This window comes from Arachis hypogaea, chromosome 1 (genome assembly GCF_003086295.3).
Source record: "Arachis hypogaea cultivar Tifrunner chromosome 1, arahy.Tifrunner.gnm2.J5K5, whole genome shotgun sequence".
Classification (NCBI taxonomy): domain Eukaryota; kingdom Viridiplantae; phylum Streptophyta; class Magnoliopsida; order Fabales; family Fabaceae; genus Arachis; species Arachis hypogaea.
This window is the reverse complement of record NC_092036.1, coordinates 19,590,272-19,662,360: the sequence shown is the minus strand read 5'-3', so window position 1 is coordinate 19,662,360 and position 72,089 is coordinate 19,590,272. Positions and strand designations below refer to the sequence as shown.

The following is a 72,089-nucleotide window of genomic DNA, read 5'->3' as shown; positions in this document are numbered from 1 at the left end:
CCAGATATTTAGACTTGATAGGAACTTGCCAAGTTTCCATGTGATCTCACCGGATCCTACTACTTGGGGGGCCATAGAATACCCACCCACAGTTCCATTTCGTCCAGACAGGTAAGGAAACTTTTCTCCGATAAACCCCCAAATTTAATTTTATTTTCACTTTGCTTTACTAGCCAAATGCCTGACATTTTCTTCTGGGAAATATCTCCTTTAACTATAAGGGATGATGATACTCCAATTTGGTGCTTGTATTGGCTACAACATGATGGCAACTTCAACCCTGCCTTACTTCCGAAGAAGGTATAAATGCCATTATTTTGCAAACTTTGGTCATCTTCTTATAGTTTAACATGATGACCCATCAGCCACCACCATATTATCTAACACTAACACTCCCTTTCATGTGATTAGCTTAACGAAGGCAAAGTTAGAATGAGGATTGCAACAAACATTGTGAATTCAGAAACCAATCAGAACAAGCTGGAAGTCAAAGTCAACAGTGAAATGGCGTGGCGCGAAGTTCTTCGCAGTGTTGCCTAGCCGTTGCCACTTAAGTCTCTATCTTTTTGCCATGGCATACATCTTCCCGTGCTCGGAAGCCATGACAAATTATGTTACCTTTCCTTCCTTTTGTTTTGTTAAGCATGTATGTGTTATCTCGGCTCTTTGTGTCCGAGACAGTGGAAGTGGCTCGGATGCCACGTGTGTTATAATATGAATGCCTTGTTAACGTAATTAGGAACAAATTTAAATGCTGCTGTTGTGTTTTGTGGAAAAGCGTGGTCCCGCTTGTAAGCAGGAGCATACAATCCACAATCACCTTTTGTATGGATTGTGACAATGTGAATGAATGCAAGCATTGGTCTTTGAATTTAGTAGAACGATGTGATTTTTGAATTATACCTGTGCATATCTAACTTAACTAACGATGCCCACGTAACATACACACATGATCTAAGGCTGTTTAATTTACCAACATATTTTGCCACTTTTCATTGTAAATGGTTGACCCAATTTAGAGGAGCACGAATTCCTTACTCGTATAGTAATTAATGCAAAATATACCCATATATTAAATCCGATAAAAATTAGAATGACAAACCCAAATTTTACAAAACCAAAGAAATACATGTGTTACATTAATACCATCGTCAAGGTTGATTAATAAATATACATTTTTAGTTATTTAAATTTTTATGAAGTTAACAATTTATATATAATCTTAAACGTGAAATGCGTCACTATTTTAAAATAATTAATTGTTTTTATATGAACCACTGACCATACATTAAAAGATAAGAATACTAATTAATCTGTTATTAACCATAAATATGTTTAGTAGTATTTTTTTATCACTGTAAAATTTATTTTGATGTAAAGATATTTATGAAAATAAAATTTATTTTTTAACAAATTTACATAAACATCTTTTTAGATATGTGAATAATAAAATATTTAATGTTGTCAACTTTATTAAAAATTTTGTTAATTAGTTTAAATAAATTAATAACAGAATTGTTTAACATAGGTATAAAGAAAGATAGACTCTCCCAAGTTTAACCAAAAAAATCTAAGTCACATATAATATACAGTCAAAGAAAAACTAATAAAAATATAGTCAATTTAGTTGTAAAATGTATAACGCTAAAACTTAGGATTGAATAAGCATACTTCTTCAATTTTTTTATTTAGTATTGATTTGGATTTGTTTTTGGTTTGTGATCTATATTTATTGCTTATTTGTTTATTTGTTTTCTTTTTACTCTCAAAATCTTTGTAAGATAAGAAGGCAAATTAAGATGTGAAGAAAATATACATTTCTTACAAAAATAAACATGATTTTTTTTTTTCACTCATCAATTTACCATTTTTGCTTTAGAATATATTTGCTACTAAAGTCATAATTTTTTATATGATTGTAGGCATCATTTTTCTTTCATAATTTCTTACAGTCAAAGAAAATATACAGAGATAGTAATCAATAATGAATTGCTTTATATTATGGCAGTTTCAAAGACATCATAGCCAATCACAATTTGCAGAAGCATTGTATGGTGATCTGACATGGTATAAGATTTTAATCATTACATGGATTAATGCTGATTTTAGAGAGTTATTTGATACAGTACAGACAAACTCTCTTTCAACAAGAATTCTGAAGGTTTGTCTTTGGAAGGTTTTTGTCGTCGCACACTCTCTCTCACTTTCACTGCATTGAATTGCTATTCCTGTTGCTTTTTCTGCGTTGAGATGCATTTGGTCGAGAAACCTCGAGCTTGAGCTGAATGATGATTTTAATTGCATGTTTCTTTGTGTATCGTTTTCTTCAATTTTTTTAGGAAAGAATATTCATGATTGACGAATCGAGCTGTGTTTTTTTTCTTCTCTGCCATTAAATATTTTTTTCATTGAAATGCAGCGTCTTGAGTAAAATATTAACAAAGTTTATACTGTATGAGAAGGCCAAGAAACTAGCGTAAAATATTAACAAAGTTTATACTGTATGAGAAGGCCAAGAAACTAGCGTTAATAGATTTTCTCACATTGTCGATGATTTTGTTTGATTTTCTTTTCTTTTATTTGGTGATATAAGCTTCAGGTTTCCATCAAGATCCCCTTTTCTGGAAGAGCGTAGTGGCAGAATGGTGTGCTACACTTGAAGAGGAGAAGATTAGGAGATCTCGATGTCGGCAATGGTGGAATGACGCGACAAATGAGGGGAGCACACAAACAAGCTTTTGTGGTTTGAAGTCACTCCCTGAAAGCATCATCAGAATGAGTTTCCGTCAGTTCCTCCTGTAAACTCAGCTTACTCTATCCAGTCAGATGCATTTGAAAATGAATCATATCAAAGCTCCCCAAAGTACCCTAGCAGATAGAGGTATTATTCTATCATTTCATTTTTGGATTTTGATTAAATTTTATTTTACTTTTTTGTATCGTCTTTGGTACTCTTGATATTTCTATTTATTTGGGTTTGATTCCTGTAGTCAGCAGCCCTTATTCTATAACATATAAAGAAAGAATAAGCATTTGTATGTTATATTCATTTCATTTTAACTAATTGATTCCAAGACTAACATAACAGTGTTTCGGATTTGCTCCCACCATCACATTGTTAGAAATTCTTCATTTGGTATGTGAATGCTCTCATCACTAACACTTTACATATGCCAATATAAATTTTCTCAAAAGATGTTTTGAGTTTTTAATTTATTAGCTCGAATTGGTTTGAATAAAAAGGATTTGTTTTTGGAAATTCTATAAGAGATAATTTTGGAGTAATGAAGATCATGAAGTAATGCAAAAAATAATTCTGTAAGAGATAATTTTTTCAAGGTTCTGTGTTTGTGTTTTACAACTAATTAAAATTAGTGTAGCTGCTCAGTTTTTTATCTTTTCAATTTGTTCTTCATTTGGTCAAAATTTGTTCTCCTGCAGATCATGGATACCCTTTCGGTTTCACCTAATAAACTCTGAGATCTTAATTCTTAAATATTATGATCAGTACGTACAAGCTTCAAGATCTTCTTATTTATGGTCTTTAAAGAACATGATAATATCAGTGTAATACAACTGCCCAACTCAGGTTAGATACACATGTTTGCATATCCTTTATCTGGGTTGAAATGCCAATATGATTGCCTAACTTGCGTAAATGATTCTTTTGTGTTCATTATTTAATGTGGAATAGTTTTTATGTCAATTTCAGAGAGAGAAAGAGATGTAGATGACTAAAATAAGAGCAAAGAGTATCATTTAATTTGCCGAATTCTATTACTTTTTTTCTTATTTTGACTAAAAATTGTTTTCTTAAAATTTTAATGACTTTCTTTCTCATTCCTTAGATCGAGTGTAGTTCTTTTTGAAAAGCTTTATACTTTGCTATACATGCTGTGCTTTAGTGTTTTTAAGTTATCTTTCAGTCTTCAGATGGCCCTTTTTATCTTTTTCTGTTTTTATTAATTTTAATGGCCGAATGTATAGTAGGTGCACTAATTGTTTCAACTCCTCAAGATATTTCATTAATGTTGATGGTCGAATATGTGGTGTTGCTACATATTTATTAAAAGTTAAATAGTTACTTTGGATCAGAATATACATGATCTCTTTCAATTTTTTGTTAACATGAGAATAATCATTTATTGTTTATTTAGAAAAGGGTAACATCGGGAATCATCTCAATTATTCTAGAGGAAAGTCTTTACATTTTTTGTTAATGAAAATTAATGCATTATTTATGTTGCTTTTGTGCTTTCCAAATTCCAATGATATCCCTCATTAAATTATATTATTTACGTTATTTTTGTGCTTTCCACATTCCAAGGTTATTCCTCATTATTTATGTTGTTATCACAGAGGAACATTGTGCATTGAATTAGACTCACAATAGCTTAATAGTCACTAGAATCACTACTTTTCTTGGCGAATGATATTTGAGAAAAGAAAAATCTCATTGATTTAGTGTGTATATATATGTCAACTCTTAACAATAAGTACTCAAAGTGTTAAGGAGATAGTATTTTTCGTATGCACTTATGTAGTATGCTTTTGTTTGTGTGAAGAAGAATCATTAAGAGTTCATAATAATTGTATTGATTCAAAATAAAATTATCCCTTTTAAACTAAAGATTTTTATTTGGCTTTTTTACTTTTGCAGAACTGTACTGCAGAGGCAAAGTGGGCGACCCTCCCAAACAAGCAAGCTCCATTCCTATTCTCCAGTGAGTATTGAACCCGGGAGAGATGGTTAAGGGATACAAACCCTCATCCATCTGTGCCAACTTGCGTTGGTACTTTTGCAAAACTATTGCATGTGTTTCATGAACATCTTGGAGCTGGAGTAGAAGATGTCCCAGATTACATTTAATAATAGCGGGAGGAGCTGGAGTAGAAGAGAAAGCATGGGTAGTTACCAGTCATCATGGTTGCTATTAAGCCACATTAAATATTAATAATCTTGAATAGACTTAATCTTTGTTTGAGCAAACACTTCAGGCTATGCTTGGAAATAAGAATAAATTTTGATGTACATCCAGTAGTATATACACAAGATTGTATCATTGTATTGCTAAGTTGAATGTCTCACTAAATTAAAGCTAAATTTTAAATGCCATTACATTATTTAACACTACATTATTTAACACTCTGAGTTTTATATACTTAACAAAAGGTTATGTTGTTATAAATAAGATTATACTTAAATTGTCTATCTTTGTTTGATGGCTTATTTTAAAAAAAAAATTATACGGTTTCAAATTTTGTTAGTTATTTTTTTATTAATTTTTTTCATTTATTCTAGCTAACATTGGATATAAAAGTTATTACAAAATTGTGTGTATTATCTTTGTTTTATGTTCAATATATTACAACGAAAATTATTGGCTACTTATAGAATAGATGCATAAATTTAAGTTTCTAAAAGCAAAGAAGGATATAGTAGAATAAAAGGATAGTTATATATTTATTTTTATGGAAATATATATTAATAAATACAGAAAAGACAAAAATATTCGTGAAAAAAACATTTTCTCAAAAGCCAAAATTCTGGAGAAAGTCTAAAAAAATATTCTTTTAAAGTCAAATTGTTTATCTGTTGTAGTAGATGACATCAGAGAATAATATATAAAAAAAAATAATCAAAAGATGAGTCTTCTATACAGAAAAATTGTAAATGGATATATATTTTTTTTATTAAGAGTTATGATTTCTTTTTATCATTTTTATTTTGTATCTTTTTTCTTGATAGTGTATTTGTTTGAGGTCATAAAAGTATTTTTAATCTACTTATGGCTAAAATCTTATTCCAAAAACAATAATAATTGATAATTTGACATAAAAGCAACTAAAACTTTTTCTTTCCTTTTTAATTTAATAAGACTATTTTTTGTTTTATATATTTTTTCTGTTATAATTCTATTTAATTATTTTAATTTCCTGCAAATTAGCAATTGCTCAAGATTTCATGATACAAATATAAAAAAGGTATTTTATGCTTTCTATTTTAGAAAAAAAATTTCCAATAACAACATAATCTATTAATTTTGAATTAGCCACCTTTATTATTATGGCTTCTTTAAATGTATTACTCTTTTCTTATGCACGCTAGCTAATTATGTAAACTATACATAAATTATTAATTAGTTTAAAATTAAAGGAGCACTATTTAGTATATTAAACTCTTCTCAAATCCTATTAACATGATTTTTTTCATTTTATGCTGCCTTGGTTGGATTGCTTCCAAATATTTCAAATTTCTGTTAAATTATAATCTTTCTATGCATTTATATTCCAACTTGATGCAAAAATAGAAAAATATTACTTAACAAAGCAGTGGATATTCATAGTTACTCATATTTTCCTCCAATTTTCCATTAGAGCATAGATCTAAATGACGGTGTCAATTCTATCATCTTCTTATCTTTTATATTTCTTTTGTTTATTGTGTTTCCTTTATTGTTTACACTAATTTTGGAACCTTACATTTTTAATTAGAAGGAAGTACATAGTAGATAGTACAACACAACTAAAACATTCAACGGCTCTTTTTTTATCTATGTTTTCTTTAATTTCACATCTTATTTATATTATGTCTTATTACTCTATGTTAAAATCGGTCAAAAGACCGTTATATATATTACATACAATATTAGTATTCAATCCAATATTTTAAACAAAGCAGTTACACCATCCAAACATTACTATTACCCGCGCGTATGCGCGGGACTTCTGCTAGTATAATATACAGTCAAAGAAAAACTAATAAAAATATAGTCAATTTAGTTGTAAAATGTATAACGCTAAAACTTAGGATTGAATAAGCATACTTCTTCAATTTTTTTATTTAGTATTGAGTACTTACTCCATGAATATAAACAGTTATGTTAAAAACCTTCCTAATTTATTACTCTTATTTTTTAATGGTTGATATATATGAATACAATTAATTATTTTAAGATTGTAATTTATTTCATATTTCATATTATATAAAAATAAATTAGTAACTTAATACAAAATTAAATAATCAAAAAGCTTGCATTTGATAGAAATAGAATTTTATATTTTAAAATATTAAAAAATATATTTTACACATAAAACAACTAAATATGGTAGTCCCACTAGAAGTACCCCTCCTAAGATGACTACTAACACTTTGGTAAAGTTTTTTGTACATGCCACATATGGAAATTAATATATTTTAGTTACTTATTTATGTTAAAAAGCCTATTTCTTGCCATGTTACCTAATTAGATGATAGAAGAGACAATATCTCTTTCGAGGTGGAAAAAAGATGAAGGCATTTTATAGTAAAAATTCCTGGTTTACTTATCCTTTTAGAGTATTCCCTTTCTAACAATCTTACTCATATACAATTGCTCCAACATTTTTTAGTATTCCTTTTTTCTCTTTTCTTTTAGATCGATAGAGTTAACAAATTATTTAATTTTCTTATAACCAGAAGGAACCGTAAGTTCCTCATGTATATACATTTTACTTGTGTATAGCATGGCATTGTTATATGTAACATCCCTATCTGACATATATCCGAAATACGTTGATTTTTATTTTCTCATATTTTGTCCCTTAATTGCACAATTTTTTTCCTTATCATTCATATAATTAACTCAAATATAAAAAAGACATGAACATGTATATATCATGTCACACACGCACATGTCACAGTAATGTCTAACATAATTAAAATTGCACGAATCACATCTTCTCTTAACCCTTATTTTCTCCATTTTCATTCTTTTACAATTTTGTTTTTTTTCCTGTTCCTGTCCATTAAGCAGTTATAAATATTAATGAATGAGTTGGTGTCTTCATCATGGGAGCTAAGAAAACCACAGTAAAGTTAACAACGTTAAAATTCTTCAAACAGGCAACACATTAACAGGATCACATAAAAATAATATCGCCATTCAACCATAGTCATTATCCTACTGCCACCCCCTCACGTTCCAGAAAATTAAACAAAAGATTCCAAAAGATTGGAAAAAGCCACCACACATGACCAGACACCCTCGAAGTACCCTCTATCAGAGTCTATGTGTGTGACATACATACTGGTATTCCTCAAGCACATTTTAGCAAATTTCCAAAAATATGAGATAACAACAATCCATAACATGTTACATAGCTTCGGCACATACTAACAGTCCATAATGTGATTCATAACTTTATTTGGGATCAAATTAACTACACACTTCTATCTATCATTTACTCTGGAAGAACCATACATCCCTCCTAACTATCACCACTGGCTTGCAAACTTTGTAATTGCTCAAAATCAGAAGTACCTGGGATATGTTTCGGAAAGGTTGCATGTCCTTTTTCCTGACCTTCTCTGCTCCGGCGGATCATCTGCCTGCAACATCAACAAAAACATGTATACATGGACTCACGACGTTGATCTTTCTACCAATGCACCTCATAATGTAAACTAGCCGACTACCCAGAGACACATCATACTATCGCTAACAATACCTATTGCCAAAATGGAAACAACACATTCCCAAAGTTGCAACTCAATGCTTACCCGCTAGTGCTAACCATAACATGATACAATTAATTGGTCTTACCTGAAAAAATAATACAATTAAATGGTCTTACCGGAACTGGTTGGGCGCTAGTGCCTGCCACTTCATGAAGTCCAAAGCCGGTTGTCCCTGATGCACCCACACCTGGGCACCTAGTCCTTCGATGGCCCAATCTTCCGCAGCTGCTGCATTTCCGTCGCTTCCTACCGATTGATGGAGACGCTTGATTGCCACGTCCGGTCCCTTTGGTTCTCACACAAACCGGATCCTTAACTCCTCCTCTTTGCGGTTCATTTGAAACGGGATTGTCCCCTCGAAGTCCATACTTCATTTTCAAAGATAACATGTCGTTCACCACCTTCTGTGAAATGGATTTGAAGTCTTCATTGCTCATGCAAGCAACCCTTCCGAGCCTCTTACACAATTGTGAGAATGCACCCAACCTAGTACGGTAAATTGTCGACGGTTCCCCAGACGGACACGGGAACTTGTCCAGATCCATGTCGATCTTTGCTGTCTTCGACCACCGTCGTAGCACGAGGGTATCAGGAATAACAACAATATCAAGCTGCACCAGAACAGCTAGTATATGTACACATGGGAGCCCAAAGGACTCCATTCTCAAACAGGAGCACGTGAAGGTGTTCGTTGTATTCTCGTGCTTAACCTGTCATGTCATTCCTGGTTTGCAGTACTTCTGGACAGTGAAAGTTTGGCCACCTTCTATCTCAACACAAGCGTTTATCCTCACCCGCACACACCGATTTAGCGACTCACGATATCTCCAAAACATCTCCCGCGTGAATCGTGTCGCACCAGACTTCTCTAACTCTATGAAATGAGTTTGCAAGACCGGAGTCCCGTAGCACGAACGGAATTCCATCTCATCCTCATTGTCTCTAAGAAAATCCACACACCTCTGGAAGTTCGTCACAAATTCAATCACGCCATACCTGCTTTCCACAAACCGTCCCAGTTTGGCATGCAAAGACTCGCACCGAGAAGTTGTTCTAATCCCCGCAAAGAATCTTCCTCTAATATAAGCAGTTGCCCATGAATACTTCTTCCTATACAAGTCCTGTACCCATTCAACCTCCCTCACGCCACACTCCTCAACCATTGCCTCCCACATCACCTCAAATTCGTCTATCTCGATGTCTGCCAACATGCAATGCTTAAAAAGTTGCGTGAATCGTGGGTCACAAATATTTGACGTCGCATTCCGAAGAAGATGCCACGCACACAACCGGTGATGAGCAGTAGGAAAAATCTTTTGAATAGCTATGCGCATTGCTGGATCCCCGTCGGTGATTACCGACTTCGGCGCTACACCCCCCATGCACTCCAAAAATTGTTCAAGCACCCATACGTAAGATTCCTGTGACTCGCATGACACTAAAGCCGTGGCAAATACGCACGTCTGGTTGTGATGGTTAACCCCGGAAAACAGCAGAAAGCCAGAAACTTTTGGATCTTTATTTCAACACTGTGAAGGCAGTGCTAGTAATGGGGAAGCCAAATCAGAACTAAACAGAACCAGGTCATGTATACTAGAACGGTTGGTTAAGTTATCAATGGTGGATACTCATACTCTCATCCTTTCTCAAGAGTCATGCTCAAATTTAAAATATTTCATCGACGGAGAGCACCAACCTGTCCAACAGAGCAGAGAGGCAGAAGACAGAGACAACCAACTAGTCTGGCCGAGTAGAGGACGCACACGACGGAGACGACGCTACTACAGTGACGACGATCCCGCGCAAGGAGCCACGGAGCAAGGAGAAGCCACGATGAAGACGAGGGATCCACGGTGCAGGTGAATTCCTTGAAGCCACACGGTATTCATCGACAGGAACAACACGACACAGCCGGCGGTGTGGTGGTGATGTGAGGTTAGCTTCCGACTATGTTGCCGTCGTCACGTGAGGTTAGGGTTACCTTTTGGGGGATTAGGATTAGGGGAATGGAAATGGCTGCATTGGGTGTTTTGGTATCTTTTTTTTCCCCTAAAATTCCAATTAAACAAAAAAAACTCCTTCAAACCGGGCTGGTTATAAAAAAATAGTCGGTTTTCAGATTTTCAACAACACCGTACGGTTCATTTGGACTTTTTCCTACCATCTCAAACCCCTGATTCAAAAGTTCAATTTGCGTTTCATTATTCTTCCATCTAGGAGAATTCTTATTTGCTATAGTACTCTCACAAAAAAATAAAAACATTTTGAGTTCATAAGAGAATGGCCCTTTCTCTGTGATTTCATCATAGATATGGCCCAAACAATATGTGAATGGCCCTTTGAAGAAACAGCCCATCACCGACCAAAAAAAAAAAAAGAAACAGCCCATCATCTGCGGCTATAAACATTTTTAGTTATCTAATAGTAACATATGGGTTGCACGGCGCCAAGTTGTAGAAGTCGCTATTGTTAATGGATTTTCTTGACTTTTCTCTAATGGATTTGAGGTTTCTTTAGTCATTCACATTGACACTACAAGACAAAAGTTATACCTGCAACTTAATAGTACATGGCATAGCAAATTACCAATAAAACTGACTGGCATATGTGAAAACTTTCCAAAACCATCAACTTGAATGGGACTGCGGAATGTTTTGGAAAATTTTCACATATACCAGCCACTTTATTGGTACAGCAGTATAACATGTACGGATCGGTAGTCAGTAAAATTTTTGTCCTCTTACATGATATGTATTGACGAAAAGATCCATAAAAGGACAAAAAAAAGACAGCTAAGATTAATAAATCTATGGCTAAATAATTATTTGTATTGGTAAGTCAGTCACATTAGAATAAATTCTGAATGGCTGGGAGCTGATAGATTCTGTGAATCAGGTGTATATATACATGTGGGATTCATTGGTTTGTAAATGAAAAAATAATTAAATAATAAAATAGGCCGAGTAATTTTTTGCAAACACTTATGCGTGTCCAAAAAGAATAGATAATTTTTTAATTAATATTCTAACTTCTAATACGTTATAATGACCCAAAAAGAAATACATAGGTTATATAATTAATTATTTATCTATTCTGCAAGAAATAATAAATGAAAAATAATATAGTAAATTCATTTTTTAAATTTTTTGGCCCAAAGTTTAATTTTCAACAAATTTTAATTATTAAATCAATTACTAAACTTATTACACAAATTAATTTTTATGTTAAATTCTGTAAAAAATAGACAAATCAATCTCTATTATTATTTAGAGAAATATTAGAAAGTTATCAAAATTTATTATTTTTTACCATCACTTAATTATCAACTCAATTCTTTTAGTTTAATTTTTTTAATTTAGTAATCCAACATAATTTTAGACATTAATAATTAAGTAATGATAAAAAAATAATAAATTCTGATAGTCTTTTAGTATTTTTTATTTTTTCTATTATTTAATAAAAAATATGAATATCTATATAGACAAATAATTTAATATAAAAACTAGTTTTTCTAACAAAATAGAACTTTAAAGAATGATTTGATAATTAAAATTTAGAATAAAGTATACTTTTTGTCCCTAAAGTTTGCTAAAAGTTTTAAAAATATCCCTAAATTTTTATTTGTTTCAATTTTGTCCCTCAAATTTTCGATTTACATCAATTTTACCCTTATTATTAATTTTTTTATAATTAATATTTTTCTTTCCAAATATACTCCTCCCTTGTACCTATCATCATTATCATCATCACAACCCTCTATCTCTCTTTCTTTTTCTCTTTTCATCTTCGTCGTCATCTCCACCACCATCATCATTATTGAGCAACCACGGTCAACCTCCTCCTTCATCGTCGCCGGCTAAATCCCTCATTCTCCTTCTTTCTCCTTTCTTCTCTGACTCTCCATCTCCGTTACGTTGAGCCCCAATCTTCAATGACCACCACCTTTTTTCTTCTTCTTCGAGCAAACCCAGCACCGTCGAAGCCATCGCTCTTCTTCCTTCTCTGTCAGCCTCATTAATTATTAGTACTAGTTGGATCAATACTTTTTTTTGTTTTCAAATTTCACACAAAGCAAAGCAAAATCCTTTTGCTGCCAAACAAACCTGAAATCCTGACCCCAACAACAAAGTTCCTTCCATTCAATATTACTCGTACTATATCTCATTGAAAAATTAATAACACACAAAAAATAAATGACAAAGAACCAAACATAATCTATTTCAACACACTTCTTCTCATTTCTCAAAATGCCAACATCCAAAATAAACAAATTTATCATCATGATCATGATCATACCCCAACCTTCTCCCTTCCTAAAAAAAATTAAAAATTAAAAATTAAAAAAAATAAAAAGAAGAAGAAGAAAAAGAAAAGGAGAATGAGAGAAAAGACCACATCTTTAAACACCTACATCATCAAAAGTATGGTTTTTTTTAAACTCCATTGTTGAGTAAAGATGGATGCTTTTTGAAATTTCAACAAACATATTGAGGGTGAAAAGTGGTAAGAACATTGCTAGAGGGATCCCTGCGAGAAGAGCTCCTCCAAGAACTGGTTCCATAGAACCTATCCCACATCTCATTCTTTGTTTACTAACAGAAAAGAAAGAAGAACGATGGCTTTGACGGTGCTGGGTTTGGGCGTAGAAGAAGAAAAAGGGTGGTGGTCATCGAAGATTGGGGTTCAACGAAGATGGTGGTGATAGAGATAGATGGAGAGTCAGAGAAAAAAGGAAAAAGAAGGAGAATGAAGGGTTTGGCCGGCAATGATGAAGGAGGAGGTTGATAGTGGTTGCTCAATAATGATGGTGGTGGTAGAGATGACGGTAAGGATGAAAAGAGAGAAATAAAGAGAGACAGAATTGTAATGATGACGATGATAGGTAAAAAAGGAGGAGTATATTTAGAAAGAAAAATATTAATTATCAAAAAATTAGTAATAAGAATAGAATTGATGTAAATCGAAAACTTAAGAGACAAAATTGAAACAAATCAAAACTTAGGAATATTCTTAGGTTTTTAGCAAATTTCAAAGACAAAAAATATACTTTACCTTAAAATTTATTAAAAAACTAAAATAATGTTTCATAAAAATATTCTTAAATATCGATCCAGTCATAAATTAATTAGCACTAACTTATTATGACTAAGACTAGTAATTTTAATTTGTTCAATCTAAGGCACAAATTAATTAGCACTAACTTATTATGACTAAGACTAGTAATTTTAATTTGTTCAATCTAAGGCATGATGACGAATAATTTTGCATCCCAAATAAAATCACTTTAATAAAATTTTATTGAATCAAAGGTTATGTTTCATGTAAGGTGAACTTGCTCTATCTACGGTCATGAATATGAACAATGTTTACTTGTTTTTGTCAAAGACAAATTTTTAATTTTTTGTTATTAGGATCTCTTCCACCGCTAAGTGAAATAGATAATACATTGGTAATGCATTAGTCATTATATTAATGATAGTAAAATTTTATGATAGTAATAACTGACATTATAATAACTAAACTAAAATTTGCATGATGCATAAAAAAATATAGTATAAATTTAAAAATGTCATATTATTTATAAATTAAGTAAATAATATATAAAGAAATACTAAATTTAAAAATATTGTACAAAGTATTAATTTTGCAATTTGTATATAATTTAATATAGTTATTCAAATAGAAGAAAATATGAAGTGAAATATTATATATTTAAAAAAAAGAAATAGGTATTTAATATTGTAATCATACAAAGTTACATATTCATTTTTTGTTTTTATTTTTATATTATTTGTAATTGATAGATTTATTAGTCTTCTAACGTGGTGTTTATTTTACTTTTTTTTTACTTCCTATTGAATTTGTTTGTTCTTCCTCTCATATATTTTTGTAGAAATGAGATTTTTCTAAAATATTAACTTATTTGAGTTTTGTAATAGTTTTTCATTTGAAGATATTTTCTGGATTCTTTTATATTTTTTTTCTTTTGTAGTGTCTTGATTAATATGCGATTTTTGTCTAAAAATATTAGTATTTGTGTTAGTTTTTTTATGAGCGGATAATTTATACGCTTTTTGGCATTGTTTTTACATAGTTTTTAGTATGATTTAGTTAATTTTTAGTATATTTTTTGTTAGTTTTTAAGCAAAATTCACATTTCTGGACTTTACTATGAGTTTGTGTATTTTTATGTGATTTTAGGTATTTTCTGGCTGAAATTGAGGGACCTGAGCAAAAATCTGATTCAGAGGCTGACAAAAGGACTGCTGATGCTGATGGATTCTGACCTCCCTGAACTCGAAATGAAATTTTTGGAGCTACAGGAGTCCAAATGCTGCATTCTTAACTGCGTTGGAAAGTAGACATCCAGGGCTTTCTAGCAATATATAATAGTCCATATTTTGCCCGAGTTTAGACGATGCAAACTGGCGTTTAACGCCAGCTTTCTGCCCTATTTGGGCATTAAACGCCAGAAATAAGTTGCAAAGCAGAGTTAAACGTCAGAAACAAGTTACAAACTGGCGTTTAACTCCAAGGAAGACCTCTACATGTGAAAGCTTTAATGCTCAGCCCAAGCACACACCAAGTGGGCCCGGAAGTAGATTTCTACATCATTTACTCATTTCTGTAACCCTAGTAACTAGTTTCGTATAAATAGAACTTTTTACTATTGTATTAAGGGTCTTTGATCAGATCTTTGATCAGTTTTTATGCTATCTTAGACTTTTATGGAGGCTGGCCATTCGGCCATGCCTGGACCATAATCACTTATGTATTTTCAACGGTGGAGTTTCTACACACCATAGATTAAGGTGTGGAGCTCTGCTGTTCCTCGAGTATTAATGCAAAGTACTATTATTTTTCTATTCAATTCATGCTTATTCTTATTCAAAATATTCATTCACACACAAGAACATGACGAATGTGATGATTACGTGACACTCATCACCATTCTCACTCATGAACGCGTGATTGACAACCACTTCCGTTCTACATGAAAACAAGCTTGAATATGTATCTCTTGGATTCCTGGTCCATGCGTTTGATTGCCTCTCCTGACAACAGAGCCTTCAATTCCTTGCGATCAGAGTCTTCGTGTTATAAGCTAGAATCAATTGGCAGCATTCTTAAGATCTGAAAAGTCTAAACCTTGTCTGTGGTATTCCGAGTAGGATCTGAGATAGGATGACTGTGACGAGCTTCAAACTCGCGACCTCGCGACTGTAGGGCGTGATGACAGATGCAAAAGGATAGTAAATCCTATTCCTACACGATCGAGAACCGACAGATGATTAGCCCTACATAACCCGTAGCTGGACCATTTTCACTGAGAGGATGGACGGTAGCCATTGACAACGGTGATCCCCCTACATACAGCTTACCATGGAAAGGAGTGTGAAGGATTGGATGAAGGCAGTAGGAAAGCAAAGATTCAGAAGGGATAAAGCATCTCCATATACTTATCTGAAATTTCCACCAATGAATTACATAAGTATCTCTATCTTTATTTTATGTTTATTTATCTTTAAAATTATTAAAACTTCATAACCATTTGAACCCGCCTGACTGAGATTTACAAGGTGACCATAGCTTGCTTCAAGCCGACAATCTCCGTGGGATCGACCTTACTCACGTAAGGTTTATTACTTGGACGACCCAGTGCACTTGCTGGTTAGTTGTGCGAAATTGTGAAAAAAAAAGTTGAGATTACAATTGTGCGTACCAAGTTGTTGGCGCCATTGTGTATCACAATTTTGTGCACCAAGTTTTTGCCGTCGTTGCCGGGGATTATTCGAGTTTGGACAACTGACGGTTTATCTTGTTGCTCAGCTTAGGTAATTTTCATCTTATTTCAACCTTTATTTTATTTTCAAAAAGTTTTCAAAAATCTTTCAAAATTTTTCTTCTTTTTCGTTTTTCTAAAAATAATTTTCGAAAAAAATCCAAAAAATTAATAAAATCATAAAAACCAAAAATATTTTGTGTTTCTTGTTTGAGTCTTGAGTTAAATTTTAAGTTTGGTGTCAAGTGCATATTTTTAATTTTCTAAAAATTTTTGAAAAATTCATGCATTGTATTCTTCATGATCTTCAAATTGTTCTTGACAAGTCTTTTTGTTTGATCTTTAATTTTTCTTGGTTTGTGTCTTTTGTTGTTTTTCATATGCATTTTTTTATCCATAGTGTTTAAGCATTGAAAATTTTTAAGTTTGGTGTCTTGCATGTTTTTCTTTTCTTGAAAATTTTTCAAAAATAAGTTTCTGATGTTCATCATGATCTTCAAAGTGTTCTTGGTGTTCATCTTGACATTCATAGTGTTTTTGCATGCATCATTGGTTTTGATCCAAAATTTTCATATTTTGGGTCATATTTGTGTTTTTCTCTCTCCTCATTAAAAATTCAAAAATAAAAAAATCTTTCCCTTATTTTTCTCTTAAATTTTGAAATTTTGGGTTGACTTAGTCAAAAAATTTTAAAATTAGTTGTTTCTTGTTAGTCAAGTCAAGATTTCATTTTTAAAAATCTTATCTTTTCAAATCTTTTTCAAAAATCAAATCTTTTTCATTTTTTTCTTAATATTTTTGAAAATTTTAAAAATTATTTTTCAAAATCTTTTTCTTAATTTTATTTCATAATTTTCAAAAACTTTACTAACAATTAATGTGATTGATTCAAAAATTTGAAGTTTGTTACTTTCTTGTTAAGAAAGGTTCAATCTTTAAATTCTAGAATCATATCTTTTAGTTTCTTGTTAGTCAGGTAATCAATTTTAATTTTAAAAATCAAATCTTTCTAAATTTCTTTTTCAAATCTTTTTCAAAATAAATTTTAATCATATCTTTATAATCATATCTTTTCAATCATATCTTTTCAAACTTCTTATTTTTTCAAAATTGATTTTCAAATCTTTTTCAACTAACTAATTGACTTTTATTTGTTTTAAAATTCTTATCTTTTTCAAAACCACCTAACTAATTTTCTCTCTCTAATTTTCGAAAATCACCTTCCTCTTTTTCAAAATTCTTTTAATTAACTAATTGTTTCAAATTTTAATTTTAATTTTATTTCTTCTCTTAATTTTCGAAAATCACTAACCATTTTTCAAAAACAATATTCGAATTCTCTCTCTCTCTCTCTCTCTCTCTCATTTCCTTCTATTTATTTATTTATCTACTAACACTTCTCTTCTACTCATAATTCGAACCATCTTCTCTTCTCTCTCTGTGTTCGAATTTTTTTCTTCTATTCTTTTCTTCTTCTACTCACATAAAGGAACCCATATACTGTGACATAGAAGATTCCTCTTCTTTTTTGTTCTCTTCTTTCTCATATGAGCAGGTGCATAGACAAGGACATTCTTGTTGAAGCAGATTCTGAACCTGAAAGGACTCTGAAGAAGAAGCTAAGAGAAGCTAAAGTACAACAATCCAGAGAAAACCTTACAGAGAATCTCGAAAAAGAAGGAGACATGGCCGAACCCAACAACAATGCAAGGAAGATGCTTGGTGACTTCACTGCACCAAATTCCAACCTCCATGGAAGAAGCATCTCAATCCCTGCCATTGGAGCAAACAATTTTGAGCTAAAGCCTCAATTAGTTTCTCTGATGCAAAAGAATTACAAGTTTTATGGAGTTCCATCAGAAGATCCTTTTCAGTTCTTAACTGAATTCTTGCAGATCTGTGATACTGTTAAGACCAATGGGGTTGATCCCGAGGTCTATAAGCTTATGCTTTTCCCTTTTGCTGTAAGAGACAGAGCTAGAATATGGTTGGACTCTCAACCTAAAGATAGCCTGAACTCTTGGGATAAGCTGAGCAAGGCTTTCTTAGCCAAATTTTTTCCTCCTCAAAAGCTAAGCAAGCTTAGAGTGGATGTTCAAATCTTCAGACAGAAAGAAGGTGAATCCCTCTATGAAGCTTGGGAGAGATACAAGCAACTGACCAAAAAGTGTCCTTCTGACATGCTTTTAGAATGGACCATCCTGGATATATTCTATGATGGTCTGTCTGAATTGTCTAAGATGTCATTGGACCATTCTGCAGGTGGATCTATTCACCTGAAGAAAATTCCTGCAGAAGCTCAGGAACTCATTGAAATTGTTGCAAATAACCAGTTCAAGTACACCTCTGAGAGGAATCCTGTGAATAATAGGATGCCTCAGAAGAAGGGAGTTCTTGAAATTGATGCTCTGAATACCATATTGGCTCAGAACAAAATGTTGACTCAGCAAGTCAATATGATTTCTCGGAGTCTGAATGGTTTGCAAAATGCATCCAACAGTACTAAAGAAGCATCTTCTGAAGAAGAAGCTTATGATCCTGAGAACCCTGTAATGGCAGAGGTGAATTACATGGGTGAAGCCTATGGAAACACCTATAATCCCTCATGGAGAAATCATCCGAATTTCTCATGGAAGGATCAACAAAAGCTTCAACAAGGCTTTAATAATGGTGGAAGAAATAGCTTTAGCAATAGCAAGCCTTTTCCATCAACCTCTCAGCAACAGACAGAGAATTCTGAGCAGAGCCCTTCTAGCTTAGCAAACATAGTCTCTGATCTATCTAAGGCCACTCTAACTTTCATGAATGAAACAAGGTCCTCTATTAGAAATTTAGAGGCACAAGTGGGCCAGCTGAGTAAAAGAGTCACTGAAACTCCTCCTAGTACTCTCCCAAGTAATACAGAAGAGAATCCCAAAAGAGAATGCAAGGCCATGACTGTGAGTAACATGGCTGAACCTGGAGAGAGTGAAAAGGCAGTGATTCCTAGTGAGGAAAACCTCCTGGGACGTTCACTGACCAATAAGGAGTTCCCATTTGAGGAACCAAAGGAATTTGAGGCTCATACAGAGACCATAGAGATTACATTGAACCTACTTCTGCCATTCATGAGCTCTGATGAATATTTTTCCTCTGAGGAGGATGAAGATATCACTGAAGAGCAAGTTACTAAATACCTTGGAGCAATCATGAAGCTAAATGCCAAGTTATTTGGTAATGAGACTTGGGAGGATGAACTTCCATTGCTCATTAATGAACTGAATGACTTGTTAGGCAGACATTACCTCAAAAGAAACAGGATCCTGGTAAATTCTTAATTTCCTGTACCATAGGCACCATGACCTTTGAGAAGGCTCTGTGTGACCTGGAGTCAAGCATAAACTTAATGTCACTCTCTGTAATGGAAAAACTGGGAATCTTTGAGGAACAGGCTGCCAAATTCTCATTAGAGATGGTAGTCAAATCCATGAAAAAGGCTTATGGACAGGTAGAGGACGTGCTAGTAAAGGTCAAAGGCCTTTACATCCTTGCTGATTTCATAATCCTAGACACTGGGAAGGATGAGGATGAATCCATCATCCTTGGAAGACCCTTCCTAGCCACAGCAAAAGATGTGATTGATGTGGACATAGGAGAGTTTATCCTTCAACTGAATGAGGACTACCTTGTGTTTAAAACTCAAGGATCTCCCTCTGTAACTATGGAGAGGAAGCAAGAAAAGTTTCTCTCAATGCAGAGTCAAATAAAGCCCTCACAGTCAAACTCTAAATTTGGTGTTTGGAGACCACAACCAAACTCTAAGTTTGGTGTTGAACCCCCACATTCAAACTCTAAGTTTGGTGTTGGGAGGCCCTAACAATGCTCTGAACATCTGTGAGGCTCCATAAGAGCCCACTGTCAAGCTATTGACATTAAAGAAGTGCTTATTGGGAGGCAACCCAATTTTTATTTATCTATATTATTTTCTTTTTTTTAGGTTGATGATCATGTGGAGTCACAAAAACAACTGCAAAAATTAAAGAAAAATCAAAACAGCATTAAAAAAACAGCACACCCTGGAGGAGAAACTTACTGGCGTTTAAACGCCAGTAAATGTAGCAGCATGGGCGTTTAACACCCAGTCTGGCACCATTCTGGGCGTTAAACGCCAGAAACAAGCACCAGACTGGCGTTAAATGCCAGAAAGAAGCAACAAGCTGGCGTTAAACGCCAGAAACAGGTTGCATCCTGGCGTTTAACGCCAGGAAAGGAATTAAAGCTAGCGTTAAACCCCAGGATTGCACTGTAAGGGCGTTTACACGCCTAATAGGAGCAGGGATGATACATCCTTGACCCTTCAGGATCTGTGGACCCCACAGGATCCCTACCTACCCTCCCACAACACTCTTCCCCATCACCTATTCACCAATCACCTCTATATCTCTTTCCCAAAAACCCCACCCACCTCACCTTCAAAATTCAAACACTTTTCCCTCTCAAACCCAACCCTAATTACCGAAACCCAACCCTCCCCTCACCCCTATATAAACCCCTGACTACTCCTTCATATTCACACAACATAAACACCTTTCCCCCCTCTTGGCCGAACCACTATCTCCCTCCATCTCCTCTATTTTCTTTTTCTCCTCCTTCTTTCTTTCTTCTTTTACTCTAGGATGAGCAAACCTTTTAAGTTTGGTGTGGTAAAAGCATTTTTTGTTTTTCTATAACCATTTATGGCACCTAAGGCCAGAGAAACCTCTAGAAAGAGGAAAAGAAAGGCAAAAGCTTCCACCTCCGTATCATGAGAGATGGAGAGATTCATCTCAAAGGTCCATTAAGACCACTTCTATGAAGTTGTGGCCAAGAAGAAGGTGATCCCTGAGGTCTCTTTCATGCTCAAGAAAAATGAGTATCCGGAGATTCGACATGAGATCCGAAGAAGAGGTTGGGAAGTTCTTACCAACCCCATTCAACAAGTCAGAATCTTAATGGTTCAAGAGTTCTATGCCAATACATGGATCACTAGGAACCATGATCAAAGTATGAACCCAAATTCAAAGAATTAGCTTACAATGGTTCGGGGAAAATACTTAGATTTCAGTCTGGAAAATGTAAGGTTGGCGTTCCACTTGCCAATTATGCAAGAAAACGCACGCCCCTACACTAGAAGGGTCAACTTTGATCAAAGGTTGGACCAAGTTCTCATGGACATATGTGTGGAAGGAGCTCAATGAAAAAGAGACTCAAGAGGCAATCCAGTTCAATTGAGAAGACCGGACCTTAAGACTGTGGCTAGAGGATGGTTGGAGTTCATCCAACGCTCCATCATTCCCACTAGAAACCGATCTGAAGTGACTGTGGATCGGGCCATCATGATCTATAGTATCATGATTGGGGAGGAAGTGGAAGTTCATGAGATCATACCTCTAGAACTCTACAAGGTGGCTGACAAGTCATCCACCTTGGCAAGGTTAGCCTTTCCTCATCTCATTTGTCATTTATGCAATTTGGCTGGGATTGACATAGAAAGAGACATCCTCATTGAAGAGGACAAGCCCATCACTAAGAAAATGATGGAGCAAAAAAGATAGCTCATTCATGGACCTTGGTGCGGTATTTTACAACCCATACTACTAACCGGCAAGTGCACCGGGTCGTACCAAGTAATACCTTACGTGAGTAAGGGTCGATCCCACGAGGATTGATGGATCAAGCAACAATAGTGTTTGATAGGATTAACTTAGTTAGGCAAGCAGAAAATGGTTTTGAGATATTCAAAGAGCATTAAACAGCAAATTTGGAATATTAAAGATAGCCAGATAAATAAGTTGAGAATAAAGTATTGAGAAAGCAGTTAAGGTTTCAGAGTTATCTATTTTCTGGATTAACTTTTATTACTAATTAATTTAATCATGCAAGATTTAATTTCATGGCAAACTATATGTGACTAGACCCTAATTCCTTAGACCTTCCTAATCTCCTCTAAAATTCATTAATTGCAATTCCTTGGTCAATTAATTCCAATTAGAGGGTGATGATCAAATTCTAGTTTATATGCCAAAAGAATCCTAATTATCCACAAATAAGGGGATTATATGTCACGTATCTCGTTAAATACAAACAATTGGAAATTCAGTATAATAGGTTTTCAAGCTGTTGTTCAAGTAAAGAGCTTTTCCAAGTTTTACAAGAACTCAATTAGAACATGGGTCATACTTCCATTCCACCCATATATATTCATAAAATAAAGAACGAAAACAATTATTGTAATATAAATCAAGACATGAATTAAATTAAAAAGATCAAACGAATCAATCCATGAAAATAGACAGAGCTCCTAACCTTAACAATGAAGGATTAGCTGCTCATGGTTCAGAGAGGAAAAATAAGGGTTCTAGTAACAATGTAATGTGTGTCAAAATGTACAGAGTTCCTATTTATAACTTAATTCTAATAAATTTAAAATCTAATTATCTAAAAATAATAATAATATCTTTTCCTAAAAATAAGATTTGAATTTAAATTCGAATTAATTAACAAATCTTCTACTGATGGGTGGGGACCACTTGATTTATCCATTCTGCAGCTTCCAATATGTGTTTTCTGGGCTAAAAACTGGGTCAAAATGCGGCCCAAAATCCACGCCAGCGATTTTTGTAAATTCTGCAGATCGCGCACGTCACGCGGACGCGTCAGTCACGCGTACGCGTCGCTGGTCTTCTTCGCAAGTCACGCGGACGCATCGGTCACGCGGACGCGTCGCTGAGCGAATCTTCAATTCACGCGTACGCGTCAGTCTCGCTTACGTGTCGCCATGGATACTTCCAGATCACGTGCATGCGTCAGGCATGCGTGCGCGTCGCTCCTCGCAGCCATCTCCTTTTATTCTTGTGCTGCTGATGAGCGGATAATTTGTACGCTTTTTGGCATTGTTCTTAGTATGTTTTTGGTATGATATAGTTAGTTTTTAGTATATTTTTATTAGTTTTTAGTTAAAATTCACTTTTCTGGACTTTACTATGAGTTTGTGTGTTTTTCTGTGATTTCAGGTATTTTCTGGCTGAAATTGAGGGACCTGAGCAAAAATCAGATTCAGAGACTAAAAAGGACTGCAGATGCTGTTGGATTCTGACCTCCCTGCACTCGAAGTGGATTTTCTGGAGCTAAAGAAGCTCAATTGGCGCGCTCTCAACGGCGTTGGAAAGTAGACATCCTGGGCTTTCCAGCAATATATGATAGTCCATACTTTGCCCAAGATTTGATGGCCCAAACCGGCGTTCAAAGTCACCCTCAGAAATTCCAGCGTTAAACGCTGGAACTGGCACTAAAGCTGGCGTTTAACTCCAAGAAGAGTCTCTACACGAAAATGCTTCATTGCTCAGCCCAAGCACACACCAAGTGGGCCCAGAAGTGGATTTTTATGTCATTTACTCATTTCTGTAAACCTTAGGCTACTAGTTTTCTATAAGTAGGACCTTTTACTATTGTATTGAGAGACTTTGGTAGCTATCTTCATTTTTATGCTATCTTAGATCATTGGGAGGCTGGCCATTCGGCCATGCCTAGACCTTGTTCTTATGTATTTTCAACGGTGGAGTTTTTACACACCATAGATTAAGGTGTGGAGCTCTGCTGTACCTCGAGTATTAATGCAATTACTATTGTTCTTCCATTCAATTCCGCTTGTTCTTGTTCTAAGATATCACTTGTTCTTCAACTTGATGAATGTGATGATCCGTGACACTCATCATCATTCTCACCTATGAACGTGTGACTGACAACCACCTCCGTTCTACCTTCGATTGGGTGAATATCTCTTGGATTCCTGATTGCACGATGCATGGTTGATCACCTGACAACCGAGTGCTCGCCTGACAACCGAGCCAACCATTCCGTGAGATCAGAGTCTTCGTGGTATAGGCTAGAACTGATGGCAGCATTCAAGAGAATCCGGAAGGTCTAACCTTGTTTGTGGTATTCTGAGTAGGATTCAATGATTGAATGACTGTGACGTGCTTCAAACTCCTAGCAGGCGGGGCGTTAGTGACAGACGCAAAAGAATCGATGGATTTTATTCCGGCCTGACCGAGAACCGACAGATGATTATCCATGCTGTGACAGAGCATAGGCAACGTAATCACTGAGAGGATGGGAGGTAGCCATTGACAACGGTGAAACCCTACATAAGCTTGCCATGGAAAGGAGTAAGAAGGATTGGATGAAGACAGTAGGAAAGCAGAGAGACGGAAGGGAAGGCATCTTCATCCGCTTATCTGAAGTTCCTACCAATGAATTACATAAGTACCTCTATCTCTATCTTTATGTTTTTATGCGTTCATCACCATATCTATTTGAGTTTGCCTGACTAAGATTTACAAGATGACCATAGCTTGCTTCATACTAACAATCTCCGTGGGATCGACCCTTACTCGCGTAAGGTTTATTACTTGGACGACCCAGTGCACTTGCTAGTTAGTTGTGCGAAGTTGTGTAATGCCATGGTACTGAGCTACCAAGTTTTTGGGGTTCATGACCGAGGATTATGAGAGTTGTGAAAAGTATTGTTTACAATTTCGCGCACCAAGTTTTTGGCGCCGTTGCCGGGGATTGTTCAAGTTTTGAGCAAGGTTTTGGTAACATCAGTGCCAAGGATTGTTCAGTTTGGACAACTGACGGTTCATCTTGTTGCTTAGATTAGGTATTTATTTTTTTTTCAAAATTCTTGAAGATGAATTCTAGAGTTTCATGATGATTTGTTGAAGTCTGGCTAGCTGAGAAGCCATGTCTAATCTCATTGGACCGAGGTTTCAACTTATCATCACAAAAGCTTGTTGATTTTTATCAATCTTGCTTTTGGAGCAGTGATCTACTAAGGCTTGGCTGGCCCTTGGCCATGTCTAGTGTTTTGGACCGAAGCTTTCTTTGAAAGCTTGGCTGGCTGTGAAGCCATGTCTAATTCCTGGACCGGAGTCTTAGACTAGCATTGCATGATTCCTGGAATTCTCATTAAGAATTTTGATACCTTTTTCCACTAAATTTTCGAAAATCACAAAAAAAAATTACAAAATCATAAAACCCAAAAATTTCTTGTTTGAGTCTAATGTGTTATTTTAAGTTTGGTGTCAATTGCATGCATTCATGTGTCTTAGTGATCTTCAAGATGTTCTTGATGATTTCTTACTCTAATCTTTGAATTCTCTTGACTTGAGTGTTTATGTGTCTCATATGCATTCTCATTAGTGTCAGTAATATACAAACTGCTAAGTTTGGTGTCTTGCATGCATTGTTATTTGATTTTAGTTGCATTTTGATTATTAAAAATCCAAAAATATTTTTTATTTGTGTCTTCTCAAGTCAATAATACAAAGAATTGAAGATTCAGAACATACAGCAGAGGAATTGCACAGAAAAAGCTGGGCGTTCAAAACGCCCAGTGAAGAAGGACAGACTGGCATTTAAACGCCAGCCAGGGTACCTGGTTGGGCGTTTAACGCCCAAAAAGGTATAGTTTTGGGCGTTAAACGCCAGAATGTGCACCATTCTGGGTGTTTAACGCCAGGATGGCACAAGGGGGAGGATTTTGTTTTCAAATCAGATTTTTTTTCAAGTTTTCAAACTTTTTCAAAATCAAATCTTTTTCAAATCAATTTTTCAATCAAAATCTTTTTCAAAATCAATTTCTTTCCATTTTCAAAGATACTTACTATCAATTAATGATTTGATTCAACATTTCAAGTATGTTGCCTTTTCTGTTGAGAAAGGTTTAATGTTAGAATCATATCTTTTCTTGTTGGTCAAGTTTTTAATTTTCAAAATCAAATCTTTTTTTTTTAAATGTTTTTCAAATCATATCTTCTCAATCACATTTTTTAAAAAAAAAACTAATCAAATCTTCTTAACCACATCTTTTTCAAAATAGTCTTCAATCAAATCTTTTTTATTTCTAATTTCAAAATCTTTTTCAAAAAAAAAAAAACACTTCACTTCTTTCCCACTTTCATTTTCGAAAATTAAGTAATGTTTTTCAAAAATGTTTTCAAAATTTTCACTTAATTTTCGAAAATCACTTCCCTCCTTTTCACATCCTTCTATTTATGGACTAACACTATCCCTTAATGAAAAATTCGAACTCCATCTTCTTTGATAAGTTCGAATTTTCTACTTCTGTCTTCTACTCTTCTTTTCCTCTGACACTTCAAGGAATCTCTATACTGTGACATAGAGGATTCCACATTTCTTGTTCTCTTCTCTTTCTTATGAGCAGGAGCAAAGACAAAAACATTCTTGTTGAGGCTGATCCTGAACCTGAAAGGACTTTGAAGAGAAAGCTAAGAGAAGCCAAAACACAACTCTCTTTAGAGGACCTGACCGAATTCTTCAAAGAAGAAGAACACATGGCAGCCGAAAACAACAATGCCAACAATGCAAGGAAGGTGCTGGGTGACTTTACTGCACCTACTCCCGACTTCTATGGGAGAAGCATCTCTATCCCTGCCATTGGAGCAAACAACTTTGAGCTTAAGCCTCAATTAGTTTCTCTAATGCAACAGAATTGCAAGTTCCATGGACTTCCATTGGAAGATCCTCATCAGTTCTTAGCTGAGTTCTTGCAAATCTGTGACACTGTCAAGATTAATGGGGTTGACCCTGAGGTCTACAGACTTATGCTATTCCCTTTTGCTGTAAGAGACAGAGCTAGAACATGGTTGGACTCTCAACCTAAAGAAAGCCTGGACTCTTGGGAAAAGCTAGTCAATGCCTTCTTGGCAAAGTTCTTTCCACCTCAAAAATTGAGTAAGCTTAGAGTGGAAGTCCAAACCTTCAGACAGAAGGAAGGAGAATCCCTCTATGAAGCTTGGGAAAGATACAAACAATTAATCAGAAAGTGTCCTTCTGATATGCTTTCTGAATGGAGCATCATAGGTATTTTCTATGATGGTCTCTCTGAACTATCCAAAATGTCTTTGGATAGCTCTGCAGGAGGATCTCTTCATCTGAAGAAGACGCCTACTGAAGCTCAAGAACTGATTGAAATGGTTGCAAATAACCAATTCATGTACACTTCTGAAAGAAATCCTGTGAACAATGGGACTAGTCAGAAGAAAGGAGTTCTTGAGATTGACACTCTGAATGCCATATTGGCTCAGAATAAAATATTGACTCAACAAGTCAATATGATTTCTCAAAGTCTGTCTGGAATGCAAAATGCACCAAGCAGTACTAAGGAGGCTTCATCTGAGGAAGAAGCTTATGATCCTGAGAACCCTTCAATAGAAGAGGTGAATTACATGGGAGAACCCTATGGAAACACCTACAATCCTTCATGGAGGAATCATCCAAATTTTTCATGGAAGGATCAACAGAGACCCCAACAAGGTTTCAACAACAATAATGGTGGAAGAAACAGGTTTAGCAATAGCAAGCCTTTTCCATCATCTTCTCAGCAACAGACAGAGAGTTCTAAGCAGAATAACTCTGACTTAGCAACCATGGTCTCTGATCTGATCAAAACCACTCAAAGTTTCACGACTGAAACTAGGTCTTCCATTAGAAACTTGGAAGGACAAGTGAGTCAGCTGAGCAAGAAAATTACTGAACTCCCTCCTAGTACTCTCCCAGGCAATACAGAAGAAAATCCAAAAGGAGAATGCAAGGCCATCAACATGGCCGAATTTTGGGAGGAAGAAGAGGCAGTGAACGCCACTGAGGAAGGCCTCACTGGACGTCCACTGACCTCCAATGAGTTCCCCAATGAGGAATCATGGGAATCTGAGGCTCAAACTGAGACCATAGAGATTCCATTGGACTTACTTCTGCCATTCATGACCTCTGATGAGTATTCTTCCTCTGAAGAGGATGAGTATGTCACTGAGGAGCAAGATGCTAAATACCTTGGAGCAATCATGAAGCTGAATAACAAGTTATTTGGAAATGAGACTTGGGAGGATGAACCTCCTTTGCTCACCAAGGAACTAGATGACTTGTCTAGGCAGAAACTGCCTCAAAAGAGACAGGATCCTGGGAAGTTTTCAATACCTTGTACCATAGGCACCATGACCTTCAAGAAGGCCTTGTGTGACTTAGGGTCAAGTGTAAACCTCATGCCTCTCTCTGTAATGGAGAAGTTAGGGATCTTTGAGGTGCAAGCTGCAAAAATCTCACTAGAGATGGCAGACAATTCAAGAAAACAAGCCCATGGACTTGTAGAGGATGTTCTGGTAAAGATTGGAGACCATCACATCCCTACTGATTTCATAGTCCTAGAGACTGGGAAGTGCATGGATGAATCCATCATCCTTGGCAGACCCTTCCTAGCCACAGCAAAGGCTGTGATTGATGTTGATAGAGGAGAGTTGATCATTCAAGTGAATGAAGAATCATTGGTGTTTAAGGCCCAAAGATACCCCTCTATCATCATGGAGAGGAAGCATGAAGAGCTTCTCTCAAAGCAGAACCAAACTCTAAGTTTGGTGTTGAACCCCCACATTCAAACTCTAAGTTTGGTGTTGGGAGGTTCCAACATAGCTCTGAGCATTTCTGAGGCTCCATGAGAGTCCTCTGTCAAGCTATTGACATTAAAGAAGCGCTTGTTGGGAGGCAACCCAATGTTTTATAATTAACTATTTTCTTTTGTTATTTTATATTTTTGTAGGTTGATGATCATGAGAAGTCACAAAATTAATGAAAAAAGCAAAAACAGAATGAAAAACAGGAAGAAAAACAGCACACCCTGGAGGACGCACCCACTGGCGTTCAAACGCCAGTGAGGTTAGCTGTTGGGCGTTTAACGCCCAGTCTGGCACCATTCTGGGCGTTTAACGCCAGAAAGGGGCACCAGACTGGCGTTAAACGCCAGAAATGGGCTAGAAGCTGGCGTTAAACGCCAGAAATGGGCACCAGCCCAGCGTTTAACGCCAGAAATGGCTAAAAACGTGATTTTGCTTGCCATTTGGTGCAGGGATGACTTTTCCTTGACACCTCAGGATCTGTGGACCCCACAGGATCCCCACCTACCCTACCACTCTCTCTCTTCTTCACCCATTCCCCAATCACCTCAACACCTCTTCCCCAAAAACCCTTCACATATCAAATCCCATCTTTCTCTTCACCACTCACATCCATCCTTCATAAAACCCCACCTACCTCACCATTCAAAATTCAAACCACTTTCCCACCCAAACCCACCCTCAAATGGCCGAACCCTACCCTTCCCCTTCTCCTATATAAACCCTCCTTCACTCCTTCATTTTCACACAACATACACACCACTTCTCCCCTTCTTGGCCGAAAACAAAAGCCATTCCCTTTCCCCTCATTTCTTCTTCTTCTACTCTCTTCTTTCTTCTTTTGCTCGAGGACGAGCAAACCTTTTAAGTTTGGTGTGGTAAAAGCATTGCTTTTTGTTTTTCCATAACCATTTATGGCATCCAAGGCCGGAGAAACCTCTAGAAAGAGGAAAGGGAAGGCAAAAGCTTCCACTTCCGAGTCATGGGAGATGGAGAGATTCATCTGAAGGGTGCATCAAGACCACTTCTATGAAGTTGTGGCCTTGAAAAAGGTGATCCCCGAGGTCCCTTTTTCACTCAAAAAGGGTGAATATCCAGAGATCCGACATGAGATCCGAAGAAGAGGTTGGGAAGTTCTTACCAACCCCATTCAACAAGTCGGAATCTTGATGGTTCAAGAGTTCTATGCCAATGCATGGATCACTAAGAACCATGATCAAAGTGTGAACCCGAATCCAAAGAATTATCTTACTATGGTTCGGGGGAAATACTTGGATTTTAGTCCGGAAAGTGTGAGGGTGGCGTTCAACTTGCCCATGATGCAAGGAGATGAACATCCTTACACTAGAAGGGTCAACTTTGATCAAAGGTTGGACCAAGTCCTCACGATCATATGTGAAGAGGGCGCCCAATGGAAGAGAGATTCAAGAGGGAAGCCGGTTCAATTGAGAAGGCATGACCTCAAGCCCGTGGCTAGAGGATGGTTAGAGTTTATACAACGCTCAATCATTCCCACTAGCAACCGGTCCGAAGTTACCATAGACCGGGCTATCATGATCCATAGCATCATGATTGGAGAAGAAATAGAAGTTCATGAGGTTATAGCCCAAGAACTCTATAAGGTGGCGGACAAGTCCTCTACCTTGGCAAGGTTAGCCTTTCCTCATCTCATTTGTCACCTCTGTTATTCAGTTGGAGTTGACATAGAGGGAGACACCCCTATTGATGAGGACAAGCCCATCACTAAGAAGAGGATGGAGCACACAAGAGACCCCACTCATCATGAGATCCCTGAGATTCCTCAAGGGATGCACTTTCCTCCACAAAACTATTGGGAGCAACTAAACACCTCCCTAGGAGAATTGAGTTCCAACATGGGACAACTAAGGGTGGAGCACCAAGAACACTCCATCATCCTCCATGAAATTAGAGAAGATCAAAGAATCATGAGAGAGGAGCAACAAAGACAAGGAAGAGACATTGAGGAGCTCAAGCACTCCATAGGATCTTCAAGAGGAAGAAAGAGCCGCCATCACTAAGGTGGACCCGTTCCTTGATTTCCTTGTTCTTTATTCTTCTGTTTTTCGAATTTTATGCTTATGTTTATCTATGTTTGTGTCTTGTGATCATTAGTGTCTTAGTGTCTATGCCTTAAAGTTATGAATGTCCTATGAATCCATCACCTCTCTTAATAAAAACGTGCTTAATTGAAAAAGAAAAAGAATTGCATGAATTTTGAATTTTATAACAGTTTAATTATTTTGATGTGGTGGCAATATTTTTGTTTTCTGAATGTATGCTTAAACAGTGCATATGTATCTTGAATTTGTGGTTCATGAATGTTGGCTCTTGAAAGAATGATGAAAAAGGAGACATGTTACTGAGGATCTGAAAAATCATTACAATGATTCTTGAAGCAAGAAAAAGCAAAAAAAAATCGAAAAAAAAAGAGAGAAAGAAAAGAAAGAAAAATAAAGTTGTGATCCAAGGCAATAAGAGTGTGCTTAAGAACCCTGGACACCTCTAATTGGGGACTCTAGCAAAGCTGAGTCACAATCTGAAAAGGTTCACCCAATTATGTGTCTGTGGCATGTATGTATCCGGTGGTAATACTGGAAGACAGAGTACTTTGGGCCACGGCCAAGACTCAATAAGTAGCTATGTTCAAGAATCATCATACTTAACTAGGAGAATCAATAACACTATCTGGATTCTGAGTTCCTAAAGAAGCCAATCATTCTGAATTTCAAAGGATAGAGTGAGATGCCAAAACTATTCAGAGGCAAAAAGCTAAAAGCCCCGCTCATCTAATTAATACTGATCTTCATAGATGTTTTTGGAATTCATTGCATATTCTCTTCTTTTTATCTTATTCGATTTTCAGTTGCTTGAGGACAAGCAACAATTTAAGTTTGGTGTTGTGATGAGCGGATAATTTGTACGCTTTTTGGCATTGTTCTTAGTATGTTTTTGGTATGATATAGTTAGTTTTTAGTATATTTTTATTAGTTTTTAGTTAAAATTCACTTTTCTGGACTTTACTATGAGTTTGTGTGTTTTTCTGTGATTTCAGGTATTTTCTGGCTGAAATTGAGGGACCTGAGCAAAAATCAGATTCAGAGACTAAAAAGGACTGCAGATGCTGTTGGATTCTGACCTCCCTGCACTCGAAGTGGATTTTCTGGAGCTAAAGAAGCTCAATTGGCGCGCTCTCAACGGCGTTGGAAAGTAGACATCCTGGGCTTTTCAGTAATATATGATAGTCTATACTTTGCCCAAGATTTGATGGCCCAAACCGGCGTTCAAAGTCACCCTCAGAAATTCCAGCGTTAAACGCTGGAACTGGCACCCAAATGGGAGTTAAACGCCCAAACTGGCACTAAAGCTGGCGTTTAACTCCAAGAAGAGTCTCTACACGAAAATGCTTCATTGCTCAGCCCAAGCACACACCAAGTGGGCCCGGAAGTGGATTTTTATGTCATTTACTCATTTCTGTAAACCTTAGGCTACTAGTTTTCTATAAGTAGGATCTTTTACTATTGTATTGAGAGACTTTGGTAGCTATCTTCATTTTTATGCTATCTTAGATCATTGGGAGGCTGGCCATTTGGCCATGCCTAGACCTTGTTCTTATGTATTTTCAACGGTGGAGTTTCTACACACCATAGATTAAGGTGTGGAGCTCTGCTGTACCTCGAGTATTAATGCAATTACTATTGTTCTTCCATTCAATTCCGCTTGTTCTTGTTCTAAGATATCACTTGTTCTTCAACTTGATGAATGTGATGATCCGTGACACTCATCATCATTCTCACCTATGAACGTGTGACTGACAACCACCTCCGTTCTACCTTCGATTGGGTGAATATCTCTTGGATTCCTGATTGCACGATGCATGGTTGATCACCTGACAATCGAGTGCTTGCCTGGCAACCGAGCCAACCATTCCGTGAGATCAGAGTCTTCGTGGTATAGGCTAGAACTGATGGCAGCATTCAAGAGAATCCGGAAGGTCTAACCTTGTCTGTGGTATTCTGAGTAGGATTCAATGATTGAATGACTGTGACATGCTTCAAACTCCTAGCAGGCGGGGCGTTAGTGACAGACGCAAAAGAATCGATGGATTTTATTCCGGCCTGACCGAGAACCGACAGATGATTATCCATGCTGTGACAGAGCATAGGCAACGTAATCACTGAGAGGATGGGAGGTAGCCATTGACAACGGTGAAACCCTACATAAGCTTGCCATGGAAAGGAGTAAGAAGGATTGGATGAAGACAGTAGGAAAGCAAAGAGACGGAAGGGAAGGCATCTTCATGCGCTTATCTGAAGTTCCTACCAATGAATTACATAAGTACCTCTATCTCTATCTTTATGTTTTTATGCGTTCATCACCATATCTATTTGAGTTTGCCTGACTAAGATTTACAAGATGACCATAGCTTGCTTCATACTAACAATCTCCGTGGGATCGACCCTTACTCGCGTAAGGTTTATTACTTGGACGACCCAATGCACTTGCTGGTTAGTTGTGCGAAGTTGTGTAATGCCATGGTACTGAGCTACCAAGTTTTTGGGGTTCATGACTGGGGATTATGAGAGTTGTGAAAAGTATTGTTCACAATTTCGCGCACCAGCTGCAGAAACTCCATCAAATTTCGCTGAATGCTACCTGAAATAAATAAAATTAACCAAGACTCAAAATAGCATCTATAGTGGCTAAAATATAATTAATTCTTAATTAAACTCAACAATTTAAGTGCAAATTTACTAGGAAAAGATAGACAAGATACTCACGCATCACAACACCAAACTTAAATTGTTTCTTGTCCTCAAGCAACCAAAACTAATATAAGCTTAGGATGTGAATTTGCATGAGAATGAGAGTTCAATTAAGCTCGTGTCTCTTCTTATAGTGGGGTTTACAACTGCAATCCTGAATAGGTTTGGCATCTCACTCTCCTTTGAATCAGAAGAATGTCAATGTCATTCGGAATTAGAATCCGGATAATATTATGAATTCTCTGATCTTTTATATTTCAGTTTAATCCTTGAATACAGCAAAATTTACTTTAATTTATTTTTCTTTGGTGCTTTGCACCTTGAGCCTAGCCGTGACTTTAAATGTTTTGTCTCAAGAGTTACTTGACACAGAAACACCACAAGCACTTAACTGGGGAACTCTCTTTGAGTTCTGATTTTTCTTTCAGTTACTCCCAGACAGTGGTGCTCAATGTCTTTGCATACTCTGTTAAACGCACTTGGTCTCGACTCTAAGTGTTCTGTCTCAAGGATTACTTGACACAATCACACCACAAGCATATGATTAGGGAAACAACTCTTTGAGCTTTTAATCATGTCTGACCTCCTTAGTCATTGATGCTCAGTGCCTTGGACCTTGCTTTTATTATTATTATTATTATTATTATTATTATTATTATTATTATATATATATATATATATATATATATATATATATATATATATATATATATATATATATTGCTATTTCTTTTGCTTCAAGGATTAAATTTTTCTAAATTTTAGAGAAGTCATAATAATTTTCTAAATTCATGTTCCTTATACATTAACATCCCTTTATTCAAATTCAAATATGCATTGTTCATATCATGCATTCAAAAATCACAGAAAATACCACCACCTTTAAGTAATTCAGACTATTCTTAAAATTATCTCAATTTCTCATGCAATATATCACTTCTTCTTTTTCTTTTCTTTTTAGATTCAAGTTCAGTGAGTGGTACATGAAACATCTTTTCAGCATTAAAGTAATTAAAAGAAAACTAAACTAGTCCTAAGATTCTAACTAATAAAGGATCATGCAACAATCAAAGCAAAATAGCAGAAAGCCAGAACATAACATAGAAAAAGAGGAGAGGAAAAAAATGAAAGGAACTCAACCACCTTAGTTATCCTAGCGGTCGCTTTATACTTCAGGTTGTGCTCCTCAATGAAGATGATTCGCCTCCCTTTTGTGCTAGAAAACCAGTAAGTGCAGCGTCCAACAACACCAAACTTAAAGGTTTGCCTGTTCTCAAGCAAAGAAGAACTGAAAATAGAAGAGACGAAGATTATGACGAGAGAAAAATAAAAGGATAAAAGAATAAGAGAGAATTAGGATTGGGAGAGAGAGAGAAAGAAAACAGGGCGGCGCAAGCGACGCGTACGCGTACGACACGCGTACGCGTGGGTCGCGCATTCTTCATAATGACGCGTTAGTGTCAGGCACGCGTCTGCGTGCTCTGGATTTTGTGCGATTTGCCCGAAGCCAGCCGCGCGCCCACGCGACTCTCTGTTCACATGGCTTGGGAGCCAATTTTTCATACGACGCGTTCGCGTCGTGCACGCGCTTGCGTGGATGGCCATATGTGCAACTGACGTGAACGCGTCAGTCACGCGTCCGCATCCTCTAACTTGTGCTTTTAGCACACTTCTTGCCCCAAGCCAGCGCAACTCTCTGTCAAACACTCCTTTACGTCAATTTTGCAGGTCACGCGTATGAGTCAGTGACGCGCACGCGTGGATGGCGATAAGTGCAAACGACGCACACGCGTGGGATACGCGTACGCATGATCATGTTTGTGTGCCAAGCATGAGTCTAGCACCATTCCTGCACAACTCTCTGTCGATTATTGTTTTTTCACGCACACATGATTGACGCATTCACGTCGTGTGCTCTCTTTTTCTTTTTCTTTTTCTTTTTTTTTGATTTTTTAGCTTGAGGTGTTCGATTTCTGTGATAAAATGGCTGCATGATCAGAAAATTAGTAAGAACTCAATAAAATAACTAAGAAAACTACTACTACGAAAAATAGCTAAGGATACGAATTTATCGGGTTGCCTCCCGACAAGCGCTTCTTTAACGTCACTAGCTTGACGGTCAGCTCTGCTAGTTCATCACATGAATGGACCTCTGGCGATCAATCTCGCCTCCAAGATAGTGCTTCAACCTCTGGCCATTCATTGTAAATTTTCTGTCAAAATTCTCTTCTTGTATTTCCACATGACCATACGGTGAAGCTCTGATAACCACAAACGGTCCTGACCATCGGGATTTCAGCTTCCCGGGAAAGAATTTGAGCCTTGAATTATATAGAAGCACTCTTTGTCCTGGCTCAAAGACTCTGATGGCAATCTTTTTGTCATGAAGTAGCTTAGTTCTTTCCTTATAGAGCTTGGCATTCTCATAGGCTGAATATCTGAATTCATCAAGCTCATTCAACTGAAGCATTCGCTTGATTCCTGCAGCTTCCAAATCAAGATTCAGATACCTGATTGCCCAGTAAGCTTTATGCTCCAACTCAACTGACAAGTGACAGGCTTTGCCATAGACCAACTGATAAGGAAACATGCCAATGGGAGTCTTGTATGCTGTCCGGTATGCCCAGAGAGCATCATCAAGCTTCCTAGACTAGTCCTTTTTGGAAATACTGACGGTCTTCTCTAGAATCCTCTTAAGTTCCCTGTTGGAAACTTCAACCTGTCCACTTGTCTGAGGGTGATAGGGAGTTGCCACTTTATGACGGACTCCATATCTCAGCAAAAGAGAGTCCAGTTGTCTGTTGCAGAAATGGCTTCCTCCATCACTAATGAGTGTCCTTGGGACACCAAACCGGCTAAAGATATATCTCTGAAGAAAACCCATTACCACTTTGGCATCATTGGTGGGCAAAGCCATAGCTTCCACCCACTTGGACACATAGTCAACTGCCACTAGAATATAGTTGTTTGAATGTGAGGGTGGAAAATGTCCCATGAAATCAATACCCCACACATCAAACAACTCAACCTCAAGAATTTCCTGCTGTGGCATTTCATGGTTGGCAAGAAGATTTGCAGCTTTTTTACATCTACCACAGTGCTTCACAAATGCTCTTGAATCCCTGAAAAGAGTCGGCCAGTAAAACCCGCTCTGAAAGACTTTTGTAGCTGTCCTTTCACCACCAAAGTGGCCTCCATAATCAGACCCATGACAGTGCCAAAGAATCTGTTGCTTTTCCTCATCCGGGACACATCTCTGGATTATTCCATCTGAGCACCTTTTAAAAAGGTATGGTTCTTCCCAAATGTAGTACTTTGCATCAGTCAGTAGCTTCTTCACCTGTTGCCTACTGTACTCCCTTGGGATAAAATTCATGGCCTTATAATTTGTAATGTCTGCAAACTATGGTGCCTGCTGAATGAGGAATAATTGCTCATCCGGGAACGTCTCAGTCACAGTTGTGGGTGGTTGTACTCCTGCTTCTGGCTCAATTCTGGAGAGATGATCAGCTACTTGATTCTCTGACCTTTTTTCTGTCTTTTATCTCAATATCAAACTCTTGAAGGAGCAACACCCATCTGATTAATCTTGGTTTAGAATCCTGTTTGGTTAGAGGATACTTCAAAGCAGCATGATCAGTATAAATAATAACCTTAGAACCAAGTAAATAGGACCTAAACTTATCAACAGCATACACAATAGCTAATAATTTCTTTTCTGTAGTTGTGTAATTCTTTTAGGCATCATTTAACACACGACTAACATAGTAAATGACATGTACAAGCTTACCATGCCTCTGTCCTAAAACAGCTCCTATAGTAAAATCACTAGCATCACACATTAATTCAAATGGTAGATCCCGGTCAGGGGGAGCTATAATGGGAGCAAAGGTAAGGTTTGCTTTTAGAGTTTCAAAAGCATGCAAACAATCAGAATCAAAGACAAAAGGAACATTAGCAACCAAGAAGTTGCTTAGAGGTTTAGCAATTTTAGAGATATCCTTTATAAATCTTCTATAAAATCCTGCATGACCCAAGAAACTTCTGATTGCCTTAACATTAGTTGGTAGTGGTAATTTTTTAATTACTTCCACCTTTGCTCTATCAACCTCAATCCCCTTACTTGAAATTCGGTGTCCAAGAACAATACCTTCTATAACCATAAAATGGTATTTTTCTCAATTTAAAACAAGGTTTGATTCTTGACACCGTTTCAAGACAAGAGATAAATGCTTAAGGCAGGATTCAAAAGAATTACCAAAAATAGAAAAGTCATCCATAAATACCTCAATAAACTTTTCAACCATATCAGAAAAAATTAAAAGCATACACCTCTGAAAAGTTGCTGGAGTATTGCAAAGTCCAAAAGGCATTCTTCTGTAGGCAAATAATCCAAAGGGGCATGTGAATGATGTCTTCTCCTGATCTTGAGGGTCCACTGCAATTTGATTATATCCAGAATATTCATCTAGAAAACAGTAAAATAGATGACCAGCTAACCTCTCAAGCATCTGATCAATGAAAGGCAGGGGAAAATGATCCTTCCTTGTAGCAGTGTTGAGCCTCCTATAGTCTATACACATTCTCCATCCCGTGACGGTTCTTGTGGGAATAAGCTCATTCTTTTCATTCTTGATCATTGTCATCCCTCCTTTCTTGGGAACTACCTGCACAGGACTTACCCAAGGATTGTCAGAAATAGGATAAATAATTCCTGCTTCCCATAGTTTTATTACCTCTTTTTGGACCACCTCTTTCATGATTGGATTGAGTCTCTTTTGTGGTTGCACAACTGGTTTAGCATCATCTTTAAGGAGGATCTTGTGCATACACTTGGTTGGACTAATCCCCTTCAAGTCACTAATGGTCCACCCAAGAGCTGTTTTATGACTCTTGAGCACTGCAATAAGTGCATCTTCCTCTTTAGGCTTCAGGGAAGAGCTTATAATTACTAGATATGAGTCATTCTCACCCAAGAACACATATTTCAGAGAAGCGGGTAAGGATTTGAGCTCAAGCTTGGGGGCTTCCTCTTCTGCTTTAGGCGTGTGAACCATAGCCTTCTGGGGTGGTGAATTATCAATTTCAACTACTTTATACTCAGAGATAGGATCAAGCACCTCAGCTTTTAGTACCTCTTGAACGAGTGGTTCAATAATATCTATTTTCATACACCCTTCAGAATCATTAGGGTGCTTGAGAGCTTCAAAAACATGAAGGACCACATGTTCCTCATTGATCCTCAGGGTTAATTCACCATTTTGTACATCAATCAGAGCTCTACCTGTAGCTAAAAAGGATCTACCAAGTATAATAGAGGATTTTACCTCCTCTTCCATATCTAATATAACAAAATCAACAGAAAAGATGAATGGTCCTACTTTAACAAGTAAATCCTCAACAACACCCACAGGTAATTTAATAGAAAGATCAGCAAGTTGAAGAGAAATATAAGTGGGTTTTACCTCCTCAATTTGAAGCTTTTTCATCACTGAAAGTGGCATGAGATTGATGCTGGCTCCAAGGTCACATAAAGCTCTCTGAATGGTGACATCCCCAATGGTGCAAGGAATTACAAAGCTCCCTAGGTCTGGCATCTTCTCAGGAAGGTTGTGTTGGATAATGGCACTGCATTCCTTGGTTAACACCACTGTTTCTTGTTCCTTCCAGTTCCTCTTGTAGGTCAACAATTCTTTCATAAATTTAGCATAGAGAGGCATTTGATCCAGAGCCTCTACAAAGGAAATGTTGATCTATAGCTTCTTGAAGACATCTAAAAATTTAGAGAACTGCTTTTCTTTGGAGGCCTTCTGAAGTCTCTGAGGATATGGCATTTTTGGCATGTATTCAGGAGCCTTTGGCAATGTAGGATAGGTGTCTAGAGAGTCATGGAATGAGTTGTCTGCACGCTTTGGAGGGGCGTGCTCCACTTCTTCCTTTTTCTCCTCTGGAGCTTTCTTTTCAACTAGCTCTTCATTGGCCCTTGTCTTAGAGCCAACTGTTTTACCACTTCTCAATTGAATAACCTTGCAGTCTTCTCTTGGGTTCACCAATGTATCACTTGGAAATGTGTTTGCAGACCTCTCAGGTATTTACTTGCTCAGTTGGCCCATTTGCACTTCCAAGTTTCTAATAGAGGCTCTGGTTTCTTGCATAAAACTCCTCATCATCTCCCAATTAGAATCTTCCTTGGATTTAGAGTTAGCCTGCTGAGGCTGAGATTGGCGGTTATTGTAGCTGTTATGTTGGAAACCACCCTGAGAGTTATTGTTGAAATTCTAAGGTCTCTGAGATTGGTTCCTCCACCCAATGTTTGGGTGATTTCTCCATCCTTGATTGTATGTTTGAGAATAGGGGGTCATGATTGGGATTTCTAGAACCGCTTCCCATATAATTAACTTGTTCAGAAGAGGATTGAGCATAATCATAGTTGTCATTCTACACTAAGTGTCCTGCCATGTCGTAAGAGATCTCTTGAGGTGGATTTTAGGTGTTGATAGCTGAGGCTTGCATGCTACCCATGTGTTGAGTAAGCAGATTTATTTGCTGAGACATAAGCTTATTCTGAGCAAGAATAGCATTAAGAGCTTCCACTTCTATGACACCCTTCTTCTGAGGAGCCTCAGAGTTCACAGGATTCCTGTTAGATGAGTATAAATATTGGTTGCTAGCAACCAATTCAATAAGCTCAATAGTTTCCTCTGGTGTCTTCTTCTTGTGCAATGAACCTCCTGCAGAATTATCTAGGCACATTTTGGACATTTCACCCAAGCCTTCATAAAAGATGTCTAGTTGAGTCCATTTGGAGAACATGTCCAGAGGGCTTTGCCTAGTCAGTAGCTTGTATCTCTCCTAAGCTTTAGACAGATTCTCACCATCCTTCTGCCTGAAGGTCTGAACCTCCATCCTAAGCTTAGTCAGCTTCTTTGGTGGAAAAATTTTGTGAGAAACTCAGTAACCACCTTGTTCCAAGTATCCAGACTTTCCTTGGGTTGGGAATCTAGCCATAGCTTTGCTCCATCCCTCAGAACAAACGGGAAGAGCATGAGTTTGTACACATCTGGGTTTACTCCATTTGTCTTCACAGTATCACAAATTTGCAAAAAACTAGAAATAAACTTACTTGGGTCTTCGTGGGGAAGACCATGGTACTGGCAGTTTTGTTGCACTAGAGTGACCAGTTGAGGCTTCAACTCAAAGTTATTCGCAGCAATAGGATGCACCACGATGCTTTTTCCATAGAGATCTGCAGTAGGAGAAGAGTAAGAGCCAAGCACTCTCCTCTGTTGCTCATTCCCATTAAGGTTTGCCCCATTGACATTATCAGTATTATTTGGATCCATAGTGGATTCTGCAGCCTTGTAAAGTCTTGCTTGTTGTAAACGCCACCTGAAAGACCTTTCAGGTTCGGGATCAAAGTCGAAGAGATGTTCTTTGTCTCTGTTCCTGCGCATAAACAACCATAAAATAAGAAAGAATGGGAATCTCTACGTCAGAGTGCAGAGAATTTCCAGCGAGGTAATCTGTGTAAAAAAATAAAATAAAAATACTAAATAATAAATCACAACACCAAACTTAATTTCAGAAATTAAGAAAAATATTGGTGCTATTTATTAAAAAAAGAAAATTATTTTTCGAAATACTTTTTTTTAAATAGATTTTTAAAAATTAAAATTAAAATGCCTAATCTAAGAAATCAAACAACTGATAGTTGTTAATCACTATCAATCCCCGGCAACGGTGCCAAAAACTTGGTGCGGTATTTTACAACCCACACTACTTACTGGCAAGTGCACCGAGTCGTACCAAGTAATACCTTACGTGAGTAAGGGTCGATCCCACGAGGATTGATGGATCAAGCAATAATAGTGTTTGATAGGATTAACTTAGTTAGGCAAACAGAAAATGGTTTTGAGATATTCAAAGAGCATTAAACAGCAAGTTTGGAATATTAAAAACAGGCAGATAAATAAGTTGAGAATAAAGTATTGAGAAAGCAGTTAAGATTTCAGAGTTATCTATTTTCCGGATTAACTTTTATTACTAATTAATTTAATCATGCAAGATTTAATTTCATGGCAAACTATACGTGACTAGGCCCTAATTCCTTAAACCTTCATAGTCTCCTCTAAAATTCATAATTGCCAATTCCTTGGTCAATTAATTCCAATTAGAGGGTGATGATCAAATTCTAGTTTATATGCCAAAAGAATCCTAATTATCCACAAATAAGGGGATTATATGTCACGTATCCCGTTAAATACAAACAATTGGAAATTCAGTATAATATGTTTTCAAGCTGTTGTTCAAGTAAAGAGCTTTTCTAAGTTTTACAAGAACTCAATTAGAACATGGGTCATACTTTCGTTCCACCCATATTAATAAAATAAAGAACAAAAATAATTATTGAAATATAAATCAAGACATGAATTAAATTAAAAATATCAAACGAATCAATCCATGAAAATAGACAGAGCTCCTAACATTAACAATGAAGGATTAGTTGCTCATGGTTCAGAGAGGAAAAATAAGGGTTCTGGTAACAATGTAATATGTGTCTAAATGTACAGAGTTTCTATTTATAACTCAATCCTAATAAATTTAAAATCTAATTATCTAAAAATAATAATAATATCTTTTCCTAAAAATAAGATTTGAATTTAAATTCGAATTAATTAACAAATCTTTCGCTGATGGGTGGGGACCACTTGATTTGTCCATTCTGCAGCTTCTAATATGTGTTTTCTGGGCTGAAAACTGGGTCAAAACATGGCCCAAAATCCACGCCAGTGATTTCTGTAAATTCTGCAGATCGCGCACGTCACGCGAACGCGTCAGTCATGCGTACGCGTCGCTGGTCTTCCTCGCAAGTCACGCGGACGCGTCGCTGAGCGAATCTTCAATTCACGCGTGTGCGTCAGTCTCGCGTACGCGTCACCATGGATACTTCCAGATCACGTGCACGCGTCAGGCATGCGTGCACATCGCTCCTCGCAACCATCTCCTTTGATTCTTGTGCTGTAGAAACTTCATCAAATTCCGCCGAATGCTACCTGAAATAAATAAAATTACCCAAGACTCAAAACAGCATCCATAGTGGCTAAAATATAATTAATTCTTAATTAAACTCAACAATTTAAGTGCAAATTTACTAGGAAAAGATGGACAAGATGCTCACGCATCAGACCTCAACAAGAGCATGAGGAGGATCCTCATCAAGAATACCCTGAGATACCTCAAAGGATGCAATTTCCTTCACACAACTATTGGGAGCAACTCAACACCTTCTTGGAAGGCTTGAGTTACAACATGGACCAACTAAGGATGGAGCACCAAGAGCACTCCATCATTTTCCATGAGATTAGAGAAGATCAAAGAGCTATGAGGGAGGAGCAACAAAGGCAAGGAAGAGACATAGAGGAGCTTAGGCGTTCCATTGGTTCTTCAAGAGGAAGACGCCACCCACACTAAGGTGGACTCATTCCTTAATTTCCTTGTCTATTTATTTTTCTGTTTTCGGTTTTTGAGCTTCATGTCTGGCTATGTTTCGTGTCTTTATTACATGATCATTAGTGTCTAGTGTCTATGTCCTAAAGCTATGAATAATTCCATGAATTCTTCACCTCTCTTAAATGAAAAATGTGCCTAATTACAAAAGAATAAGAAGTACTTGGATTTCAAATTTTATCTTGAAATTAGTTTAATTATTTTGATGTGGTGACAATACTTTTTGTTTTCTGAATGAATGCTTGAACAGTGCATATTTTTTATCTTGTTTTTTATGAATGTTAAAATTGTTGGCTCTTAAAAGAATGATGAACAAAGAGACATGTTATTGATAATTTGAAAAATCATGAAATTAATTCTTGAAGCAAGAAAAAGCAGTGAATAACAAGGCTTGCGAAAAAAATGGTGAAAAAAAAGAGAGAAAAAGAAAGAAAAAGAAAAAGCAAGCAGAAAAAGCCAATAGCCCTTTAAACCAAAAGGCAATGGTAAAAAGGATCCAAGGCTTTGAGCATTAATGGATAGGAGGGCCCAAGGAAATAAAATCCAGGCCTAAGCGGCTAAATCAAGTTGTCCCTAACCATGTGCTTGTGTCATGAAGGTCCAAGTGAAAAGCTTGAGACTGAGTGGTTAAAGTCATGATCCAAAGCAAAAAGAGTGTGCTAAAGAACTCTGGACACCTCTAACTGGGGACTTTAGCAAAGCTGAGTCATAATCTGAAAATGTTCACTCAGTTATGTGTCTGTGGCATTTATGTATCCAGTGGTAATACTGGAAAATAAAGTGCTTAGGGCCATGGCCAAGACTCATAAAGTAGCTGTGTTCAAGAATCAACATACTGAACTAGGAGAATCAATAACACTATCTAAAATTTTGAGTTCCTATAGAAGCCAATCATTCTGAACTTCAAAGGAAAAAGTGAGATGCCAAAACTGTTCAGAAGCAAAAAGCCACTAGCCCCGCTCATCTAATTAGGACTAAGTTTCATTGATATTGTGAGATTCATTGTATATTCTCTTCTTTTTATCCTATTTTGTTTCAGTTGTTTGGGGACAAGCAACAATTTAAGTTTGGTGTTGTGATGAGCGGATAATTTATACACTTTTTGGCATTGTTTTTACATAGTTTTAGTATGATTTAGTTAGTTTTTAGTATATTTTTGTTAGTTTTTAAGCAAAATTCACATTTCTGGACTTTACTATGAGTTTGTGTATTTTTTTGTGATTTCAGATATTTTCTGGCTGAAATTGAGGGACCTGAGCAAAAATCGGATTCAGAGGCTGACAAAGGACTGCTGATGCTGATGGATTCTGACCTCCCCAAACTCAAAATGGAATTTTTGGAGCTACAGGAGTCCAAATGGTGCGTTCTTAACTGCGTTGGAAAGTAGACATCCATGGCTTTCTAGCAATATATAATAGTCCATACTTTGCCCAAGTTTAGACGACGCAAACTTGCATTTAACGCCAGCTTTCTGCCTTATTCGAGCGTTAAACGCCAGAAACAAGTTGCAAAGCAGAGTTAAACGTCAGAAACAAGTTACAAACTGGCGTTTAACTCCAAGGAAGACCTCTACACGTGAAAGCTTCCATGCTCAGCCCAAGCACACACCAAGTGAACCCATAAGTGGATTTCTGCATCATTTACTCATTTCTGTAACCCTAGTAACTAGTTTAGTATAAATAGAACTTTTTACTATTGTATTAAGGGTCTGTGACCAGATCTTTGATCAGTTTTTATGCTATCTTAGACTTTTATGGAGGCTGGCCATTCGGCCATGCCTGGACCATTATCACTTATGTATTTTCAACGGTGGATTTTCTACACACCATATATTAAGGTGTGGAGCTCTGCTGTTCCTCAAGTATTAATGCAAAGTACTATTATTTTTCTATTCAATTCATGCTTGGCCCTACGTAACCCGTAGCTGGACCATTTTCACTGAGTGGATGGACGGTAGCCATTGACAACGGTAATCCCCTACATACAGCTTGTCATGGAAAAGAGTGTGAAGGATTGGATGAAGACAGTAGGAAAGCAAAGATTCAGAAGGGATAAAGCATCTCCATACACTTAACTGAAATTTCCACCAATGAATTGCATAAGTATCTCTATCTTTATTTTATGTTTATTTATCTTTTAAATTTTTAAAACTTCATAACCATTTGAACCCGCCTGACTGAGATTTACAAGGTGACCATAGCTTGCTTCAAGCCGACAATCTTCGTTGGATCGACCCTTACTCACATAAGGTTTATTACTTGGACGACCCAGTGCACTTACTGGTTAGTTGTGCGAAGTTGTGAAAAAGAGTTGAGATTACAATTGTGCGTACCAAGTTGTTGGCGCCATTGTGTATCACAATTTCGTGCACCAAGTTTTTGGCGCCGTTACCGGGGATTGTTCGAGTTTGGACAACTGACAGTTCATCTTGTTGCTCAGATTAGGTAATTTTCTTCTTATTTCAACCTTTATTTTATTTTCAAAAAATTTTCAAAAATCTTTCAAAATTTTTCTTCATTTTCGTTTTTCTAAAAATAATTTTCAAAAAAAATCCAAAAAAATTAATAAAATCATAAAAACCAAAATTATTTTGTGTTTCTTGTTTGAGTCTTGAGTCAAATTTTAAGTTTGGTATCAAGTGCATATTTTTAATTTTCTAAAAATTTTCGAAAAATTCATGCATTGCATTCTTCATAATCTTCAAGTTGTTCTTGACAAGTCTTTTTGTTTGATCTTTAATTTTTCTTGGTTTGTGTCTTTTGTTGTTTTTCATATGCATTTTTTTATCCATAGTGTCTAAGCATTGAAAATTTTTAAGTTTGGTGTCTTGCATGTTTTTCTTTTCTTGAAAATTTTTCAAAAATAAGTTCCTGATATTCATCATGATCTTTAAAGTGTTCTTGGTGTTCATCTTGACATTCATAGTGTTCTTACATGCATCATTGGTTTTGATCCAAAATTTTCATATTTTGGGTCATATTTGTGTTTTTCTCTCTCTTCGTTAAAAATTCAAAAAAAAATCTTTCCCTTATTTCTCTCATAAATTTCAAAATTTTGGGTTGACTTAGTCAAAAAATTTTAAAATTAGTTGTTTCTTGTAAGTCAAGTCAAGATTTCATTTTTAAAAATCTTATCTTTTCAAATATTTTTCAAAAATCAAATTTTTTCTTTTTTTTTCTTAATATTTTCGAAAATTTTAAAAATTAATTTTCAAAATCTTTTTCTTAATTTTATTTCATAATTTTCAAAAATTTTATTAACAATTAATGTGATTGATTAAAAAATTTGAAGTTTGTTACTTTCTTGTTAAAAAATGTTCAATCTTTAAATTCTATAATCATATCTTTTAGTTTCTTGTTAGTCAAGTAATCAATTTTAATTTTAAAAATCAAATCTTTCTAAATTTCTTTTTCAAATCTTTTTCAAAATAAATTTTAATCATATCTTTTTAATCATATCTTTTCAATCATATCTTTTCAAACATATCTTTTTCAAATCATATCTTTTTTGAAAATTTGATTTCAAAAATATTTTCTAACTTCTTATCTTTTCAAAATTGATTTTTAAATCTTTTTCAACTAACTAATTGACTTTTTGTTTGTTTTAAAATTCTTATCTTTTTCAAAACCACCTAACTAATTTTCTCTCTCTAATTTTCGAAAATCACCTCTCTCTTTTTTAAAATTCTTTTAATTAACTAATTGTTTCAAATTTTAAATTTAATTTTATTTCTTCTCTTAATTTTCGAAAATCACTAACCATTTTTCAAAAACAATATTCGAATTCTCTCTCTCTCCCATCTCCTTCTATTTATTTATTTATCTACTAACACTTCTCTTCTACTCATAATTCGAACCCTCTTCTCTTCTCTCTCTGTGTTCGAATTTTTTTCTTCTATTCTTTTCTTCTTCTACTCACATAAAGGAACCTCTATACTGTGACATAGAATGCACCACAATTATTTAATGATCTCTCATGTTAGGTGATCGGTATTTTTTTTATTTTTTCTTTCATTTAAATCAACACTAGCCAATAATTCATCATGTATATATTACAAAATTAAAGAACTATACATAAATTTATTTTAAATATAAGTAATTTTAATTTTTATATATTAAAATATAAAATTATATAGCAAAAATAAGAGAATTAAAATCATAGACTAGTTAATTTTATGTAGTTACTAATAAGAATATATATGATACTACTTAGCAATGATCTCAAAATAAAATTCATTTTTTTACTAATGAAAATTTTTTTTATTATATTATTTATCTTCTTTGCTTTAACTTATATATGTATAAAAAATTAAATAATGTTAAATAGGATGTTATCTTTAAAAAAATCTTTTGTACTTAATTTTTTATTCCAAATAATAGGATGATGAAAAATAACTATTATTATTATTATTATTATTATTATTATTATTATTATTATTATTATTATTATTATTATTATTATTATTATTATAGTGTTACATTTTTAATAGCATTTAATAAATTATTCTTGTTAATTTATATATTTAATAAATTATATATAATTGATAGTTATTTTAAAAATATCTATACTTGATAATTATTTTGAGAGTTACAATATATTTTTTAATATAACTAAAAATCAATAAATAATTTATCAAAATGGAATATTAATTAATTGTTCAAATTATAGAATTTTTTTTATTTTTATACTAGTTGCATATTTATTTTTATTTAGTTCTAACACATATAAAAGGATTATTAAAAAAGTCACTTTAAACTTAGTAGTTAGTATGACTCAGTTTGCTCTAGCATATGGCTTGGAAAAAAAAAGGATGAAAATTTTCCAATGCAAGTACAAGCTGTACAAATATGGAATTTTGAACCAATTTAAACTGGAAAAAGAAAAAACCAAGTTATAGGTGTTTTGTGAACTTTCTAAATTGCATGCTCACACGAATGTTACCAACCCAATCTGAACCGTATAAATGATTTAATATAAATTTCAATGGTTATGAAATTTGAAATACTAATATGTCAAAAAAGGACAACGAGAGACTTAAAAATTGTATATGTATATTTAATTATATAATGATATATCAATAAATATAATTTATTTTATATTAATCACATAAAAATTAAAATTTTTCAATTTTTTCAAGTATAATATTTTATTATTAAATATATTTTTTCACATATTTTTTAGTACTACTTAAAAACATATAAATAAAAGATCATATTTTATAAAATAACTGAAAAAATAAAATAAAAAATATATAATTTTAATTACGTAGATAATTATAAAAAATTAAATATAAATAAGCGATTATCTAAAATATTTTACTTTGTAAATACATTAGAATTTAACTTATATATAATAGGGATATAGGCTTCCAATTTTATTTGCTTAAGCTTAACTGCAACCTAAGAAATACGCTTTTTAATTTGCATATGGAAGCATGAGTGGTGTTGGACTCGGATATAGGGGAGGGAGGTATTTTACAGTGTTGTAGTGTCAGGAGAACCACAACTTGAACCCTGCGAGTTTTAGGTCACTAAACGGCCGTCCGAGTTGCGTTTCACCAAACGCACGGTCCGATTTGGTGGGGCATGGACATGCATCGGTAGTAACTTCTCCCCGAACGGTGCCCTAAAACCAAACAAAGACCCATGCAACCCACTCTCAACATACGATTATAATCACTTTTAGATTTCACTTTCAACTTCACTCTCACCCTTCTTCTTCTTTGTTTCTCCATTTCTCAGCTTTGCATGGTAGAAAGAATAACAACATGTCAAAGAAAAATAAAATTAAAGATGTTGATCAACCTGAGTTTTATATTATACATTATCTCAGTCATCTGACTATGTAATTTTTTTAAAATTTTTTAAGTATTTTATATTTATAATTATTATTGTTAGAAATTTAATTATTATAATTGTTGTTAGAAATGCAATTTAGGAATATAAATAGAATTATTATTAGTGTTTTTCAACATTTGTAAGATTTTTTTTAAATTTTTTTACTAATTTTAATTATGAATATTATTTTTAGAAAATTAATTATCATTATTCCTGTTAGTTGTTGAATTTTAAAATGTAAATAGAATTATTGGGATTTTTTATAAAGAACGTAATTTTTTTTAAATTTTTTAATATTTTTTATTATAATTATGTTTGAAAAAGAACGTTAAATTTTTTGAAATCCTTTTAAAATTATTAACTATAATTGTTACGGATGAAGTTAAATGTTATTGTTATTTTGAGAAATTATTAGTACTGAATGATTAGTAGTGTTATTTTTATTAAAGCACGTTAGTTTTATTTTGAGAATATTTTAATTTTTTAATTATAATTATTATTGTTAGCAAGTTAATTGTTATTAGTGTTGTTAGAAAATGAATTTAAGCATAGACTGATTGTTATTATTTTTTATAATTGAGAAAAATATGTTTAAATAATAGTAAATGACTAATTAATATTAAATATTATTGTAGATGTTGTAATAGTGTTGAGAATTTTGATTAGGAATTTATGTATTAGTTAATATTATTATTAGTAGTTAGTTATGAATATTATCTTTTAGTAGTAAGTTAGTAATTGTTAATGAGTTGACTAATAATTTGTTATGTTTTTTGTAGAAATTAAGAATGTTGACATGTGACCACCCAGTTCCTCTGGATCGGTACAACGATAGGGTGGAGGAGCATTTATGACTTACCGATTTTTATCATGCATCTCAGATTGGGGTAGTCCAATACCAGAAAGTACTGGTGAATGCTCTAATCGAACGTTGGCACCCAGACACACATACGTTTCACTTTCCCATTGGTGACTGTGCTGTGACTCTTGAAGATGTGGCTCTACTTCTTGGTCTTCCGACGGACGGTCTTCCAATCACAGGGATGACAATGAGTAGTTTTGAGGCCTTGGAGGCGGAGTGTTTGCTTCAATTTGGAGTTGCACCGCGTAAGTCGGACTGTAAAGGAAGCGGCATAAAACTGACCTGGTTGTGGGATCTAAAAGAAAATTTAGAGTTGACTGATAAAATCGGTATACAGAGGTATGTGAGGTGCCATATTATATTGCTGATCAGGATGATCTTGTTTGGGGATAAATCTGGGGCAGGTGTGCACTGGAAGTTTCTACCATTGCTTCATGATTTTGGCAGTATTGGACAGTACAGTTGGGGATCGGAATGTCTAGCACACCTCTACAGGGCGTTATGCAGGGCATCTCATTTTGACTGTAAGAAAATCGATGGTCCACTAACACTTCTACTCGGTTGGGCTTGGATCCGATTGCATATCTATCGCTGCTTCCTAGGGAACCCTACAGTTTCTACTAGCAAACAGATAATATTACGTTACAATGTACCTGTATCTTGATATTTAGGATTCAGTTGAGCTAATTGAATATATCATATTAGGTGACGTAATTGGGAGCATGGTGACCGACGATATAGATATCTGAATCTAGCTCACTTTAGGAAGGCCTTTGATGAACTTCAGGAAGGCCAGGTATGTTTTCATTAAAGAAGTATTAGTTTCGGGTTTAGGATCTAGGACAAAATTATGAAGCATTGTTATTGTTATTGTAATTGTGGGTTGTAATCATGAGTTTCCTTTATTTTTCCCAGTTTGTGTGGGTTGCTTGTGCTGTGGATTGCGTGGATCCGAACATAATTCTTGTCAAAATCTATATGCAGTCGGTTGTCTGGAGCGCTACAGTACCGTTGGTGTCATTTGAATGTATCGAGTGGCATGCTACCGATTGGTATAGGCGACAGTTTAGTTTTGTTCAGGGAGTACCTTATCAGGAACGGAATTTGGACAAGGCGCATGGAGAAGTCCTGACTGGTCCTAAGAATCTTAACTGGACCATCGCACCGAGTCATTCATTTTGGGTGATGCATTGGACAAACAGGTATAACCACGTTCTTATTGAGCTTTCCATGCCTTCACAGCATCCATTGGATACTTACATGTACTGGTACCGAACAAAATTTGGGGACCGCTTGAACTTGTCAAATCTTGTGGTTCAAGAGAATGATGAGGGTAATCAGGATATGGATGATGATAATGAAGAGCAGGAGCCATAGTCGCTGACACCGCCACCATCACCTCTAAATTCGCTTCCACAAGAACAACCTCAGTCCTCAAGCCAGTATGTACCTCAGACACAGTTCACCCAGTCGTTGCCAATACATCAACAATATTGGGGTATGTCACAGTTTGAACCATGAGAAGAAGGTTCATTTAGCCAGTTGCTAGGGTTCATGGCTGCAGATGCTGGACAATCACAATATGGCCATCAGCCTGAGTTCATGGCAGGTAAGTATTCGTTGGACGTGAGGCATCCGTGGAGTACCTCGTCGATTGCTTCTGGAGGGTTTGTATCTGTTGACTGCAGTAGGAGTGATGGTGGACGCGAAGTACTTAATAGTCAAAATCCTAACCATGTTTCCATGGGACTCATTGAAGAAAATGCTAACACACTCGAGCAAGAGACCGATGCGTATCTAGTAGATGACCCGGATGACGAGGACGAGGATGAGGAGGATGAAATAGAGGAGTTCGATGAGGATGAAGAATCTCGTAATGATGGTATTATGTTGTGTATTTTGCTTTACATGTTTCATTAGTTACTTATTTTATGTTCATAAATGGTATCCCTGTTTGGTTTGACTAAATGATATGTGGTATCTCTGTTGGTTTGATTACCTTGTATACTATATTTAATTGTTTTAATCAAATTGTATATAGGTCAGGCACGCACTCCGGATGACACAGTCAAAGGTTACAATCTGAGGGTAGATCCGCCATGTCGTAGTGCTAATCGGTACACTCCATCTGTGATAACAAAAAAAGGCCGCCAAAAAATGCAAGAATTTTGTGAATGAAGTAAAGTGGGCAATGAGAAAGTAATTGTTGTGTAAAGAATTTATTCATGTATTAATGATCTGGTCTATGTTTGGATTACTTTGTAGGAATTTGGACAATATGTATTAATGATCTAGACTATGATTATGAAACTTTGTATGTTTAGATTATTTATGTATTAATGAACTTATTTATGTATTAATGATCTGGACTACGTATTAATGTTTCATAAATCTTAATGTATTGCTACAAAAATCATATCAGATTACTTCATTTGGCCGATTGATGTCATATTATATAATGCTACAGATATCTTATCATATTACCTCATTTGGCCAATTGATGTCATATTATATAATGCTACAGATATCTTATTGTACTAGATTGTCATAAGTTATAATGCTACATATATCAGGTCAAATTAACTCAATTGGATAATTCATGTCATACTATATAATACTACAAATATCATATCATCTTAGACTGTAAATCTACTGAGCATCTCCATCGGCATTTGCACTAGCTGACTGACGGCATCTGCTACGACTATATCCCTCAGCCCCACATAGCCTACATCACCGAGGACGACGTAACATTCACGTGTCCATCTCATTCAAAAAGGAGTTATCCTGGGGCGACCTTTGGTAACACGTCTCAGGTACGGATTCGGTACGAACCGAGGTCCGTTGTAAGCAGGCCATGTAGTAGGATTACCCAGTGGCCTAAACCTAACTCGGTACACCCGCCGAACTTGGTCCATTTTATACACATCATGCACATACACTTGCTAATCCAGGCGTTGGTTGGCACAACATGTGAACACATGTCGACAGGGGATCCGGTCCACCTGAAACTCACCACAGTCACATCGAAGGCGACGTAGGTTGACTGCAAACTTCAGTCCACTTGGCATCTCGCGCACTTCAAAGACCTCATTCTGTTGGTCGAAGCAACTAATCTGAATGTTTCCTTATGCATGTTGGTTTGCATGCAACTTCGAGGTCACAAGCTCAGAAAACACATGGCCAGCATTAATCCGGGCTTCCGCATCCGCTCTTTTTCGGGTGAACAACTCGTTAAGCCTGTAGAATGTTGTCTTCACAAGAGCGGTAATGGGGAGATTGCGTGCACCTTTCAATACTAAATTGATGCATTCCACTAAGTTCGTCGTCATGTGACCCCATCAGTAGCCACCATCAAATGCCAGTGCGTACTATTTGCGAGGAATTCGGTTTAACCAGTTAGTATACGCCTCGCCCCGTTCCTGTAAATGCTGGTAACGCACTTCGTACTCCTGCACCGTCCTCGAATATCCTGGACGATAACAACATAAAAAAAGAAAAAAATAGAGGTCAAACCACGTGTTGAAGGTAACTCTGTTAATAATTTACTTAAACTTACTATGCGTTACCTATGTTAACGACCAGTTTTTGGAGGTTTGGTGCCTTGAACTTTCTTAGAAAATTCGACTCTATATGCCTGATGCAAAACATATGGAAAGCTCTAGGAGGTGACCAGGCTCTGTTACTACGTTCCACAGCTACATTGATGGATTCGTGTCGGTCGGATATTAGCCCAACGCCATCCCGAGTGACAACATGTTGACGCATGTTACTAAGGAAAAAGTGCCATGCATCAGAAGTCTCTCCCTCTAGAATAGCAAATGCAATTGGGACGATATTGTTGTTGCCATCCTGTGAAACTGCCACTAGTAGACAACCCTTACACTTTCCGTACAAGTGAGTCTCATCCACCTGGACAACTGCCTTACAATGTCTGAATGCCCTAATGCAGGGGTAATAACTCCAAAATACTCGATGCAGAACCCGAATATCACCCACCAAGTCATCGCCTTGATATGCATGCATATTCTCAAAACGGACAACAGCTGATGGCTCCTTATGACACATGGCCTCAAACCATATAGGCAACGCTTCGTACGATGCTTCCCAACCCCCAAATATTTTTTCTACTGTCCTTTGCTTAGCCAACCATGCTTTTCGATAACTAACAGTGTAGTTGAACTTCGATTGTATTTCTGCTATAACCGATTTCACCTTTAAGGAAGGGTCAACCTCAACCAACACCTTTATTGCTTCTGCAATTGTGATAGAATCTAGTTTCGAATGATCCTGTGAAATGGTGGCTCTGGTATAGGTATGACTACCATTATACCTCTTTATAACCCAACAGTACTTCCTGCTGATCATGCTAACCCTGATAAGCCAATCACACCCTGACCCATACTGTGTACACTTGGCATAAAATGTCAACGGCTCAAACTCATACACCCGGTAGTCTACGCTTCGTCGTATGGTATACTCTTTTATCGGCTTAATAATAGCTTCCCTGGAACTAAATTCCATACCAACGGTAAATTCACCGTCTGCGACAATAGGAATTTCTGCCAGGACAGCCACCAAAAAAAATAATACACAGATATTTAAAAACCGATAATAAAGGTAAATCAATATTTACTGCATCAACTATGATATAAATCCAAACCTTACATCATGTTATTATACCACTCTAAACAAAATAAGAACATCAGCATCAGATGTAAAAACCAGACCGGACCGACCGGTTCGACCGTCAAACCTACTGAATCAGATTCTAACCGGTCCGGTCTGATAAATGAACCGTATTATACTGTATCGATTAATTTTATTTTCTAATAAATACTTGTAGTATATAACAGTATAAAAGATATAAACTAATTAATAAATTATTAAAATTTAAAAATAACAGTTATTTCAATATAAAAAGAAAATAAAAACATTTATGATAGCATCAAAATAATAAAATATTTATTGTTCATGTTCCATATCGATTTAAAACAACTTGATATTTTTAAAATATTAGTAAACATATGTATTTTGAATTTTACTTTTAAACTTTTGACTATTTTTTATTTTTTATTTACATAGGACCAGGTCAACCGGTTCAACCACTAACCCAGCAGTTGAACCAGTGACCAAGTTACCTGAACCATTCAATCACCGGTTTGGTTCTGACAACTATGACATCAACGCGTGATTAAATAACGGTTAATAAACACTAACTTATTCATAACTAAATCAATAACTAACTAAAAAAATACTAATACGATGAATTACGTACCTGCACTCATATTCTGGAAACTCCGGAACATGCATGGCTTCCAAGTCCAAAATTCGCATGAATGATGGCTCCTCAAATGAAACTTCGTTTACGAGTGCATTTGCCACATCTGGAGCCATAGTTTCGTTACCTTGATCTTCATCTCCGTCTGGACCAACAATTTCGTAGTTGCTTTCGAACTCTTCTTCACTGTCACTATTATAATCTTCCCGTACAATATTCCGGTCGGCCTCAGATTGTTCAAACTCAACATACAACTCGATGAATGAGATCTGAGCCCGGTTTTTAATATACATTGAAAGCATCTCTTGCATGCTCGCTTCGCCCGTCACATATTTGGTTTGAAATTGGACGAATCCACCAAACACCGGTATGCGATATCTATATAGAATACATGATATTTTTCTTTCCCTTTCAGAATCAATCTTTTCACAGATAACACCTTTGAACTCTTCAAATGAGATGGTAAAAGGAATAACAACATCTAACGGATTTTCACAAATAAAATTTACTCCTTCAGATGTTTGTAACAAAATCTGACCAAAATAATACACTTTTAGTAAGACTATGTCACTCATTTCTCTCAATCACCCAAAAAGGAGCATAAACTTGCTACTAGATTTTCTTGTTCAAAACAGGTAATGAAGAAACCCAGAAAGAAGAAACAGAAGAAGAAGCCGTTGAAGAACGGGAAGAAGGCACAAGTACATCGCTATCACCAGCTACACACTCTTTTATATAGGCCAATATAATCAACTCAGACCCTTCGACTATGTTAAGTTGATTCAAAAAAAATTAAATAATGAACTCGGACCATGCGAGTTCATATTCCACTTCATATAAAAAATTACCAAGCTCAAGCAACATGGAGGGCCCGACTTCAAACTTTCGAAATTCAAATTTCTCTACTAACAACTCGTACTATGCGATTTGTTGCTCTATTTCATATTAAAAAAACCCAGCACAGGCAACACAGACGATCCGATTTCAACCTTCCGAAATGCATATTTCTCACCCTACAAATTGGACCATGCGATTTGTTATGCAAAATTTTAAAACCAAAAAACTCGAATAGTCCAAATTCTTCTACCTCACACTGCCAAAAACCTGTCCCACATATTTGTCTTGTACCCCATGAATCCATATCCAAAAAGATCACACATAAGCCTTCCATTTCAATAAAATTGAGCCTAAGAAATACTCTAGGAACCATTAGGAATCATTTTAAGTATACGTTGGATGATTTTTTAAGTGTTTTAGTATTTTTAGTCATTGATCTCAATCATAAAATATATACATAATTAAAATTAATGATTAGAAACATAAGAATACTTAAAGCTACAAAATACTTAAAATATTATAATTAAATTTTGATATATATATATATATATATATATATATATATATATATATTACATAGCAGTAATATTATAATAGCTAATTTTAATTAATATTATAGCAAATTATTAAACAAGTTCATTAAAGATGAGTTTTTGTTGAATATAAATTTTAAATATTTTTTCTAGTTGAGTTTTAAATATTTTTATCTATAAGAATTTTAGATATTTTTATATTAAATATTAGCTGCAATTTTAATTATATAATGTTAGTTTCTAAGATTTTTTCATTACTAAATATATTAGAATAATTTTCTTAATAACCCATGAAAATTAATATTTAATTTTGTGTATTTATATCCTTTTTTACTTAAATAAAATAAAAATAAAAATTTATTAGATTATTTTAAATTAAAATTTATATATATATATATATATATATATATATATCTTTTTTTCATAATTGATATAAATTATTATGAAGTGACACTACTAGAAAATGGCTTAATAAAGACAGATTTACAGACAGATTTGGTCTATATTACAGACGGATTTTTGGTTACCGACAGCATTACCGACGGATTTTGTCCCTCTGTAAAAGCCTCGTCGGAAATTATTTACCGACGGATTTTTTTCCGTCGAAAAATTACCGACAGATTTTTACCAGTTACCGACAGATTTTCCCTCTGTAAATTCTCCATCCATTTCCTTGAAGACGACGAACTTTTCGACGGATTTTCAGACGGATTTTCCGTCTGTAATTACAGACAGATTTTCTGATAGATTTTCCGTCGGTAATTACAGACGGATTTTCCGACGGATTTTTCGTCGGTAATCACAGACAGATTTTCTGTCTGTAATTTTTTTTAGTTTACAGACAAAAAATCCGTCTGTAAATCTACCGGTAAGATGAAATGGAATTTTTTTTAGATTTTTTTTCATTGTAAAATAAACCTGTTTTATATAAAATGATATAAATTTAATAATTACAATTTTTTATCTAATTAGTATTCAAATATTTATAATATTACAAAAAATAAACAAATTCATCATATTATAAAGCTAAAAGAAAAGTATTATAAACAAGCAAGTCAATATAATTCAAGACATAAACAAAGTGTATTATCAACTATAATCCTCAATATATTGTTTAACCATACTAAATTTATCAACTATAGTCCTCAGTATCATCTTCATCCCCATCATCATCATAGTCTTCATCCGAAGAGATTGAAGGTGGCGGCGGTAGCGGTGGCGGTGGCGGTGGAGCAGTAGTGGAACTACTTGACGCTCTAACCTTTTTGTAATAGCTAACATAAGCCTCATTCCATCTCTTCTGTTTCAGCTTTTCCTTCTTGGCCTTTCCAATTGCCCGTTCTAACTTTTCTAACTTCTTTTGAGTCTTTTCCAAAGGAGCCAAGCGTGCATCTAACAACTTACTAATACGCTCATCTGTCTGTTGAGTAACACGTTGAAAAAGCTCTTCATTGAGATTATGAATCTGTTCTCGCAAATCAGGAACAGAATTTTGATTTGTAGATGCTCTTCCAGATACAGAGTTGGCAGAAGTGGTTCTAGACTTAATAAATCTAGAAAAGAATGCTCCTTTTCCATAAACTCGATTCTTCTTTTGCCCACTACACACTTCCTCCCAAATCAAGTCTTCATCAATTGGTGGTAGCTCCATTCCTTGTGCTTGAGCCTTGACATGTTGGGCCTGAATTTCTGCTAACTTTTTTATAAACTTCTCCTGTTGCACAATGATTACAAAATACTAACAAATTTTCATCTTTTCCCAATAATTCAAATAGAATAAACTCTAAAATATTCATGATTCTCATTACAAAATACAAAATAATATTCTCACAAGAAGCAACATGAACAATTGGCGAAAGGAACAATTAACTAAAGTAAAAGAATAAATGACATAAATCAAGACATCAAACAGAGAATATCCCAATTAGGTGGCATGCATTATTAACAGCATTTGTTTGCCACACAAAAAAAGGTTTTTAACAGCATTTATTTGCCACACAAAAACTCAATTCATTAACATATCAAATACTCATTGATTAGAATCTCTATACATATATATAATAATCTATAATTAGGTGAGCCAATTCAATATTCTTATATTCATGCATAGTTCCACATTCTTCAATTTCTAATATACTATTTTGTTCAAAATAAACAATTATTTGAAAAAAAATGATTAGTATAATTATTAATCAAAGTCAAGCCAAAATGGCATCAATGACACAAGATTTTGCTTCGCTGAACCAACAAAATAAAGGTCATGAATTACTCCAACATCTCATTGAAAATGCAGCAAAAGGAACAATAAATCCATCTTTTTCAGATATGTAAATTAAAACACATGTTGCTTTAATTCTTTATTTATCTATGAAAAAAGCTAATGATATCATTTAGTTTGGAATTTTCCAATGAAAGAAAGCACTTCGGTTATGCACATTTTTTGGTAGACAGTGCTACTTCTATTAAGTATAAATAAGCAGTTAGCTGAGGCTAAAAATATGTTACAGTAGTGCAGAATTTAAAATATTCTGAGGAGAACAAATAAATGAATTCAATCTCTCACTAATAACTTCAACTTCCACCAAATTTATTTTAATGTAGCAAACTAAATATTAAGCTTGTGAATAATCTATCCGGATTTGCTTTTTACAAAAATACCTCTTTGATTGTGGCTTTCACAGGGACACCAAGAACGGCAGTCTCATTCAACCGTCTATCTTTAAGGATCTAAAAACACAGCAAAAGTGAGTAGTCTAAGTTAAATTGTAAATAGACATAATACCAAACTCAGGAGATCATATAATACAAGCATTTTTAGTAGAATTCTGACATAACAGTTAATCATTTAATTAAACAATCTAGCAATAAATTAATTAAGTACTATAGCAGCAGTAAAGCAGAAGTAAAATATAATATCATTACAGAAAATTATAATTAAAAATATCTCAGATTATTATTGAAATTAAAACAAAGTTAAAGCAATTACCCACGCACCACGTTTTATTAGTAAACCAAATGCACTTTTCGAACACTATTGTACTTTAGTTTGCACATCGGGTTCACGGGTTGGTAGTTCACGAGACCGAGCTATTTTCAAATTGGACTTGGAACACTCAATTTGTCTCTAACCTAAAATGAAAAGAAATAGAATTGAATAATTATTTTTATTTATTTTAAAAATAATTTTTTTAATTCGTTTTAGAAAATTTTCTTTTAAATTATGCCAATAAATTCTATGTTTTGTTTTCCTTGACAGCGTGAGAATGAGACTGGTGACTTCATTAAGTCAATTCAATGTTTGATGAACGAAAATGAAGCTTCTGAAATAGATGCACGTGAGTGCATAAACTCCATGGCACTATGCATGTACCAACATGGAGATGGCCATGGCATTCAATATTCTCAAATCAAGAATCGCATATTATCATTACTTATTCAACCCATTCAGGATAATATATATGTATGAAGGGCATGCTGCATAATGGAAAAAAATGAAAAAAAATAGAAAAAAATTCAACCCATTCAGCTAATTAAAGCAAGCATAATTAGCAATATGCTGCATTCATTTGAAAAAATGGAAAAAAATTCCTTTAAATAATTAAATTTTAAAAATAAATAAAATTTGAGGTGCATCTTATCCTGTATATTTTTAGAAAATGATAAAAATCAAATACTCCAGTATCTGGTGATTCAATCCAATGTCCCAACAAAGACCTTTTTGTTATCAACAGTTGCTACTGCACCAGAACCAGGTTCTTCAAGGAATGTTCCATCTGTAACCTGCAAATTTATAGTAAGCTAACAGGTGTGTCCTCATGAAACTAACTTTTATGACAATATATTTAACATGAATTACAGATTTCAGCCATTCATAAATTACCACTAAAAGGTTCTATTTTACAAAAGTACATTAGTCAGTGAGTCTTACAGCCAATAAACATTGCCTATTAATAAGTCAATCTCATATAGATGGCATATACTGATAGTAAAAGGGGGCACAAAACAAAGTTAAGTACTCAGTCGTTTCTCCTCTACAAGAGAATAGCAACTCAATAGCAATTAGCCAACTATTATTAGAGGCAGATTAGCTCATGGAAAGCCAAAAATCCACCAGTATTATGAACTATGATATCATTCCCTTTCTGACACATACACACTCAGACGCATAGATAAACCAAGTAATATAGTAAAGAGCAGGGTCGGCAAATATAACAATGTTATTATCTTTTTATTTTAATTTTCAAATAATTTTGTTTATTTATTTCCATTATTTAAGTAAAATACATTTTATTAATATGATAAACTAATCAATAATTTAAATAAATAAATAAGTAAAGTTCGTCACAGAATAAAGCAATGAGAACACTTGATGTCAGGATGGGGAAGTTGAATAGAGAAAGAAGAACCTTAGCGTTAGTACAATTAACTTTCTGAGCAGCATCCACAATAGCTTTTCCAACTGGATGTACTGAGAAGCTTCCGTACCTTGGATTCAGCTCCAACCCAGCTCAGAAAAACTCCAGGTTCTGTTTGTTCAAGGGACCTTCACAGAAAACCACTGTGTAGTTAGGAGAGCAAGTATGTTTTCTTATGAGAAAGCACATAACAAGATAGAAGAATGTTTCGGAGGCTTTTCATCAAACAACTTACATGCATCATTCGAAATGCTTTGATTAAATAAAAAATTCATCACAGCAACCAAATAAACCACAAAATCAAAAGCAAACCCTAGCTTAATCCCAAATCGGAAATGAAATCAAGCAGCAATTAAACTAACTGGAAGAAAATATAGTCACCATCGATGTTGGGTTTGAAGAGAAGAAAAAGTCACTAAAGGAGGATTAAAATTTATACTCATAAAAGTAGAGTTAGGTTTACCGAGAGTGATGATTGACAACGACGAGAGTGATGGAAGTCCCAAAGGTGTTGATGATGAAAGAATGCGGTGGATGACTGTGGTTATGGAACAGCGGTGATGGAAGAATGTGGCACTGAGGAGCAAGATTTGGAGTGTGAATGGAGTCTGAAGCTGCTTGTGAAACTCGTTTGGAGTGTAATTGTGGAGCTCGAGGGTATAGAAGCAACGTTTAGGTTTAAGTCAATATTACCGACGAAAATTTTTAAATTACAGACGAATTTTTTTGTCTGTAATAATTTAACAAAACGCACCGTTTTTGTCCATTTAATTACAGACGGAAAATTTGTCTGTAATCATTTTTCACGAAAAAAATTAATTTTTCCGACAGAATTATCGACGAATTTTTTTTTCGTCTGTAATTTATGCTAATTCATTTTTTTATTTTCCGACAAAAAATCCCTCTGAAATTCCGGCTGTATTTTCGTGGGATAAAATCCGTCGAAAATATCCGTCTGTAATAACTAGTTTTCTAGTAGTGTGATAGGTGTTATTATTGTTCATAAATTGTGTTAATTGCGCTTTTACTACAAAAAGAAAAATATTGTAATGCATTTTAACAGATTTAATTTGTCATTGTCCTTTAATACAAAAGTTATAAAAAGATAGTGAATTTTAAAGAGTATAAACATAAAATATACTAGTTTAACATGAATTATATAAAAAAAAATTTATCACCTTGTAAAGTTTTATATAAATTATAAAATATATATAATAAATTTTAATTTTTAAAAAAATGAAGAGAAGATCAATTGAATTCTATTGTGGATTATAAGTAGATTTAGGCCCAGTTTGAATAACCAACTTAATTAAGTTTTTTTTGATAAAATAACTTAAACAGTAAATGATTCTGTTAAAAATAATTTATAAATAAATTATTTTATGTTTAAATTTTTAATTTTAAAAGTACTAATTTTATAGAAATATGATAAAAAGTAGAAGTATTATAAAAAAAATTATTTTTTTAATTTCTCTATAAACTCCTAAATAACTTTTTAAAAAGTTACAATTTGATTTTAAAAATTATACCAAATATTAACATTACTACTTTTTATAAATCAAAAATAAAAAAAAGCTACTTCTAAAATTTTCAAACGGAGCTCAGAAGACAAAAAAAAAATTGTATGAGTATTCGTGGAGAGATTTGAATTGGGGATAAAAATGTGGCAGATATCACCTCGTAGAGATGAAGATTTTATCCTTCAATAGGTACGGATAATATTCTATCTTAAAGATAATTATGTATATTAGTTTAATTTTATATATATGTGTGTTAAACAAAAAAAAAGGAAATGACTGTCATATAACAAAATTCAAATAATAGCCATATTTTTTTTATGATAAAAATACTAATATTTAAAAATTAAAAAATATTTTAAATATTAAGAATTTAAAATTTATTATGTATTTTATAAGAAGCAAACGAGAAAATCATCTGTTAAGGGGGTTAAAGGGGTGGCTAGTCTTTTTGTGACACGTATCGACAAGCATTCCCATGCAATCTGATTTCTTACTTAATAAAAAAAAAAAAATTAATGGCGTGTTGGTTAAGGCATAAGGCATTAAAAAAATATATAAGTAAACTGAGAAATTGTTTTACTGGTTTAATTTGTTTTGCTAGAAAATACGATGAGAAAATAAATGAAATGGAAACCGCAAAAGAATTTTCATGCTAAAGTAAGTGGAAAAACCGCACCAAAATTTTGATGAGTAAAATCATATTATTAACTTTTATATATTATTATGTAATAAGTTTAATTATATATTAATATATGAAATAAATATTTGATATGTTTTATTTAAATATAAAATATTATATTTGAGTTAAATTCTAGTAATAATAATAATAATAATAATAAACTTATTATATTATTTTATTGAATAAATGATCATTTGTACCCATGAGAGATGAAAACGCTGACATTTGTACCCATGAAAGTTCAAAACTAATCTTGTACCCATGATAGATGTTGTCCGTGTGACAAAAATACCCTGCCTTGGATTTGAGCTTGGTTCGTGGATTTCCGAACCTACGTGGCACTCCCATCCCCCCAAAGCCATACTTGAGCCAACCATTCACCATCATCATCTTCATCTTCTTCACCATCATCCTCATCCATCACTGTCTCTTCCCAGCCACCATAATCTCCATCACCATCACCTCAGCACCGCCACAGCCACCTCCCTTCACCACAACCTCCGGCGATAACCCACACTGCCGCACCTCTTTCTCTTCTTTTTCCCCTCTTCTTACCTCCGCTGAGCCCAGAAACCACAGCACCAACTTCTCCTCTCCACCAAACAGCCGTGACACCCAACCTTCTCCGCAGTGTCCTTACGACGTTCCAACCCGTCACCACTCCCCTGTCTGAATCCTACCTCCCCCAAAGCTCCCAGCAGCATCAGACAAGCCAAAATTTTCAAACAGCAGCATGAATCAAAATAGCAAAATTTTCAAACACCAACATGAATCAAAACATACCTAAATCCACAAACGTGCATTTCTAACTAACCAAATTAAGCAAAATGAACTAAAAGCAATACAATGAAAGAAATAGAACTCAACAAATGAAAATGGGAACCTGGGAAGCAGAAAATGAACAGGTGAAGGGAAGATGATGGCTGAATTGGCCAAGGCAGAAGTGGCGGCCTGGTAGTGGCACTGCTTCAATTGCAGCAGTGGAGAGTGCACGCAGCCATGAAACAGGAAAAACAGAGGGATGGAAGACACAGGGGCTGCACCCTGTTCTGGTCATTCCATGGGAGAATGGGAAACGGGGCTAGAATCGCGACGGTGCTAGGCTGGTTCGCGATGGTGAGACGGGATGACAGAGAAGGAAGAAGAAAGGGGGAAAGGGGCTCATCGTCGGTGTCGCTGTGGCTCGTCGACGGCGTGGCGGTTCGGCCAGTGAGAGAGAGGGAGGAGAAGGTGGCCAGTTCGTTGGTGTGGCTGAGGAAGACAGAGAACACGCAAAGGGGAAAAAAGGAAAGAGGATTGCGGTGGCTCGTAGAGGCCGACGATGATGGTTGGCGGAGCTAGGGTTCGATCAGGGGATTGGTGACAGGTTGGAATGCCGTAAGGACGCTACGGAGAAGGTTGGGTGTCGCGGCTGTTTGTTGGCAGACGAGAGGAGACCCAAGAATGCAGAAGGTGGTCGCTGCCGCTCTGGACTTTGGTGGAGAGGAGGAGCTGGCACTGTGATTTCTGTGCTCAGCGGAGGTGAGAAGCGGGAAAAAAAAGAGAAAGGGGCGCGGCGGTGTGGGTTGTCGCCGGAGATTGTGGTGAAGGGAGGTGGCTGTGGCAGTGTTGAAGTGATGGTGATGGAGGTTATGGAGGTTATGGTGATGGTGATGGTGAAAAAGATGAAGATGATGATGGTGAATGGTTGGCTCAGATTTTGAGGGGAGGGGGGTTGGGAGTGCCACGTAGGTTCGAAAACCCACGAACCAAGCTCAGATCCAAGCTAGGACACTTTTGTCACACAGACAGCATCTATCATGGGTACAAGATTAGTTTCGAATTTTTATTGGTACAAATGTCAGCATTTTCATCTCTCATGGGTATAAATGGTCATTTATTCTATTTTATTCTATTATAATTGTAAAATTTGAGAAATATTTATGCAATTTTAAAATATATTTAATATGTGTTCTAAAAATTTATTGTTTTTTAAGCTTTAAGTATGCGTTAAATCAATTAATGTATCATTATTTTATGAATTAAAAAATTATTTATTCTCTAAATTTAAAAATTTATCGTAACAATTATCTTATTATTATTATTATGAAAAAACAAAATTATAAAATTTATATTTTAGTAAAATAATATTTTTTATTTTCTATTCATTCTATAGATACTATTTTCTCTGTTTATTTTTTTCTTAAACAAACAAAGTATAAAAAAGCTACTCAAAAGGTCTTTAACTCTTAAGTCCTATATTATATATTATATATAAAAAATTATTAAAAGAACATATGATAAAAAAAAGGTTAATATTTAAAATTATTCCAAAAAAATCACGCATTCTTCATTTACATTATCAAATAATTTTTTTAATAAAATTAATCCTTGAAGAATTTAAAATCAATCATATTTGTCCTTCTGTCAATTAATTAACACCTTCCATTAACGTTTTTTACATATATCGTTAAATGATAAATCAACAATGATAAAACGGCGTCATCTTTTGGTATTAGGACATATTATGTTAAAATAGCGCCGTTTCTCTTTTTCTCTCTCTCAAAACGCATGAAACATCACAATAGTTAGAGAGAATGCGACGAAACTCGGATCATTGTAGGGATGAGGAAGCCATAATCGGTGATGCTATGCAGAGTGCGATTGGGCTCATTCTTCATAGTTTAAGGTACCAATACTAAGCCATAGTTAGAGTTGTGACCACTAACCAGCAATATTAGCGACATGGCAAAATGGAACAACAGTGACGCCAATTACACAGAGAGCCAGAAAGACTGACTCAGTGATGCTGCACAGAAACCAGACAATTTAACCACATCATCAATCCACTAGCGACACCCACAAACAACATGCCACACAAACAAACGGTTGTAATTTTGGTCGAATTTCAAAGTTCAGAGGTAGAGAAAAGTGAGAGATTAAGAGAAGTGAAAATGGAGCCATGGAGCTTAGAGATGGAGGTAACGTTGTGGATTGTAAATCGTAAAAGTGAGAAAGATTGAGAGGTTGGGAATTTATTGCTAGGGTTTCCATATATTCAACTCAAATTGGACTTTGATAGGGTCAAAATGCATTCTCAAAAAAGAATATAACTTTTAAATTGGCTTCTTTCTAAAATGTAACCTCGCACCACAGACGTAATTCGGGCGATTTAGCGACTTTCTCGGGCAATTCTACTCAAAGCAACTTCCTCCAACTCGAAGTGTAGAATTGCAACAGAAAGGAGAGGTAGATTTGTAAAATCATACCCTTTGATCAAAGCACCGTATTTTTCTCTTTGATTAGAGCTCTGTCGTCCTTTTTTCTTTATATGTTTGATATTTTGTGTTTTGTGTGAAGAAGGAAGAAAGAGCGTCTAGATAATAACTGCTTCAACTAGAGAGAGATGAGAGAAACAGTGTCGTTTTGATATGTGCAGTGTCACTTAACGATTTATGTGGCAAAATATTAATGGAAACGGTTAACTAATTGACGGAAGGACAAATGTGATTGATTTTAAATTTTTCAAGGACTAATTTGATTAAAAAAATCATTTGAGAACGAAAATAAAAAATGCGTGATCTTTTAGAGACGATTTTGAGTATTAACCCATAAAAAAAATGTATGACGTAAGAAAAACTCAAGAGTATCATTAATAATAGACTATTATTATAGTGTTTATATATAAATATAAATGTCTATCTTAGTGAAAGTAGTGATATACTTTAACATGATAATTTTTAGTGATTTTTAAAATTGTGGAAAGTACAAAAATTGAAAGGTTTGATTTGTGTACCCCAATTTTTTAAGTTTTTTTAACATAAATCGGACAGTCCAATTTGTGTATCACTAAAAATTGAACGTCTGATTTATGTACTTCTAATAAATCGAACAGTCCAATTTCTACTTCTCTAATTAAACAGTTTTACATTTGAGAATAACATTTCAACAATTCATAATTTAAAAAAATACCATTACCACTTCAATATTAAAAATAAAATATTCGTCTAACTTACTAAAGAAAATTAAAAATTATAAAAATAAATAATTTTAAGAGAAATTATTTTTGTTATGGAAAGGTGGTTGGTGTTTTGGGAGATTATTGGGAAGTGGGGTGATATACCGGGGGTGGAGGTAACAGCCACCACGCAGGGGGCGTGCTGTCCAAGCAGCCACGCCGCGTGTCATCGCCGAAGCACCACGCAGGGGGTGTGGTGACGCCGCGTGTCATCGCCCAAGCACCACGCAGGGGGCGTGGTGACGCGGCACCCCTGCAGAAAGCTAACACCACGGGGGGCGTGGTGGAGGTGGCAGCGCAGAGTTCCAAGGCAGTCTTCACCACCGGCCGGGGGGGGCGTGTTGACTGTGCTTCCATGCAGGAAACAGTCTTCCACCCCGGAAAACAGCAAGCAGAGAGTAGTGGCTCTTTATAAGGAGCCTCTCGGTCATTTACATGCAATAGTAGTAGTGTGTTGTGTTATGGAGAGTAGAAGAAGGGTTGCTGAAGTGTGTTCCAACTACAAGGAAGATTGGTGATCAACAAAGAGGAGGAGGGTTGCAGTGGAAAAAAGAGGAAGATTGGAAAATAGAAGAAAAAAAATAATTTTTTGTATTTATTTTAAAAAATGGTTCATAATTATTGTGCTCCAAAAAAACATATTATAAATTATTTGGATCATTTAATTTATGTAAGTTGATATATTATATTTTTATTGTGTTTTAATTTTCTGTTATTTTTTGTTATTTAACATAGTATAATATATTTTTATTTTTTTGTTATTTTTAGATTAATTTTATGTTATAAAAAGACTATAATATAATAAAATCTATATTATATGATGTAATAAAAATTTTATAATAAAATATATTCTTTTTACAATAAAATATAAAAATACTATAGTAAAATAAATATATATTCTGTAAATAAATAAATATGTATGTTGCAAATATTCAAAATTTTAATATATAAGTGTTAAGATAATAAATAAATAAATAAATACGTATTAGAAAATAATATATGCATTGTTATTAAAAAGTAGAAAAATATTAGTTTTTGATGCAGGAGTAAAAAAATCGCTCATTTATATCAATTTAAAAATATAATAATAATAATAATAATAATAATAATAATAATAATAATAATAATAATATACAAATAATAACAATATAATATAATATATACATATATCTATTTACGGTTTGTATACTAATAAATATATGCATAAACTTTTTAAATAGTAAATATTTTGAATTTTTTAACATAAATATGCGTATGTTAATAAATAAATAATATTATAATAAATTAAATAAGTAAGGTGTATAAAATATATTTAATAAATAAATATTATAATAAATAAGGAATTTAAATTTTTAATAAATAAATAAATAGATAAGTTATGTTGAATATTTTAATAAATAAGATATTAAAATAAATATGTGAATGTTTATTAATATATTTATAAGGATTATTATTTAATTAATATAACAGATATCTTTGTTGATGCAACCTAACCGAAATTTGTTGGTGCGTAAGCTGGATTCGCCACAGACGTGGAATCCGATGGTGGAGTACTACTTACACGACACAGGATTCTACCACGTCTCTAGAATTGGAGTCATAAGAGGATTTCACCCCATGTTAGCTGCTCTGGTTGAAAGGCGGAGGCCTGAAACCCACACCTTTGTATTGCTGATCGGTGACGTTACAGTGACATTAGAGGATGTCGCTCTATTTTCGGCCTATCCATTGATGGAGAGCCTGTCAGTGGATGGACAGATAGTAGTGGCGAGTTCGTTCAAAGTCAGGGCATAGCGATATTCGGTCGTGAGCCATCAGTCAGTGGTAATGCGAAGTCCTATATAAAGTTGGGATCGGTTCGACGTATCAGAGACGCAGAGCCGTTGGACACTGACGAGTCTATCAGGAGATACGTCAGATGTCATATCTTCTATTTGTTAAGATCGACCCTATTCACGGACAAGTCGACTGCATATGCCCATGCGAAATATCTACCGTTGCTTCGCGATTTCGAGCGGATCCATACTTATAGTTGGGGGTCAGCATGTTTTACACATCTTTACAGAGCACTATGCCGTGCATCACGATATGATACAAAGGAGATGGATGGCCCTCTAAATCTCTTGTTTGTTTGGGCATGGGAGCGAATGCCGTGTCTTGCTCCCGTACCGAGACAAACGCTTCCACCGGCCGAGATACCAGTTGCCATGAGGTAATAAGTCTTATTTTAGGTATGTGTTATATTCATGATGCATGTCTGACATATGATGAGTTATTTAATTTTTTTCAATTAACAATGTTTCAGGTGGAGTCATTCGAAACGGACCACAGCGTGGTCATCGAAAACCGTGGAGACATTCAGGCATGATATAGATTACATGCAGGAGGTAAATAGTTACTGTTCTTCTAATCCGTTTTTTGAACAATTATTGTTAGGTTTCTAATATACCAATAATACTATGGCAGTTTTAGTGGCGGACGTATGACAGATTGCTCGTCACTAACGACTTGCATCCCCATCTTGAGGTGTGGACATCGTTGCTCCGTTATTGTCGTTTGAGTGTGTCGAGTGGCACTGATGAGCGGATATTTTATACGCTTTTTGGGGGTAATTTCATGTAGATTTTAGTATGTTTTAGTTAGTTTTTAGTAGATTTTTATTAGTTTTTAAGCAAAATCATATTTCTGGACTTGACTATGAGTTTGTGTGTTTTTCTGTGATTTCAGGTATTTTCTGGCTGAAATTGAGGGAGCTGAGCAAAAATCTGATTCAAGCTGAAAAAGGACTGCTGATGTTGTTGGATTCTGACCTCTCTGTACTCGGAATGAATTTTTTGGAGCTACAGGAATCCAATTGGCGCGCTCTCAATTGGGTTGGAAAGTAGACATCCAAGACTTTCCAGCAATATATAATAGTTCATACTTTGCCCGAAAATAGATGACGTAAACTGGCGTTCAACGCCAGTTTCATGTTGCAGTCTGGCGTTCAACGCCAGAAATAGGTTACAAGTTGGAGTTCAACGCCAGAAACAGGTTACAACCTGGCATTCAACTCCAGAAATATCCCAGGCACGTAAGAAGCTTAAGTCTCAGCCCCAGCACACACCAAGTGGGCCCCAGAAATGAATTTCTGCACTATCCATCTTAGTTTACTCATTTTCTATAAACCTAGGTTACTAGTTTAGTATTTAAACAACTTTTAGAGACTTATTTTATATCTCATGATATTTTTTAGATCTGAATTTGATACTCTTTGACGGCATGAGTCTCTAAACTCCATTGTTGAGGGTGAGGAGCTCTGCAGTGTCTCGATGAATTAATGCAATTATCTCCGTTTTCCATTCAAACACGCTTGTTCCTATCTAAGATGTTCATTCGTGCTTCACCATGAAGAAGGTGATGATCCGTGACACTCATCACCTTCTTCAATCCATGAACGTGTGCCGGACAACCACCTCTGTTCTACATTAGATTGAATGAGTATCTCTTAGATTCCTTAATCAAAATCTTCGTGGTATAAGCTAGAATTGATGGCGGCATTCATGAGAATCCGGAAAGTCTAAACCTTGTCTGTGGTATTCCGAGTAGGATTCAAGGATTGAATGGCTGTGACGAGCTTCAAACTTGCGATTGTTGGGCGTAGTGACAGACGCAAAAGAATCAATGGATTCTATTTCGACATAATCGAGAACCAACAGATGATTAGCCGTGCTGTGACAGAGCATTTGGACCATATTCACTGAGAGGATGGGAAGTAGCCATTGACAACAGTGACACCCTACATACAGCTTTCCATGGAAGGAGTCTTGCATGTGTGAAGAGGAGTACAAGAGAAAAGATGAAATAAAGAGGACAAAGCATCTCCAAAACTCCAACATATTCTCCATTATTGAGTAACAATTACTTATTCCAAACACTTTCACTTTTTACAATTAAATTCAAAGAACCTTATTGGCATCCAAACTAATATTAATAAGATAACCATAGCTTGCTTCATACCAACAATCTCTGTTGGATCGACCCTTACTCACGTAAGGTATTACTTGGACGACCCAGTGCACTTGATGGTTAGTTGTTCGGATTGCAAAGGTGTGATTGCAATTTCGTGCACCAAGTTTTTGGCGCCGTTGCCGGGGATTGTTCGAGTTTGGACAACTAAAGGTTTATTTTGTTGCTTACATTAGGAATAATTTATTTTTGATGCTATAGAGTCATTAAATCTAAGTCCTTTATTTTCTTTTCAAAAATATTATTTTTTTATTAATTTTTAATTTTTATGTGAGTTTAGTTTCATATTTTAAGTTTGGTGTCAATTGCATATTTTATATTTTCCTTTAAATTTTCGAATTGTATGTTATTTATTTTTCCTTGATCTTCAAATTGTTCTTGTCAAATTTTCTTGTTTGATCTTTGGTTTTTCCTATTTTTGTGTGTTTTTTGTGTTTTCCTTGTGCTTTTTCAAAATTTTAGTTTTCAAAAATATATTTTTTATATACAATATTAAAACACGTTACATTTATAGCTCAGTTGGCTAGAGCGTTGGCTTATGTTCTTGGCAATTGGGTATCTTCTTTCTAAAATCTTTTTCAAAAATAATTTTTCTTTGATTGAATCTTGTGCCAAACTTTAAGTTTGGTGTTTTCTTGTTAATTTTCGAAAATTTATTTTGGTTTTCTAAAAAATTTTAAGTTTGGTGTTCTTTCTTTTGTTCTTGTTGTTCTTGTGAATCTTCAAGGTGTTCTTGAGTCTTCCTTGTGTTTTGATCTTAAAATTTTTAAGTTTGGTGTTCCTTGGTGTTTTTCCTCCAGAATTTTCGAAAACAAAGAGCATTAGATCTAAAAAATTTTAAGTCTTGTGTCTTTTGTGTGTTTTTCTCTTTCATCATAAAATTCAAAATTCAAAAAAAATATCTTTTCCAACTAATTTTAAGCCATATTTTCGAATTTTCTTTATATAAAAATTCATATTTCAATTTCAAAATTTTTCAAATCTTATCCTTTTAAGATTTAAAAAAAATTATCTTTTTCGAAAATATCCTAACCACTTTCTCTCTCCTCACTTTTTCG

General features: G+C 35.1%; 1 protein-coding gene, 2 long non-coding RNA genes and 2 other non-coding genes across 6 annotated transcripts; 2 read left to right on the top strand and 3 right to left on the bottom strand.

Annotated features, from left to right (window-relative positions):
• The first annotated feature begins 2,030 nt into the window (after window positions 1–2,030).
• On the top strand, window positions 2,031–5,116 carry LOC112800204 (uncharacterized). Of its 2 annotated transcripts, XR_011861923.1 has the most exons (4): window positions 2,031–2,161; window positions 2,594–2,881; window positions 3,442–3,589; window positions 4,661–5,116. It is a non-coding gene; the product is annotated as an uncharacterized lncRNA (long non-coding RNA). The 2 variants fall into 2 exon arrangements; XR_003201345.3 differs by lacking the exon at window positions 2,031–2,161 and having other exon boundaries at window positions 2,501–2,881.
• Window positions 5,117–13,265: 8,149 nt separating this feature from the next.
• Window positions 13,266–51,138, top strand: LOC140180769 (serine/threonine-protein phosphatase 7 long form homolog). Its single transcript, XM_072222074.1, has 5 exons — window positions 13,266–13,325; window positions 49,679–49,735; window positions 49,781–50,416; window positions 50,483–50,557; window positions 50,677–51,138. The coding sequence occupies exons 1-5, from the start codon at window positions 13,266–13,268 to the stop codon at window positions 51,136–51,138; spliced, it is 1,290 nt and encodes a 429-aa protein (XP_072078175.1).
• On the bottom strand, window positions 18,362–18,469 carry LOC112715358 (small nucleolar RNA R71). Its single transcript, XR_003159651.1, has one exon. It is a non-coding gene; the product is annotated as a small nucleolar RNA R71 (small nucleolar RNA).
• On the bottom strand, window positions 27,062–27,169 carry LOC112716227 (small nucleolar RNA R71). The gene has a single exon (XR_003160221.1). It is a non-coding gene; the product is annotated as a small nucleolar RNA R71 (small nucleolar RNA).
• An 8,920-nt stretch (window positions 51,139–60,058) lies between the features above and the next one.
• Window positions 60,059–61,446, bottom strand: LOC112702487 (uncharacterized). Its single transcript, XR_011880503.1, has 3 exons — window positions 61,291–61,446; window positions 60,819–60,955; window positions 60,059–60,192 (listed from the first exon to the last, which is right to left on the bottom strand). It is a non-coding gene; the product is annotated as an uncharacterized lncRNA (long non-coding RNA).
• Window positions 61,447–72,089: the final 10,643 nt, after the last annotated feature.

Coding starts and splice junctions, on each gene's coding strand:
- LOC140180769 (XM_072222074.1), top strand. CDS start 13,266: ATGATGAAGGAGGAGGTTGATAGTGGTTGCTCAATAATGATGGTGGTG. Junction 50,417..50,482: donor TATTACGTTACAATGTACCT/GTATCTTGATAT, acceptor CGTAATTGGGAG/CATGGTGACCGACGATATAG. Junction 50,558..50,676: donor ATGAACTTCAGGAAGGCCAG/GTATGTTTTCAT, acceptor TATTTTTCCCAG/TTTGTGTGGGTTGCTTGTGC.